This window comes from Papaver somniferum, chromosome 9 (genome assembly GCF_003573695.1).
Source record: "Papaver somniferum cultivar HN1 chromosome 9, ASM357369v1, whole genome shotgun sequence".
Taxonomy (NCBI): domain Eukaryota; kingdom Viridiplantae; phylum Streptophyta; class Magnoliopsida; order Ranunculales; family Papaveraceae; genus Papaver; species Papaver somniferum.
Genome location: NC_039366.1, coordinates 33,281,075 through 33,353,163, shown reverse-complemented (window position 1 = coordinate 33,353,163; position 72,089 = coordinate 33,281,075). Strand labels below are relative to the sequence as shown.

The following is a 72,089-nucleotide window of genomic DNA, read 5'->3' as shown; positions in this document are numbered from 1 at the left end:
CTCTTATTACAATGTTTGCATTTAGCTACAAGTATCCCAATCTCCTTACCTTTTACCATCTTCTTTTCAGTTTACCTTTCAAAATCATCCCAAACATCAGACCTTATTGCACGCAGTTTCTTCTTTGCTTCAGCTATAATTGGATCTTCATCTACTTCTATTTCTTCTACTGCTTCTTCTGTTGCAACAGCAGCAGGTGTTGATTGAATTCCTGATTGTTGAACTTGAGATGCAGAAGGTAATTCAGATGCAACTGAAAGTGATTGAGAGGGATGACTTCTTTTTGATGAACCAACGCAATTGGATGCTCCTCTTTCGCTTTGGGTCATGATTAATTTCACGTATTGAAAACCCTAATTTCAATTTTCAGAAACCCTAAATTGAAAATTTAGTTTTTAGGATTGAAATTAAACTCGAAATAAAAAGTACAAGATAACCCTAGTTTTCTAATCGAATGAAGATGATGATTTTGCTCGAATTGAAAGGAAGGAGATGACCCTAATTTTCTAATCGACTGAGGGGTGAGTTTTTCTTCTCTCGTTTGTGAGTTGAAGAACAGAAGAAGATGAAAATGATGTTCATTCGAGTATAGTAACCTAGGTATAGATGAATGTTACACGTGCTAGGCACACGTTAGCGGTTAACGGAACTAAGGCTAACGGAAATAGGTCTTTCGTTGCCGCCACCGTCGGATAAAATTAACCGCTACATTATCGGTAACGGATAACGGATAACGGATATAATGGAACTAAACGTAACGGTAACCGGGTAATCGGATTCGGCTAACGGTTAACGGATTTCCATTGACAGGCCTACATGAGGCTTTATTTTCGCAAGAATATGTAGGCCTGTCATATTGTCGCAACAATCCTGAAGAGGCAATAATACAAAAGAAAAAGTTAAGACAAGATCAATGGGTTTTTGCATGAAAATGCAAGGACGTCCTGCGATTTTTTCGCAATGACAGGAGGTGGCATAATAAGACCTTTAACTAGGAAGGCAAAATAAGACCACACAAGAATGAAATTTTGAAAAGAATCAAAATTCACTTCGCATATGATTGCGAAATTATACAAAAACAATTGCGAAGCTGAGGCACAAAATAAGAGAAATCTACAAAATTTCTCATTTGAATACAAATAACAGAGGCAAGTATGGGAATAAATGAAATCAAAAAATGTTATTTGTCTCCACATGATAAATTTACGCAGAAAGTTAAAAATTGATGATTATATTGATTAACTATATTGCAAGGAAGAATTGTTTTAATGAATGCAAAAAACTTATATATTAAGGAATACGAGGAACCAAGAGAATTCACAAGTATACGAAAAGAAGGAATAAATGTACAAGTGTTACAGAAGATCAAAGAAAGAAACAAAGACTACTTCTTAGTTGATTCTTCATCATCTTCATCAGATTTTCTCTCTTCTTTATCCTTATCAGAACATTTACCTCCATCAGAATCTTCATCACCATCAGATTCTTCATCATCAGCTTCACTATCAGAGATGATCAGACTAGGGGTGTTCTTTGGGATCTCCTCTGAGAGACAAGGATAATCAGAGTGAGGAATACCATGGTCATTACAAACTATTTGAATAGTTTGATTGAGAAAATGCAGAGCGTCATTCTTAAAGTTCGCAACAGTGATCTTGAATTGATTCTTCAATCTAGAATATTTATCGTTGCGAGAAAAAAGACTCTTTGCGAGTTCCCCTTTCTCAGCTTCAAGTTCTTCAATTCTATGGAGATATATACTCTCAGAACCTGCGAACAAAAGACAATCAATTAATAATTTAGTGAGAACTCAAAAGAGACAAAAGACTAGTAAAAAAGAACAGTTGGTGACTTCTCTGTCAGAAATCATATCTCTAATCAAGGCTGTATGCGCAGCTTGGAGACTAATATTTACGCCTATATCCTTTCTGGTATCATCTAAGATTTTCGCATCCCAAGCGAAGTCATCATCATTATTTATGAGAAGACGAGAACGAACTTGGTTTTTTATCTCGCTAAGCACAACATTTTGACGATTGGCTTCATCTCGTTCAAGTTGAACCTCAAGAAGAATCTCTTGGAATTTCGCCAAAGCCTTAGCACCTTGATCAGAGATACGATCTTTATCATCTATAAGTTTGCTAATCTTGGTTCTTAATTTATTGATCTTATCTTTAGAATTGAGATAAAAACGTTTAAATTCGTTGGATAAACCTAAACTAGATCTATGATCAATCTCTAAGAGGCAAAATTTGGATTTAAGTTCATTCAAAGACAGGGATGAAATTTTATCATTAGAGAAACTATTCAAAGATTTATTAATATGTTCAAGAAGAGTGTCATTATCTAGGGCATCGGGAAATGAATGAAGAAGAGTGGCTTAGAAAGACAATAAATATATGCAAAAAGGATTAATAAAAGAAGATAAGACAATAGGATGAACGAATGAAAGGAAAGAAGAAAAATTGCATACCATAGAGTTGATCATTAGTTTTTTGAAGAGTAGAAATTTTGTTCCTTTGCGAAGAAGTGCCGGTTTCCAGTTGTTTGTTCTTCTCGCGAAGACCTTTAACTTCAGCTTCTAATTGTTCGTTCTTCTCACGAAGACCCTTAGCTTCAGTTTCCAGTTCTTCATTCTTCGTACGAAATTGAATATTCTTCTTTTCAAGAATTTCATGTCTCCTCTCCAAATATGAGGCAACAACGAAAGAAGCTTTTCCGGCCTGCGAAGAAAATACAAAAAATAATTAAAATAAAAAGATTGAGTCACAATAATTAAGAAGTAAAAAGACGAAGGCATACCAAACTATTGAGGGAATTTAGGAAGATAGGAGTCACTGATCTGGAGACCCCACGAAGAGGACTATCACCATCCAACAAGGGAGTATCGCAAATAGTTGCGAGAGATTTGCATGTACTGGCGAGGCAATTATATTCCATCCCTTGCCAAGAATCAGAGAAGATACCAGATAACTGTTCCATAGAGGATTCAGGTGGAGAATCTTTATTCGCAGCAGAGTCGTCATCATCATCTTTGTTGTCTTCATTATCTTTAGAACCATCAGGGAAATGAACATCTGAAGGAGGAGGAGAATTCCCTCTCTTTCTTTTCTTTGAAGAGGATGCAGATGATTTTCCTTTGCGAAGAATATCTTTACCCTTATCACCAGCCGTCGCAACTTTGGTGGGTTCTTCTGCTTCAGCAATAACCTTCACACACAAATAAAGATAAGAAATAGAGGCAACAATATTTTGTTTAAAATCATAAATGAATATTTCTTACCTCATCTGTGTATGAGCGAAGAGCTAGCAAGGTATTGGCTTTCCCAGTCCTGCGGTAGCTATCTTTCAGTTTCTGGATCTGTAGAATGTCGCAAGAATCAGCGAATAAAAGAGTAAAGATAAATAAAGAAACATAAAGTGGGAGAAATTGGAAGAAATATACCTCTTTCACTTTATCAGGCCAAGAGAATACCCAGGGTCGATAAGCGGTGAGATTCGCAGGAATGACATTAGAACCAATAATATAGGGTCCTTTCAGCATCAAGGGGAAGACGCACCATTTATCATATTTGGATTGGCGAGGGGTTTTATTTATTCCAGAATGACAATTAATTGCATGCATGAGCATTTTATCTTCAGCAATAACATCCTTCCTTTTCAAGCGAACACCCCAGCGAGTATTATCCTTCTTCATAGATATTAGTTCATAATTTTCGAAGAAATTCGCTACTGTGTACTTCTCAGCGACTATCTCCAAGTATACGAATTTAGGATCCCTAAGCTCTTTAGGATGAAGAGATCCTTTACCAGCACCGCGATTAGCAAACTCCAATATCAGACGGATGCAATACCCACTTAATTGGAAGATAGCTCGCGAAAAACTCGAATGAGCAAGAATTTCATTAAATAGAGGAATGTCAGAGTTATAAATAGGAATAGGGAGACCTGCAAGAATTTGAACCAGCGAGACTATGATTGTCTGATCATCGAAGTGATGATCAGAGAAAAGTTTAATGGAAAGAATTGATTTGGCACTTTCACCAAGAATGTTAGAAAGTGTGAAACCTCTCTCGGCAAGATCTTTTTGAACTTTCTTCAAGGTCTTCTCATGATTTTGACCGCTTGGAGGCATATTTGAATATAGAGTATGGGAATGAATGAAGAATTAAGAAGATTGAAGAAAGAAGATAGAAGAAAAATTACAGTAGAGGAATTTACAGAGAAAATGATGAAGTTGCAGAGAAGATAAAAAGAGAGTAGAAGGATAGAAAATGAGAGTAAGAAAGAGTATATATAGAGGAAATTTTTTCGAGAGGATAAACACAATTAAGGCGAAAGCAGCGGTTACAGAAGACGTGTCAAGAAACAAATGGAAGAAAAGATACGTGTAATAAATGCAGGATACGAAGAGATGGATAACTGCGATATTTCTCATATCATTCTATTCTTCGCAGAGACGACATGAGAAGAGGAAAGATGTAGGATCAGAATCTCGCAGCTGCAACACTTCAGCGAAATTATTAACAACATAACACAACAATGTCGCAAAGCAATTTCAGAAACGACATAATAAATGACATCAGCTAAATCATGAGAAAAATATGATGGACTTGCGAAAATTAGTAAGTGTGCGAGATTAATATTTGTAAGGTTGTGAGAATATGGCAAGCCATATCCGAAAATAAAGGACAGATTAGCTGTCATCCACTATGTAATTCCCTATAAATAGCCATTCAGTTGTAAAGGAAGAGGGGAGAGATCTTTTTAGAGAGAAGAATAAAAAACAATTAGGAGAGAGAAAATCAAGAGTGGTTGTTGTTCTTAATCCCTTTATCTTTTCTTGTAAGAATGTTCAAAGATTCATCAATAAAATTAAGATTTTTAATCCAAAAATGAGTTGAATGTTAATGAAATCTTGTGAGGGGTGTAGTGTAGGATTTCTTGCAACTACAGTTTCCATTAGAGGGGCGGCGGGTAATAGGACAAAAAGGATCATTACACGGTAATTTGAAGTGTCCCTAATCCAAAAAAAATTAAAAATGACTAATTAACCCTTACATAGTTTAGTGTTGATAATCTAGTTTAGTATTAATGATTAATTTTCACTTATATTAACTCTAAATCAAAACAAAATCAATTTTAGAGTTTAAAAAAAAATTCCATTTTTTTTTACATTTTCAGAGCTAATTACAGTTGGAATTTTGCCCGTAACCAACAGTAAATCTTAGTTACGGTTCGTAAAATATGAACTACCAACCGTAATTGGTTAAATTTGGGGAAAACCCAATCGTAAAACCAGTTACGGTTGGTAACCAAATGCTCGAGACGAACCATAACTTAATTACGGTTCGTAAACTAAAATGGTTACCAAGCGTAACAGTGTTTACGGTTCATCTCGAATTTTAGTTATGAACCGTAATTGGTGACCTTTCTGAACTCTGGGTTCCAGGGTTATTTACGTTTCGTAATTCTGGTATCGACATCAACCGTAAGTTCACTTACGGTTGAAAAAAAAACGTAACTGAAGAAAATTCTCAGATATAAGAACATACGGTTGGTAATAGTTCAATTATCAACCGTAACAACATCAAAATCTCCAGTTACGGTTCGTAATTGAGTTAAAATCAACCGTAACTCACATAAACCCAGAAATTTCAATGTCAATTTTCATTTAAATCCCTAATTTTTGATAGAAATTAAACTTAAATCGAACAAAGTAAACCAAATCGTAACTGGGTTTTTCAAAACATACATCATATAAGTCATTACACTACACTTAATTAATTTTCGAATCGTCGATTAATCGAAGACGATGAAATTTTGAGTTTTAATGGAGGTTACAGTTGATGAGAGGAGGAGAAGAGAAGAAGAAAAAAAAACAAATTTTCAATTTAGCTTTGACTTAGGTTAAAAAATGGGGAGGGTAATCCAGCCAATTTACACCCCTTATAAGAGATCCCTAACCAACTAGAGGGACATTACTATCACATTGCCGCCCCTCTAATGGAATTCGCCGCCCCTTTAACATGATTGTTTAGAAAACATAAGCTACGATGGCTCATGGCCCACTAAGATGCTTAAGAGTTCTATGGACGCTTTTAAGTTTTAACAAAATCCACATGCCCACAAATGTTTTCATTTTGTCTTCCAAACTTACGGAAGAGACAAAAGAAACCTAAACACTAACGCCGCCGAAGTTTTTATCTGCACACTTAATTCGATTTCAACTCTCCCGTACTGACAAATCATGATGTGTTTTCGTAACTATGAAATGTATAAATCTGGATGTTAAATTTGGGAACATAGTCGCAAACAAAATCATTGCATACCATTAACGGACAATCATAGGTTCTAAACGTCATTGCATACCACTAACGGACAATCATAGGTTCTAAACGCAAGCTCTAGATGTCAACTATAAGTTTTAATTTTATAGGTACGTAATTAGGATCGTTGAACTTCATGATAATCACATAGTAACTATACAAGAATCGTTTATGAGAAATACCTTATAACGCTTATCCGTAGTACATCATCGATCTTATTATTGAAGCCGTAATACCTTGTGGAGGTCCTGATATCTCTCTCTTGACCTTAGGCATAATGAGTGGTAATTCCTTTAACACCGTATTGATGGATACTGTGTTTCTTTTATAGGTAGAGATAGGACCAAGTTACTAGGGTTTTAGTTTTACCTTTAGATCTTGATCGTCCATCAAAGAAGAGATATATTAGGAATCTGACTCCCTATATAAACCAGGTTATAGATTTTTAGCAATATTCTAGTTATAACCAAGATTCTCACATGGGCCAAATAAAGATAATTAATCTCATAATAAATTATCTTACAGACGGTTCCCTTACCAACAATAATTTAATGGTATTGCTTTTCTTCTGGATATCATCATGCCTCTTGCAAAATTTTATGTCTTCGAATAGGAGACGCCAAGATTTGCATACGCACTTAAATTTTGAGATGGTTTTCATCGGTAACCTCTCTAGAATCTCAAGAATAATATCACCAGGGAATCTCCAATAATCTCCTGCGAGCCCTGACATTGAATAAGAAGAAGAAAAATGGATTGATGATGTTTTTTGTTTTTTCTTGTATATTCACAAGCTAATACGTACGGTGATTTGAGCTTACAGAATAACAGGTCTCTTATATAGTGTGCAGGGAGAATGCATTTCCTACTCTGACTTTACTTTCTAGAGGTATCAGTCGGTTCAGTAACGTGAATACCTAATTTACCTCTTACTTTTAGAAGGTGAAAGGGTTATATTTGGAATGAAAAAACACGAGGGATATTAACGTAACGCACACGGTACGTAATTAACTGGGGCATCAAAATTGGTAACCCTTTAGACTCGAAGCTTCGTAGGTCTAGTCATCTTCAAATTCTATACTGCAGTTATAAACTAAAATGTTCAACGTTTCTATATTTCTTTGTCATGATACACTATCCGGTCATATCCCTGAAAATATGAAGGGAATTTCAGTTTTGAAAGTATGAAAAGTCGGCAAATCATCGTTGTGTAAAGAGGTCTGCCACTTGAACTTCTGATTTGACATGTGGAAGAGTGATTGTACCTTTCCTAAAATGATGATGAGTAAAATGACAATCTATCTCGATTTGCTTTGTACGTTCATGGAAAACATCATTGTATGTAATATGAATAGCAGCCTTGTTATCACAGTACAACGGTGTAGGTTCAGATTTTTGAACTCTCATATCACAAAGGAGCCAACGTAACCAAATGAGTTCAGATAAGGTATTTTTCATATATTAATTACTGATTAAGTTTAAGATAATTGGTGTGAGCAAGAGTTCTATACTCTGCTTCAGCACTTGAACGAGAAACTACAATTTGTTTCTTACTTCACTAGGAAATCAAAGATTCTCCCAAGAAAACACATATCCTGTACGTAATAGATCTTCTGTCGGTAACATCCCCAGCCCAATCTGAATCAGAATAAGCTCGAAGGGTGAGATTAGATTTAAATGAGAAACACATACCTTGATACAGAGACCCCTTGATATATCTTAGAATTCTAATAACAGTTGCATAATGTGTAGACCTTGGAGCAGACATAAACTGATTGACTATATGAACTACATGACTTATATCTGGTCTTGTAATAGTCAAATAATTAAGGATTCCTACTAACCGACGATACAATGTTGGATTTGACAATAAAGTCCCATTTGTAGGACTATATTTCACATTCAATTCTAGAGGTGTGTCAGTTACCTTATTATCACATAACTCTGCACATTGTATAATCTCAGAAGCATATTTTACCTGTGATATGAAGCAACTGGTGGAAGACGTGCCAACTTCAATGCCAAGAAAATAACTTAAAGGTCCTAGATCTTTCATCTTAAAACATTCACTGAGATGTGACTTGAGATAATTGATACCAGGTGTGTCACTGCCAGTGATAACCATGTCGTCAACATAAAAGAGAAGAATAACAATCCCTTTGTCTGAAGATCTGATGAACATAGTTGAATCATAAAAGCTTTATGTGTAAGAATATTTTTACACATAGAAATATTCCCTTGGGCCACGTAATAATTTTGGTTAATGATAGAATATTGCTAACTTATGTCGGTTACCATTTCTGGGATTATTTCCTAATATCTCTTCTTTGATGGACGGTCGAGATCTAATGCTATTAATTAAATCCTAGGAACTTGGTCCTCCTTCTACCTATAAGAGGAACACAATAGCCATCGGTATTGGGTTCGGAGAATTGATTATTCATAACGTAAGAGGTGAAGAAGGAGAAACCATGACCTCTACAAGGTATTACCGCTGCTACTGAGATCATCGGGGATGTACTACGGATTAACGCTAACAGGTATTCCGTATAAACTATTCTTGTATATAATTATCGTGTGATTATCATGAAGTTCAACGATCCTAAATTAAGTATCTATAAAATTAAATCTTATAGATGGCATCTAGAGCTAGTGTTTAGAACTCATGATCGTCCGTCGATAAAATACAATAACGTGTTATTTTTTGTCTGCTGCTATGGTTTGAAATTTTACATCAAGTTATATACATTTCATCTTGACAATGTTTTCATGATTGATCAATCCTTAAAACTTAAATCAAAATTGAAAATACAGAGAAAATACGCGCATTAATGCTTAGGATTTGCCTTGTCCCTAAATTTGGAAGGGAAAAGATATCATCACCTGGTGGACTTGTGGATTTAGGTTAGGCAATTTTTATTCATAATGAGTGTGGGATAATAATGGTAATACGCTGGAAATTAAATTAAAATAAGGATTTAATTATTAATGGATATAAAAATCTTCCCACAAAACTATTAATGGTAATAAGTCAAAATGGTCATAAATGTCCGTTTCATAACTAACGAGGGTGTCCTAAATCGTTTTGTTTCCATTCATGAACCAACCATTCGTATTTTTATTTTTAATCTATATTTCGATGGTGTGGTGTTAATGTGAACGCATACCATATTTAGAAAGAATTAATTAAAGTTACAGGTGAAAATGCTTGGTTATTTAATTGACTATATATATTAATTACTGATTAAGTTTAAGATAATTGGGTTTAAAGGTTTAATTACAGTAGCCTAATAATGTTCTAGGCCCATTAACTAATTAACTAAGACCGATTCAGTCCGACCAATTTTTATATCCATTTTTATATTCATTCCGTTTTTATTTGTTTTTTGCTCAATTGAATTAACCTTGGACTAGGTTATTATAAAAACGAATTATCAAAAGTGAAACTAATTATTAATATGCTTCCGCTTTATCGAAACACTAAAACAATTTTTATCAAGTTTCATTATAAATTTTATGATCAAAACCATTTTTTGAAACCATTAAATTTGTTGTGCATTATGATATGGTTTGTGTGTGTGCTTGTGCGTTCGCATTATTGTTTTTCTTTAAATTTTATGGGAATATACTTAAAATTATTATGTGACTCTTTAGTTATCACCACAGTGATACTAGAGTGTTATATCTCTGTATAATCATAATGTTATTACAAGCATGAATTTGCAAACCGTAAAGTGTAGGTTTAGCAGTTATCGACATCATGTGATAATGACATTATTTTAGTTGATTGGCTATCACCACAGTGACGTCAAATCACTTTTGGTCATGATCAAAATTTTTGTCAAATGCTTGTAATCCTGTTTTTCTTAAATATATCAGAACAAAATTCACCCACAGGAAACTGGAGTTCACATATTTAAGAAAACACTGATTGATATGATTGTTGATCATATGGATATGAACTGATTTGAATCTTGAGGGTGTCTAGTGTCATTATGTTTCACTTTTCTCCCAATGTTAATGATAATTTCAGTTGTACGTATAAAATTATTGTGCTTAAGATTCTTAGGCCATAATTCTTTAGTTATCACCACAATGATACTAGAGTGTTTTGTCTTAACAATAATAATAATTTTATTGTAAGCACGAATACGCCAAGCCGTAAAGGCAAGGTTTAGTAGTTATTATGGCATTATTTTTGAGTTGTTTGGCAATCACCACAGTGATGTCAAATAATTTTTCCAGTCATAATCGTTATTATGTCAAGTGCTTATAATATTGTTTTTCTTAAGTGTATTAGAACAACAATTACCCACAGGTAATCTGAGTTCACATGTTTAAGATAACATTGAAGTGTACAATATCTGATCATACATTATGGTAATTAAATAATTGGCACATGATTAAACATTATTTCTTAAAGGTGCATAAAAGAAAATTAACATAAATTAACTCATTATCGAGTTGAGTAACCTATTACGATTTTTTTTTCTTCATATTTTCATGAATATTTTTATTATGTTGTCCAAAACTTATTGCATCCTCTATGAAATCGAGGTTTTATTTTTGATAAATTTCTTCATATTTCTGAAAATGATACTCGTTAACTATTTACACCTTTCATATTAATTCATCATATATCCGTTATTTATCATGATCTTTAAGTTTGTATCATATTTAAATGAGCGATGCATCAAAGAATTTTTCTTCAACGAAATTTCATTATTGAATTATACTTATAGACTTGCTAAATGCTCGATTTTGTTTTACGAAAAGTTCATTATGCTTGGACATTTCAATTAAAGGGTGTTATTATTATTACAATTTATGTATGATGACATGCCTTTAAGTAAAGTTTTATGATTAATGTTTTAGGGTTACTCATAATTGTTTATAATCGACTAATTTTATGATCAGATCAAGGATGTCCGTATCATTGATTGGGACCATGCAATGTCACAAGAAAATCTAGTGTGATATTTGCAATTCTACATATTTGCTGGATTGTTTAGTTATCGCCACAGTGATGCTAAATTCTTATCTTGTAAGTGTTGTATATTTTGAGTCATCTTAGTTTGATTTAACTATTAGAACAATGCTGCTCACAAGTAGTTTTGGTTCATAAATTTAAACAAGCATTAAGGTTATCTATATGTTTCATATACATGTGAAATAATAGCCACCCACAGGTGACTACAACTCACATTATATTAGGTTGAACATATTTAGAATTATTGAAGTTTGTTAATACATGTTAGGACGTGAGTTTCCCACAGGTGATTCTAGTTATGGTATTAAACAAACATAATGTTGTGTGTATGGGAAGGTAAAATATGTACTAATGTTTTTCATGTCTCACATTGTCCCTTGATAAGGTTTTACCCACAGGAGAATCTTATTGAAGGTATGTAACTATTGTAAGCTTAATTGTCATTTATCTCTATTATAAATTTCAGCTTTTGTTCTTATTAATTGTAGATTATGATTATTTTGTAGACTTTTAATGGTCCAATTTTTGGAAGATAAAATTATTTATCACCTAATGATTTTTCGCGTTATTATGTAGATCTATCGATTGCATTATGAATCTCAATCCATGGATGTTTTATCGAACATTTATTATTGAAATTGAGAGGCAATTATAGATAAAGTGAAAAAATCATAAAGTCTGACAAAGGTGGTGAATATTGTGAAAGGTATGACAAAAAAGGATAATATCCTAAATCTTTTGCATAGTATCTTCAAAAGTTCGGAATTGTTTCTCAATACACAATTCCAACTTATCCTTGGCGTAATGGTGTATATCAAAGGGCTAAATAATACTTTTATGAAAATGGTTAGAAGTATGATGAACCATGCATAATGGCTATACATTTGTGAATGTTTGTTCTTTCTGTAACTGTGTAATTTAAATAGATTTCCGTTAGAGAAGTTTCAAAGACACACTTTGGACTAGAAAGGCTGAAAACCTAGTTTAAATCACCTTTAATATTCTAACCGAAGTATGGGATTTATTGAAATCGAAAATATAAATTTATTAATGATGGCATAATCTGTGGGAGTACGTGGATATATCTGTTCAAGAAATCATGATAATGATCCCTTTATTTAAGATTTATACAGTTATTGTGAATCTTCTCATTATCAGAATGTTAGATAATGAAAGCCCATAAATTACTGATCCAATACTCCATAATATGCCAATAAAGAAATTTTTTGATAACAACATGAACCAGCATTAAGAAGGTCTCCACAGAGATTAAAAGAAAGTTATTCATGTTGTTTCAGTGATTTTCTTACAAGAATTTATTACATTTTGATATGGAATGGCAAAGACTCGGTTTTAGGTTCACAAATATTATGTGTAATAATTTTGATTAATGGATTGATGCTATGTGAGCAAAAATCATTGGTTGAAAGTCAAGTCTCGGATATTGTTTAATTGCTCGAAAGATACAAATCAGTTGTATGAAAGTGGGTCTTTCTGACCTAATACGACTGTAATAGCAATTTTAAACGGTATAAAGCAAGACTTATTGCCAAAGATTTTACTCCGAAACGATGCATTGATTATAAATAAGTTTTTCTTTCGTGTCAAAGAAAGACTTATTCAGAATTGTCATAGTATTATTAGTAGCTCAGTATGACCTAAGATTTGCATTAATTAAATGTGAAAATAACCTTTATTAATGATAAATTTTAGTCTACAAATTTTAGAAATCAAAGTATGAAATTTAAGCATCCTCCCATAATGGTATATGAAATTCAACAAAACTATAAATGTTTCAAGTTTTGGATGAATTATTACAGATTTATGCATATACCTCAAGATCAGTGGGAGAAATTCATACTCTTGGTCTTGTATTTTAAGACGTACTACCTACGAGTAGTGATCTTGACTTTATGCATATCTCTATAGTTTTTTGAAGTAAAGGATATGAATGAAGCTTACCATGTGATAGTTATATCATATGGATTAATAAAGCTCTCATATAAGGCATATATCGAATATTCAAGAAATTTTGAGATAATAACATATTTAACAGATTTTATTTCATGTTGGATAGAAGATATAAATTTAATCTTCATTAAGTCTTAATTATGATATGAAACTTATAACAAGCTGTTGATATGTTAAAGAATCGAAGAACAAATTACAGGAAAGCTATCAAGAATTTTGAGATACTATTTTAACTTCTGTCTTATAATTAGTTAGCAAACCCAAAAAGATTTTATTGAGTTTTTCAAACTTCAATTTTTATGGATGTATGGATTATATAAAGGAAGAATCCATTAATACTAGTCCCACAATTGAGTTTGAATATTTATGACTGCGATACTTAGAGACTTAAGGTTTTTCTCGACATTGCTGAAATTTATCGTCTTAGTTTCGCAGCATTAAAGCACGATATGATACAAAAGGAACAAAACACATGAACCTTGAGTATATATGCGTGAATCAAGAAATTCAGAAAAAATAGTTGTTCATGTATCAGTTAAGCACAATTGCATTGAGAGGTGTACTTATTCAACAATTACATTTTAAGAACTCTTAAGAAAAGAATAAAATCTTAAGTCTGTGGGAGTAATTGATTATTAAATTCAGCTAATTTATGTGCCTGTTTTTTAACACTTTATGAGCTCTTATTAATGTCGTTCTGAATTATTTCTGTATCCATGTTTAGTATACACTTATGTAAATGGATGAATGTGAACAGAAATTGTCTTTCTTTTGAAGACATCACTGGACCATTATGATATCCCAATTTAAGGCCTAGTTAAGTAAGTTATTTATGTTGTGGTACATGGAAGGGAACATGTTGATAACAAGACAACGTGCAACCTCTACGACTCGCATGATTAGCTTAGTTGGCCAAGGTATTACGTTAACCTTTAAATTTTGTTAGCAATTACGCGCGCCTTATGTTTTTCTACGATTAACCATTAAATAAATTATCACATGGACCAGTGGGAGAATGTAAGAATATTTCTACACATAGAAATATTCCCTTGGGCCACGTAATAATTTTGGTTAATGATAGAATATTGCTAACTTATGTCGGTTACCATTTCCGGGATTATTTCCTAATATCTCTTTTTTGATGGACGGTCGAGATCTAATGCTATTAATTAAATCCTAGGAACTTGGTCCTCCTTCTACCTATAAGAGGAACACAATACCATCGGTATTGGGTTCGGAGAATTGATTATTCATAACGTAAAAGGTGAAGAAGTAGAAACCATGACCTCCACAAGGTATTACCGCTGCTACTGAGATCATCGGGGATGTACTACGGATTAACGCTAACAGGTATTTCGTATAAACTATTCTTGTATATAATTATCGTGTGATTATCATGAAGTTCAACGATCCTAAATTAAGTATCTATAAAATTAAATCTTATATTATGTAAATCCATATTGGAGAATTGCATTGCTAAACTTCTCAAACCAAGCACGAGGTGCTTGTTTTAGTCCATATAATGTCCGACAAAGCTTACGTACTTGATTTGGTCCATGAGGCAAACCAGGGGAGGTTGCATGTACACTTCTTATAACTCACCATGAAGAAAAGCATTTTTCACGTCCATTTGATGAAGCCCCCATTGCCTTGCTGCAGCAAAAGCAAGTAATGTACGAACTGTAACCATTCTGGACACTGTTGCAAATGTTTCTTCATAGTCAACACTATACTCTTGTGTATATCCTTTGGAAACAACTCGTGATTTACATCGTTCAAACTCACCATCTGACTTGGTTTAAACTTTGTATGCCCATCTGCTTCCAAGACTTATTTTCCAGGAGGAAAATCCACCATTTCCCATGTCCCTGCCTCTTTATGTGCACCCAATTCATCATCCATTATTCTGGAATGGCTGCTGCTTCTCCGTATGTGTTTTTGGTTCGTTAAATGACAATATATAAGACAAGGAACATTGATAGTCTGCATACTTATCTAATGGTCTTCGATTGCGAGGTGGCAAAGCATTCTCTTCATAATCAGGATCTCGTTCTTGAGTCGTACTGTCATGTTGAATCTTAGAGTGGTCGATATCTTCTTGAATGAGTATAACATTCTCATGGTTCGTTGATGAATCTGTTGAAGGGCTAGCGATCTCCGAAGAAAAGGGATCTAAATATGTACAACTTTCAAAGGTTTATGAGTGACTAATTGGGAGGGTCCAAAAGGGAATCTTTTTCCAGAAAGTAACATAACGAGTACGCGCAGTTTGTTATTAACTGAATCATGGAAAAGATATCCCTTATGTTCTACTCCGTACCAAGAAAAAAAAACATGACATTCTTCTGACTAAGTTTGTTTCGTTCACGTTCAGGTAAAAGAACAGAACATGTTGAACCAAATGTTTTAAACTCAACATAGTTAGGTTTATTTCCATATAAACACTCATAAGGAGATATGCCACCTATAACAGTTGTTGGAAAACGATTGATTGTATAAATTCCCGTGAGAACAGATTCACCCCAGAAGTTGGAAGGAACTGAAGCTGAAATTAACGAGTTCTGGTTGTTTCAATGATATGACGGTGTTTGCGTTTTGCTAAGTAAATTATGTATGAATTGAATGCTGCTAGCAGGTGTTCATCCAAACATTGAAAATTCCGGTAAGATTCAACTCGACATATTACAGGAAAAAAAAAGTGGACTCCGGCTCTCACTATCATCAAGATGTTGTTGTCAATTTGTTATATTCTTACTGATCCAGATACATGAGATCACGATTCAAATCCAATCTCTGCAATTTACATGACAAACAGAGAGGAGTATGATAAGGTTGCCAGAGAATGGACTACAATGTACGCCATGGAATAACTACTAGCCATTACATAAAATAGAAAGCCACAAGTACCTCATTTATTAGTACAGTGTTTCATTATACTCGTACTGTAGTTATGATACTATTTGGGCCAGGAATGGGTGCATATGTATGCCAGCTGTTGTTTGCTGCTCTTTTATGCTCCGGTCGTAACTTATTACTTAGCTGCATAATTTACTTAGTTGTTGTTTGAATGATTATTCTGTGGTTACATTTTTTATTTCCTGAGTTGGTAATTTTGGTTTTGACTCCCATCCAAAGTCACCTGTTAGGTCTTCATGGAAGGTACAATACATGCCAGTCTAACCCATTCTAGCCTAGCCTGGAAAGTCATGCAATTAGTATATTGCATGTCGGGATATGTGTGTCATAGATTTACCCGTGTTGGGTCGCATTAGAGGTCATGTTATGTTGCGTCACAAAAATAATCGCTTTGTACAGTGTTGTGTAAAAAAATACTTTTCAGATATATAAATATTTTAAGTATTATTATTGCATAAACAATTGGCTCCACTGGCTGATATCCTATCCAACCTAGGAAGCAACGATCCGCCAAAAACAACCAAAAAAGTCTATTTGATTCCATTGTGGAAGGATAAAAAAAAGCGTAGGGTACGTTCTTGGTAACCCTGTTAGAAAAAACAATTAGGAATTAAGTATAAAACTTTACAAAGATACATTTCCTGAGTTCTTATTACTAGAGTTGTCCAATGTTTGGGACTTAGTTCCTAAGTGAACCTCAACTTCAAAAACTGCAAAGAATACTGCAAGCTGAGTTAAAAAAGGTTCCTCATATATTCAAAAGCGACAGAGAATACTACAAGCTGAGAAAAAGAAGGTTCTTGTTAAAGAAAACGACCCTCGGTTCTTAAATGACCTTACGGATATTACTCCAAAACTTTTTACTGAGATTCCCTCGAAAACACAGGTATCCAGATCCAGGGAGGTTTGCTCACGAGTAAGCAAATAAGATAAAAATAATATATTTTTTCGAGCTTTTTTTAAAATTGTTTTTGAAGGTGTTTCTTAACCACTTTTTGTAGATTTCAAGATTTTTTCGAGGTTTAACACTCGAAAGACTTGTCAAAGAATGATAAATCTTCATTATAAAGTGAGATTTATCTCCCTTACACTTAGATACGATCTTATAATAAAGATTTAAATCAAAAAGATGATGTAATAACAAAAATATTGAAAACCTAGAGTCGTTTGGTCAAGTCCCTGTTTCTAGAGCCAAACTGTGATTACAAATTTTCGGGTAACATATGTAATTAGATCAACTCAGGGGGATCAGATACTATGTTAATAAATATACCTCAGTTGAGATGATACTAAGTAATAAAGATAAGTTTGAAATGAGATCTGCTCAGAAGATCATATACTAACCAAGTATAGATACTTCGATAAAGGAGATGTTGCGAAATAATATGTATGTCTGTAGAACAGATTTAACTAAGCAAATAAGCTAAATAAAGAGATATTTCAGATGAACAGATAACTCAGAAAACAGAGATAAATAAGTAAATAAATATCTAAGTGAGAAGATAATGTAATTGAAACTAAGTTATCAACACACAACAGGTTACGTGGTTCGGTTTTTATTGATGATCTTGGTACAAAAGGGTGGAAGAACTCCATTAGATAGAGTATGAAGCTCTTAAAGTAAATATAAAAAGAGTAGAGAGTCTTTTCCATAATTCCTAACCAACTCAATTGTCCCCTTTCTCTGAGATAAGAGTATTATAGGTTACGACTGTGAAGACACCACTTAGGAATTTGTGAAGCCCGGTTAGACTATGTTTTACCCTGATAGTTCTTGTATCCGGATCGTGTACTTATTGATGCTTGACTTTTTCGTAATCTTTGATCAGGAACGAGATAGATAAATTTCGTAAAGTTTCCCGTGTCCCAGACTATATGATTCCTCAATATAGTTATCTAAACTCTTAGTTAATTTTGTTTGGATTTTTCTAGAGGTGGTTAGTAATTCAGGCTTCTCATCTAACTGAGAGTAAGTGTTCCAAATTCGTGAGGTTTACTGGACTTTGTCTACTACAAATATATTTCCAAACCTATATTTAAAAATCAACAAGGAAATAAGATAGGCTTATCTGGAAGAGGCAGATTGTTACCAAAAGTCTTCATTGATGTTGAAGCAACTCTTGGGTTGTTAAAGAAGTCTGCTAAGGGAATCAATTGCTTAGAATCTTGCGGGTTTCAAGAGACATAAAAAACACGACAGTAGTTGAATCCTTTAGAGGTTAATTAGGTCTGAACTACATTTCAGTCTGAAGTCTGATAGTAGGCTAGTTTATGTAACGGCTTAATACTGTTTGGCGTTCAAAGATGGATGAGGTCCGGTTTTTTTTTTTGCAGTTTTTCTCGTTAACAAAACTTCTGGTGTCTTGAATTTTTCCTTTTCCGCATTATATTGTTCAAATCCTTATTAGTTGTGATAAAAAAAAAAAGTCACTCTTGTTGAATTCGTGTCTTGAAAGTTCATACTTGTTAGACTTAGGATCCTCTTGATTTGGATACGACTAGATTGATATTGGATATTGATTTTTGAGATCGTCCAAGATTTCTTCTGCAGAATCAGGTTCACAGACTTTTCGTCTAAACATATTGATTGTGGAAGAGAAAAAGAGAAAAACTCTACAGATATATTGTTCAAGCCTCAAGAACTTTTGCTTTAGATCTACTTGCAATTGTATTGGATTTTTTTCCATACAGGTTGTCGAACGAAAAAGTTGGCGTTTTACTTGGTACCTCTCCTTTTCAGTCACCGGATTGCATGTAAAAAATTGCGAGTTAATCTAATTTCTGAAAGTTATCTTTATGAAGCTGTATGTTGGGGTTATAGTTTAGCAGTTTTTTCTTTCGAACTAAATCCAAATTATGTTGTTTTAATTTGCAACTATAAACTATATTTTGTGAAAGTATTTTTCCTTTATTTTCTGTGAATGAAAAAGAAAGTTGGAAGGCTGTTAGTTTATTTTCGATTTAGGAAGTCAAAACTATATATCTGTACGTTATTTTTCGTTTATAAGTACATGTGCACTGAAAAGCTTTAGAATGTTGCGTAGTTTCCAGATATTTTTGTTTTATCTGCTTGCAATCCCAATTGTGTTGATATGGCCGAGTTGGTCTAAGGCGCCAGCTTAAGGCGCTGGTCCGAAAGGGCGTGGGGAGTTAAGTTTTTCTTGTAGTGAAGTCATTGCTCATGAGCAAACTTTTACAGCTACTATTCGACAAACAACAGTTAAGTTTTTCTTGTATTGAAGTCATTGCTCATGAGCAAACTTTTACAGCTACTATTCGACAAATATTGCTTTGTTGTTCAAATAGAAAAGGACTAAGGGTGGTTCCTCTGTCAATAAATTAATTGAAGCATTTTCTTCAAACAAAAAGAATTTTTTTTCGTGATTGTACTTCCTGGAAATCTAAAAAGGTTTAGAGTAAATCCGCTTGATGAGACCACACCATTGTTCTTATGTTCATCAAACTTTGCGTTTACAAGGTTAGCCCACTACAATATAATAAACAATAATTTTACTTTGACATTAGCAGACATTGTCAAACTTAATCACTCAAATTAGTATGACTCTAGTCTAGTTCTTTTATTATCTTAAAGGCCATTTCGTTGGCGGTATTAAAAAGTGCTAAGAAACAAAGATTTATATAGTGGGGAATCTAGTTCTAGTTCCTTCAGGGTTCTACTTATGTAACATCTACTCAACTCACAGTTGCCAATTCAAAGCAAAGATTTTGCATCCAACAGCATTACGCGGAAAATTCAGGAATCCAACCAGGAACACAACGCCCAAACGCATAAAGAAACTTGATTTTCACGTACTATAATAAAGGCATTCTTCAACTTGTGATCTTTCTTCTCTTTTGATCATGTTCTGGCAATCCATCTTCTTGTTCGACTTGATCATTATCAAAATAACGCCGAATACCACCTGACTCCTGCTTATGGCTTGCAGAAAATAAACTCTCCTCATAAGTATAGGCAAACAACCATTTCTGATTACTGCCATGGTAGTTTAGAGTTTCCGCTCTTTTACTCTTTGGATTATAACAAACTAACTCATTGCTAGTAATTGTATTCCATGTATTCCGTGATTGAACATTTAGGAGAACTTGCTCTCCATTTCGTACATACTCTATGGGCCTGAAGTTGACAAAATTTTTGCTCGTTGAGGAACGGTGAATCGTTTAGTCCAAAATTCTCTCACTCCATACTCCTCCATAACCCATACATTGCCATGATCGCCAGGGCGGATACATGTGATGCAAAGACACCCTCCCATGTGATACATGGATTGCCAGACATATTTGCGATAGCTGTTGTTAAATGGCCCTTGAAACTGGACAATGTGGGTATTTTTGCCACTAGTTTTCGATTAAATTGTTAAAGAAAGAACGATTTTTTGGGACCAGTCTTTTTTTGAGGGGACCATTATTTTATAAGGCCATCTACCCTATATTTATAAGGGATGTCCTAAAGTATAGACATTACTAATTTGCCCCCTAACCCTAATTGAGATTATAACTAAACTAATAACTGTCAAAATATAAAATTAAACCTAATCTAATCTATTAACAAAAACACAAAATCAGACCTACCCTACCGCCGCACAAAGAAAAAAAAATTTCTTCTTCTTCTTCCTTTCAACATCGTCTTCATCGATTAATCATCGATTCATAAAATTGTCATCGTCGATTAATCAATCGAGTATAAGAATGGTTCGTCGAAAGAAAACCAACTGAATCCCAGGAACAGGTCCCCCATTAGGACATCTAGCAAATCAGCCAAGTGATTTTGAGATTCATAAAGAAGTGGAACCGGAAAATGAAGTCATAATCAGCTACAATAGACGCCTGAATAACCCTGAAACTTCCATGGCAAAGATCCACATGTATTTTTATGTAAACCCATTACTTTTAATTTGATTTTGATTTGTTTAATTGTACATAAATCATTAAAATAGGGTTCAAATGGAAGTTACAGTGTGTTGTTCGGTTAGAACGAGTTTCAAAAAATCCTAGTTGTCTAACCGAACTTCCTGATATGAAGAACACGAAGAACAGTTCGGTTTCATGAAATTTAGATATAGCTTACCGAACTCGTAGTTCGGTTGTTTCGCAAAAAATGTTAAAACTGATTTGCAACCGGACTTCACCTTTATTACTCAAAATGTGTTTTTTGAAATTTTGTAACCGAACTCTGCTTGTTTGCACACTATGTTGAGTTATGATACAACCGAACTTTGTCCATTATGTTCGGTTGGTTCGCAAATTTTTTTAAATCTACGTAGTTACTGAACTCTACCCATATATAAAAAAAAATTCCAATGTAACCGAACTGTGCTATTTTCCCTCCTGTGTTGAGTTCTCGTGTAACCGAACTTGTCCATCTCTATTCGGTTGATTCGCAAACAATTTTTAAAACTACAAAGTAACCGAACTTTACCCATATTACAAACAAAATCCAGGGTAACCGAACTATGTTATTTTCCCTGTATGTTGAGTTATGATTTAACCGAACTTTTCCCACTCTGTTTGGTTGGTTCACAAAAATTCTTGACAAACCGAACTCCTAACTAATTGCATAAATGTGGAGTTCAGTTTGATCGTAAAATTACTTTACTAACAGAACTTTTCTCTGGAACCCATATGTTAGATAATATGTTTTGTTTTCTTGATTAGTGGGAAAGGAAAAAAAATCCAACCAAGGATTAGTGGAAGATATGAGAACTCCCACGCCTCGAGGCAGATTACACTTAGGTGCCGATAAGCGTGGAACCCAAAATGTTAAGTTTGGAGGTGGTTCATTACCGGGTGTTGCCATCCAAGATGATGTCAATAGAGATAATGTTGACAATGTAATCAATCAAGTTAACGAAGAGATTGTGGAAGAGATGGGAAATCAAGAACATAATGAAGGCGAAGGAGAGGAACCCACTGAAGAAGAAGGAGGAAATGAGGATGACAATGATAACGGTGAAGAAGATACGGAAGATGGAGATAAGGATGAAGATGACGAATCAGAGGAGGACTCGGATGAAGAGGAAGAGGAACAAGCAGAAATTGTTCAAAAAAAAACTAAAAAGACGCCTAAAAAGCCTTCTGCTAGATATGCATACATTCCTAAATACAATTTGTGTTTCCGCCAAAGAACCCAACTTATGGTACTCCAAGAGATGGAGGGGAGGTATTGATGGGCTACAAAAACTCATGGGCTGCCAAGATCTTTGCGACAAAGGTATGGTTAAATCTTAACCATCAACATTTCTCAGCCATTTTATTATATTTTGACATATATTGTTCTTTTCTATATATATATTAGTATATAAGATATGATGTTGTTTTTGTAGGATCATAATAATGTTGTTCGTGTTTTGAAACGTCAAAAGAACAAGATATGGAATATAGAGAATGAGTGTGATGAGGTCCGCTTGGCGGTATTTGATTGTGTGCTATGGAATGGGATACAACATGCGCACCAAAAAATTTAATGCTGTCAATGTTTCTGCATTTGCCGAGAGGTCTCACTACAAAAAAACTGACCAAAGGCTACTAACATTTTTCCACAGCAGCAAAATATAGTTGCCTTAACAGTTTAAGCAACTAGGAAAGGCAACGGGGGGGTGTATTGGTTTAAGCCACTAAACGGTAAGCAACTATAGTTTCTAAAATCCATTAGCAATAAATGTGCGCCAACCAAAAAAATGTATTAGTAGCTTGAGACATTCAACCACATGGAGAAAACCAACAACAAGACACTAGTTGCCTAATTCTTTATTCAGCCACTAAAGTAACGCAACTACAGGTAAACCTAGTTGATTAAACCTTTGGGAACTAACCATGGAAACTACAGTAGGCATATACATTAAGCTACTTTTGGGAACCAACTTGAGCATCGTAGTAGCTTAACTTAAGAAGAGTAAATAATTTAATGAGAGAAGCCTTGTAAGTGAGCCCTCATACTCAATAGTCTGGACATGTTATTGTGTATCAACTAACATGAGGTTGTTGTAGAGTTATTTAGTAATTAAGATGTGTTAAAATGTGTATCGACTACATATAGAAACACTCCGCGTCAATGCAAAATCAGATTCTTAACATTACCATGCCAATTGCAAGAAAACTCTGTTTGTTTTAATAAAAATGAAGGCTAAGGCCAGAACTTCCATCACATGAAGTTAACAAAAGTAACTATAGTGGTAAAACTTTGATTGAAAAGAAAAAAAAGTTCCTTCCTCACAGAATCTGGGCATCACTTTCAGTTTCCATGTATAGTTCAAAAGTTCCATACAACCAAAACAAGAAGTTTCCATACATAGTTCAAAAATTCCATACAACCAAAAGAAGAAGTTTCCATACATAGTTCAAAAGGGTTGAATTCCTCGTAAACAAAAATAAAAACTTGACCACTGTATACACTTGAACAACGTGCATAAACTGCACCTTCGCCAAATGCGGGCTATTAGAATCCAATATCACCAAGTTCAAAGTCATCGTCTTCTTCGTCAGTGGTGTAAGTCGGTCCTACCCCAAACCCTTACTTCTTCATGGCCGATGGCTTTGGACTGAACGTCAGTCCTACCCCAAACCAAAGTATACTGCAGGCACCAAAATAAAGTATATTTTAGGCACGAAACACAATTGTAGCCTTACTTTTTGGTTCCTTGGTCATAGTAACAACAAACCTTATCCACAAAAGAAAAATAAATGAGTCAGAAACCATTGGAATACGGATGTTGTAATTAGAAAAAATTGAAACATAAGCATACAAGATTTCTGCAACAACAACAAAACAAAACAAAAATTAGAATGTGAACAAACCTGAAGTGCAAGCTGAGGTACTTTCTTATTTGTTTTCCAAGAAAACCTTCTACTTCGTCTTCTGGCTCCAAGAAAATTGCCTGATTTTCAATATTTCCACCATTGCACATCTGAATCACATTGAGGATAGAAACAACAATAAAGTCCTTGTCCATTTCCTATAAAATAAGTGCAACCAAAAGAACGAACCGAACTTTTTTGATCACTTATGAAGAATTTGAACTTACGAAGAATTTGAACTTACAAAGAATTGTATGTAAATTTGAACAAACCAAATTTGTTGTATGCAGATTAGAACGAGTAGCAGTAACTAGATAGGTAGTCAACTCCTCGTTTAAATGAGACCCATCCTAATTAGGTGCCTGCAAAAATACCATATATAAGCAAATATATAAGTTCTAATAAGCTAGAAACAAGGGATAGCAGCTCTGCGGCAAGTTAAATCCTTGAGACAAATTGCTTGCAACTACAAAAAGTTAATTTTGGGCGGTTTCAGGGGTCACAAGAGTTCATGGACCTTGGAAGTTTGATCAAATTGACATGAATCAAGTATTACTTTCTGGGTATAGCTGAGAACGTTCACAGCTAGGTGTTGATCCCTTAATAAGAGAGTAACTCACAAAATTAAGCAATTAACTGTCAGACCAGAGATTTTTTTAATAAGAAAATATACAAAGGATCAATTAACCAACCTTAGTTTCACCAACTTAAAGCATGAGTTCAGTTGTATGAATTTGATGATAGAATTTCAGTCCGCTGCATATTTAAAAGCCATCAGTGAAAAATTCAAGAGGAGAATCAACCAAACCCCAGTGATGACAAATAACAATCCAAGTAAGACTCATTCATACCGTCTCTTACTTTACTAAAACAGATTTATATTAAACAAAATATAGCAAACAAAAGGATTGGAATTCACTCACAACGAGGAATAACTTCGAATCATGTCAAACATTGAGGAGTCTTTAGCTTGACAAATGAACAGATTGCCACGAAAGATATCCACATCGGAAATGCCAAGTATGCACTTACATTTGTAAGTTCCGTTCACTTGCAATACACAAAAACACTCTGAGAATAACAAGAAATTACCAATTATATGAAATGATATTGTATGAGAATCAAAATAAACAACATCAGTTGGCAGTTTCGAGAACGTTCAATCACCTACTTTAAAGTTGTCTTCGGTCAGCCATGCTGTGCCAAAACTAGGCCTACAATCAAGAGGTAAGGCCTCCTTTGGTGCTTCTACTAAGGAACTACGAATTTCACCTGAATGTTCCATGTATTCATACATTTGCATGAGTTCTGAATCTTTTTAAAAATAGGAGGAGTTAAGCCACAGACAAAAAAGAACATTAAACAAAACAAATAAAGTGGGTTAGGTCACCTTGTAGCCCAACAATAACCGTAACGACATCGAAACCTTGGTTTGTCAAGAGGGTCAAACACAAACTTGGCTTTATAATTCAACATTCCTAGTTAGGAAACTTTGGACGACCTAAGATCCACAACTACAGACAAAAATTATAGCGTGTAATATGTTACAGCACCAACCTTCAAAATCCTTTTAAACACCCTACAAATCTAAACCATGAGGATCAAGCAACATGCCAGATACCAAGTCGTCCCTCCACACACAATAAGATTCACTCAGCTTTGGCAGTACAATTAACAACATCAACTATCAAAATCCAGAGCTAAAACATTCATAGTAAACAATGTCAGCAAATTTAGTCCAAATTTAATTAAGCTTCAGACTCTCCATGCTCGTGTTGGTTCTAGCAAGTTGCTAGTACTCCAAAGTAGATACCAACATTGATAGGCCGTGGGATCCATTCCACTTTGAAGTGCTAGCATCAGGCAAGCATCAACGCCTAATTTTGTACCAACACAACCCAGAATCCCCAACAACCAAAACATATAATCTTCCTACTACCAACACAAACAAACGCCGCAAAAGACAGTCAAATCTCCACATTGATTAGCTAAATCATGACTTAAGAAAGCGATTATTACCTCATAATATTCTCCATTTCATCTTCGATTCTTCATACCCTCTTTCAGACAACCTCATCAAGAATCCAAACTCCATCTAAAGCACAAACACAAATCGAGTTCATCAACATCGAATTAACCATATCTGAGAGATAACAGTCAGAGTAATTTTGTCAAACAGGTTATAAGCGTTTGTAAATAGAGATTTGGAGTGTTAATAAACTAACTTGAAGTGGACTGTCAGTAGAGAAAAGCATAGAGTCAAAACCCCTAATTTCCAGTATACAGTATCAATTAACAATCTCTCTAAGACTACGAAGTCCAGCATCACAACCTGGATTTTGGAGATTTTAATGGTATTTGATCAAATCGATCGAAAAAGGTTAGGAATCAACTAATAACTGCGCAGTCCAGCTAATAGCGTGTGAGTTAGTAATTGGGAGATAGCGGTATGAGAAAGATTGGTGGAAAAACGATCAAAAAAGAAGAAAGATTGGTGGAAACTAATTGTTCGGCAGTCCTAAAGAAAGAAAGCAAAGGTCAGAGAACTGGAATAGGAGAACTGGAGAAGCATGGTGGTGAGAGATATTGTTAACCTATAGTAAGTGGTTAACAAAAATGTACATCTGTTAAATATGGATCTTAAAACAGCTCAGTTGCAGACTTCCCATAGAGAAAGCAGAATTCCTAAACTAAGCTTCAAAGGAAACAAACAAATCAAACACAACTTTTTACTTCAACCAAATTACAAGTTATATATAACTAGAACCTCAATCTTTGGATAAACTAACTCAATTTTTCAGAATACACACAAAAATTGTGCTAAAAAAAAGTTGTGAAGCTTTACACAAAATTTTCAAAACCATAATTACTACATAACATATTCTCAACAAGAAAAAATCAGAAACAACGGAAGCAAACACTTAATCCTCATTACATCACATCAATCTTAGCAATAAAATAAAATTGAGCACACTCAGATAATAGATCCATGAGACAACATTTGAAGAAGAATTATTACCTAGAAATTACAAACTTGACAACAAGAGCTGTGATTATGAACAGCCTACCCTTTGTTTTGTAACTTGATAATAGCCAGTCGAGGTATTGAACCTACCAATACTTCCTAGAGTGAGTGTACCCTTTGTTTTAAGTTCATCTCATCTTCAAACCCTCATTCAAACAGTTTCATAAAAAATCCAACCTGCATCTGAAAATACAGTCAAAAATTGAGTTTGTCAAAATCATATCGACCAAATCTATTAGAAAACTCTCAGAGTAATTTTTTCAAACAGTTAACGTCATATATTTATGAGAATTAAAGTGAAAAACAGAAACAAAAATTAACATGTGCATCTTCAAGAAACAACAAAACATGAGTGAGATTCTTACCTTTAGCTCCACCAGAGACATGAGGAACGAGTTTTTTTCTAAGAAAAAAAAAACGATTTCTAGCAGATTGAACATATTTTGGTGAGGATGATGGATAATTTAATTCCTTTTCATTATAAGAATCAAAGACGACCGAGAAAAATAATGAGAATAACCTTCTCTGATAACTACTCCATAAAACTGATCTCTTGATGTTTGGTTTCTTCGCCTCTATTAACAAAACCCACCAAGAGTTTTTCACAAATCATTGAAATCAATCAGAATCGAAAGAGAAAGGGAAATCTGGAGAAAATAGTAATTTTGAGAATTAGGTTTCAGAAAGTTGTACTGCTTTAGCCTTTAGGGATTCGATAGGCGATTTCTAGCCCAAAATATTTAGGCAACACATATAAATCGGAAAATCACCATAAAATTATAATTGCACAAATTTTTGTAGCGCGCCACAACAAATCTTGCGCGCGCAATTTTCCCTCAATTTGACAAGGTGACAAGGTGGCTATCCGTATGACTTCTATGGGTTGCATCTATTCGTGGATAAGAAATTTTGGCTTTCTATTAGCCAGATTTATACCACACGGATCGAAACGTGATGTCAAAAGACTCTGGCTTTCCATCGAAATATTGGCATATGGTTATACATTTTGTGTAAGTGAAAATGGTAATTCATTCTTTTTGCCCTAATTCCTTAAGATTTTGTAATTTATCGGACTCTGATAAGTATAATTGAAAATTTATATAAGTAAATTCCAAAATCAACTCGTCCAATTATGAAATTCGAAGCATCTAATTGGATGCTTAAAATTTTAAATAAACTGATTCCAAAAAAAAAAAATATTCTCAAATTTTAGTTTGGTTGATCACGTTAGATGTACTTAGCAGCTTGGTTAAGTCAACTCAAAGACAAGTTCATTCGTCTATGTAATTTGTTCAATCTCATGTAATATATGTACAAGTTCATTCATCTTCGTAATTTGTTCAACCTCATGTAATATATTTAAATATCAAGACAAAGTAATTTATTTTCATAATTTAACGACGTCCAATGTTAATGTGAAGTCCAATATACATTGAAAGGTTATTAGGATTGATTAATCTCTCCAATCAATTAATAAGAGATTATAAGATTAGTGTTTATAGAGTTTTGATAGTATAAATGTTAGTGTGCTTTCTATGTAATTAAGTTTTGCGATTTCTATTTTGTTAAACTTTATTGTCGTTTCCTCTATTAGTGAGTTCTAGTTCAATAAACTTTAACATGGTACCAGACTAAAAAACCAATAAATATCTCAGGTTCTTCGATCTCTCCAGATTAGGTTGAAACTTGTTGTTGCTAAATTGGAACTAAAAGCTATTAAACAAAACTGAAATATATATTAATTGATAATCCACAGGGTCTGTATAATGATATTCAAGAAATGAATACTTGTAAATTAAGTCGTACTATATATACCAAACATTAAATATTTTTGTAATACTGAAACTTTCCATATAATGTACCGATACCATGACCAATCATATAATATAACAGTTCGAGATTCATAATCGAATGAATTATGTAGCTACACATTGAGATCAAACGAACTCCAAAATATTCATGTAAATCTTTTATTATCCGATGAGATGAAAAGGGATCAAGTGAAGTCCAAAATCCAGAGTGTTTTGAGTTTCTATAAATTTAAAATCTCACAGACGACTTTTGAAGTTTCACGATGACTTCAATTTTCGAACGTTTGCACCAAAATCGGATTAGCTATCCTCATATAATCAGGTTATTAAATTATTACTTATTTGTTGCACAAGGTGTATCTCATGGACCAAGATCACCTAAATGATCATCTATTGCAATGTACTCAACATTTGATTTCGATATTGGTATTGATCAGAAAACATGGTAGAAAATTAAAATATCACAGACGACTTTTGAAGTTCCTTAGTCACTTCAATTTTTGGACGTTTGTACCAAAATCAGATTAATTATCCTCAATTTACAAACAGATCCAAGAAGCAGCATTTTATTTTATTGAGACTTATTGTTCTTGATCAAAAAATATGAATGGTCGATGTTCAAACTTTGTTATTTCCACATTATTACATTGAATTGGATGTACTTACCAAACTTCATGGCGGATGATAGATATCATGAACCCTATTAATGGTTGGACGAATAAAAGCAATTTCAAGAACCTCTTATCTCACAGTGTAATAACATTTTCGTTTATCTTGCCACCACAACCTAAAACATAACAAAGGTTTTTCTTTGTATATATTAGATCCTGGCGCATGCGCGATGCCTTTATCATAAACAACCTCGAGTATGTTACGTTTATGACTCAACATATATACTCCCTCGGTTCCAGAAATATAGGCCGATTTCACGTACAAATTATACATGAAACAAGTCTATATTTTTGAAAGGAAAGGGTATGAGTTACTACTTTACATCACGTCTATGCATCATACGGATACTAAAAATAAAATTAATTCAGGATAAAAAACTCAAGCTTCAAACATTGTGGTCTGGGCTAGAGACAGATCAATGAATATGTAAGTGGTATCCTGATAGGGAAGGGATTGGGGTCCATGATTTTTTTTACATATTTCTTTTTCTATTTAAATTTGTAAACATTTCACTATACCGTTGTACGGGAGCAATACGTGAAAGCGTAATTTGCAATTGCTCCGAACTTTTTATCTGCCTAATTCTCTTTATGCTGATCAAAACCTAAAAAAAAAACAAAAAAATCTAAGCGGACTAATAAAAATAAAAATAAGGCATTGTTGTGTAATCACCGGCTCACGTAGCCAACATATCATAGTCTAAATGAACATACTAAATTAGTATAATACAAAAAGATAAAGAGAGAAATGTGGAACTGTATTACAATGTTTTATATTTATTGCCCTCGACCTCAATTAAGTCGATACATAGAAGGTTGAAGACCTTGACTCGTGTCACTCATGGGATTCTAAAGAATCCTTAAGGATTAAAAAGATCGGCTGTGCTAGACACCATGAAATCACCGCAAGAGAGAAACTCCTGGGATCCACCTGGAGACAATAGGAAGTGGCCTTTAGATTTTATGTGGTACCACATTTTTGTGTTTCACATGGTGATTTCACCATGAAAAAATCACGGTTTGTCTATATTTATAGAAAAAATAAACTTATATATCTTTATCTTGAGTAGGTGGTCCCTACTTTGACGAGTCAATGCCGGTGGTATTATCCACCAAACTTTCTCTATGCAACAGGCACAACAAAGATTTGGGTGTGTCCATCACTTTTTTTTTACTCGGCCAATTTGGGCGTGTCCATCACATGAACCGAGATAAGGAAGGAAAAAATTTCGTTACAGAGCAGAGCAGAGAGAACCGAGATAAGGAAGGAAAAAATTTCATGGAATATTTTGGCTGAAAATTAGGGAAAGTTCGATAATTCGTTAGAGAAAAAGGGAAACTTTTCTAGATTTTTGGAAAGAAGATATCGAAGAAAAAAAATTCAATTTTTTCTCAGTTAACCCTAAATTGTTTTGAGCGGGATGAAACTCAATCTGAAAATTTTTTGGGCGGGATTTTCCCGCTTGATGTGAATCTGTTCGGCTATATAAAGATCCCTAAAATCATGAAGAGTGCAATCCAATCTCAACTCCATCTTACGAAGGTGTATTTTCTTTTCAATTTTCTCTTCAAACCCTAAGCTTGATTTTTTGTATCAAAACCTAATTGATTTTTTATGTATTTTTTTTCGACAGGGAACTTATCTAATTTGGGTTGTTGTGTTCTTACTGGTATGTTTCTTTTGAATATTAATCTTGGAAGGAATATATTCGTGTCTTTTTTCTTCATGTTTTGGGTTAAATTTTTCTTGTTTTGATACTGTCATGAATTGGGTTTTACGCCTCAGTGTTATAACTTGTTCCTTTCATGAATTGAGTTTTGCGAATGGTTGGGTATTAAAAAAATTACTGGTATAATGGATTTCAATATGTATTCTAGTGGTTAAATTGATTTTGTCAACATTTTGAGGATTTATCATACGGATCAAATGGTTGTTGAATTGTGTGCTTAAATGTATATATCTGTGGATTTGTTATTCTCAATAATTTTTAGGTGTTTTTATTTCATCAGATATGGCTCGAGACCTATTTTTTGGGGATTCCGCCTTGCGTCGAAAATACGGTAAATTAAGAATAAACCTTATGATTTAATGAAGGCATAAACTTTCTGTTTGTGTTGTGTGTTGATTAATATGCATGGTTGTTTTCTAGAATCCACTACTAAAAAAAAAAAAGAACAGAAGCGAAGAGCTAAAGCTTCCTCAACTGCAATTGCGAATCCCATGTACACACGACATGGAGGAAATCCAAGAAATGTGCAACAATCTCAATTTATTGGTAATCAATAACCTTTTTTTGTATCTAAATCTCCTCTCTTAATAACATTTTCAGTTTTGAACAAGTAAACTGAGTTAGAATTTTACATGCCATTTTCTGCATAATTTTCAATGACAAGTAATAGTACACAGTGTAGTGTTTGCTGATTGATGCCCAATAGAGTGCTGGGAATTTTTCAAATGTTTCTTGAATTCTGCCTTATAGAACCAATAACCGATGTTGTGTATTGTTAGGTAATTTTAGCAATTAATATATATGCCTTACTTAAATGTCATACTGCAGGAGACAAAAACAAGGAGGGACAAGAACACCAATTGAATGACTTTAGCAGTCGCTTGCAAGCAGCTAAATCAATGGTGCACGACGGAAATGGAGTTGGAAGAACAGGTCGGGCGCTGCCAAGCCATGCACCGGTCGAGTCACCAGTGGATGGAGGAAGGGGAGGTGGAAGAACACGTCATGTGCTGCCAAGTCGTTCACCAATTGAGTCACCTGTGCTTCAGAGAAGTAGGGATGGTGGAATATCATGCGCGGTGCATCCAATGGAATCACCTCTGAACAATGATTTTCTGTTAACTCCAAGGATATCCCCTAGAGAACACCGCACAGGAGTACACAGAAATATGGAGAAGGAATACAATGGTCTACATAGCCCTATGAGAAGTCAAGGTCGTCGTTCTGTACCACCTCCCGCGGAGAATGAAATACAACAACGTTCAAATCAATTGCATAATAATCGAACACAAGCATCTCTTCAGCCATCTCATCGGTCAACACAAAAAGTTATTCAAAGTTCAACATCTCATCAATCACAGCATAATGCTCTTCGAAGTTCATCTTCACAGCAATCTCGCCGATCACAACAGCGGAACAATCTACATGATTCTCCAGCTGAAAACCATAATTTTTCGCAACCCAACCGATCGCGATCAGCGTCTAATTCTCCTGTAGCAAATAATGAAGAAGTTGGCTATTCGCTGCAAGATGGTATATTTATGTGAGAGGCATTTTGTTTTTTAATGTTTGTTTTTTTCTAGCTAGCTAATAATTTCCATGTATGATATCTTTGATTTCTTAAATATGTCGAACACAACGTACCACAAGAAAGAAAACGACTAATCTTGCGGTTGCCAAGAGGGGGAAGGAGAAAGTAAGCGTGTACGTTTTTAAAGAAAAATTTTGTGGTCACTATAGACATGAGCTTATAAACTCTATTGGGTCGTGGGTAAGGCAAAGGGACAATTGCCCACTAACATATGATAAATTTGATGATATGCCTGAACAGAAGATTGCCCGAGTGATCCAGAATGTCCGGGTATAAATAATTTAATGTTACTTATTTTATTCTTAGTTTAGAATTTTTTTAGTTGCTATCTCTAATAAGTTTTTTTCGGCCATATAGGACCACTTTATTCTCGTTCCTGATGATGAAGTGGCTGTCAAAGTGATCAAAGACGTGATGAGGAATGCCTATAATGCATACAGGCACAAACTTCGTCTAGCATACATAAAAGCTGGGGGTGATGGGTTCGCTGGATCAGATGGCCACCTGGAGGCTTTGGCACACCCTCCCGAAGATTTCCCCAACAAACGTGATTGGGCTCACATGTGTGAGCACTTCACCACCGATGCGTTCAAGGTATATCTATTTGCTTACTGTTTACATATGATGTTTTTTTTTTTAAGTCATGGGAGTGGACAATTAGGTATGATATGTGGAACTGGAAAACACTATACAAGTTATCTTTTCTTTTTTGTCTTAAAATTGCACTTCATTATTGGTTTGAAAACAAGAATGCACTGCCAAGGGCACTCTTATACAGCTGAACTCATTTTTTGCAAACCCTTGCTATCATTTCTTGTTGTATTTTTCGTTTAGAATATAAATTATATGTGGATGTAAAGTAGCTTACATCATATACAAGAGTTTGGTTGTGGTTATGGCAGATTTTCCATAAGGTTATATATATAGATTGAACTTGAAGAGTTGGGGTGGGTGATCTTTTATTAACATTTTGTCTTATATTTTTCTGCATTCTTACACTTAACTTCATATTAACTTACATTTTACCTCATGCGATAGAAAAATTCTGAAAGAGGACGTCTTGCTGCGGCTGCGAAGCAACTCAACGGTATCAACCACAGTAATGGCAACAAAAGTTTCACTAGTATCGAATACGAGTTGGTATATATTATGCCTGCTTCAATTGTTTTATTTAATGATATTGTTTACGAGTCAGATGTGTTTATTACATGATATGTTGTTTTATATGATGATGTTTTCCATTTCAAAGCTACAAGCCGAAGAGCCTTGTGATCCAGTGACTTTCTTCCGACGAACCCATGATCCTGAAAAGAAAATCAACGCCAAATGCAAAGAAATGAGTGTAAGAAATAATCCTTCATTGATGAAACATGTTTGATATGTATCTATTTATAGATTATTATTTACACAATCATGATTTGCACAGATAGAATTGCAAAATTATGCTATGCAATGTTGTGCTCATTCTGCCAAAAGATTAAGTGAAGAAAAATATGCAGCATTTTTATATCAGAGTTTTGAGTTTCTTATCATCGGTTAAGTGAAAACTGCTCCTGGTAGAATTTTTGTGAATAAGTATGGTTCTTTATTATGGGAATTTTTGTGAATAGTGGCCACATTAAGTACGGTTCTTTATTCTGGAATTCTACTTTGTAGTCAGTATTTCTTTTTTTTCTTCAACCTGCTATTGCCTGCCCAAACTCATTTGATTCTGGTTGCCTACTTTGTGATTAATTTGTGTTTTGAATTAATGTGCAGGAAAAAATGAAGGCCATGAAGGAAGCCGCATATCGGGGAGAAACTAATGACACTCCAGAAGAGATATTTAACAAAGTTCGTAATGCTGGATGTTCGGGTAAACGTCGTCGCAAGGCTCATCCAACTAACTACAGTTTATACCAGAAAAAAGAAGAAGAAATAGCCGAATTGAAAGTAAGAATGGCATCCTTGGAACAGGAAAACAAAAGGCTTAAGAAATAAACAGGTCCGAACGCGACAAAGAAGTGGTTGAATGAATATCTTGTTAAAAATGGCATGCCGGCTATGGAATTATCATCTGAAGATGAAGCGGAAGATGATGATGAAGATGCTGATGTGCACGGGAGTCAAATTCATGAACATCGAGATGCCTTTGAAGGTAGTGATATGGAAGCTGAAGAGGAGGATGTAGATGCCTTTGCAGATGGTCAAGAAGAAGATGACGAGGAGAATCCGGACAGGGAACTCGAAGAGGATGATGAAGAAGAATATGTTGAGGTTTAGATGCATTTATTATTTCTGTTATTTAGAGTCTCTTTTTAGAAAGATCTAGCTTAGATCTTAGAAGAACTTTCTCTTTTTTTTTTTTGGTCTTGTGGTCCTGATATTTCGGGTGGGATTACGATATTCTTGATTTTTTTGTTTGGAAACTTCTTTGTTTTAACGAATGCTATTAAATAAAAAATTATTTTTGGTATATCTCTTTTTTAGTATTTATTGTTAATTATAGAAATTCAATTAATATTTATTTATTAATATTTGGTAATGCATTAAATTTGGGAAGTTATTTACGGATGGACTTTTTTTCTAGGTCTGGGTCCGTAGCACCGGTCAAGCCCAGATCAGCCCTCTCACCGGTCCATCTGAGATGTTAATAGCATTACCTATTTAAAATCTAGAGAACTAGTGGCTCTTTAAGTTTAGGAACTCCGAAGTTGGTTTCATGTATGAGTTGGCTACTGTTGTTGCTGCAATGGTAGTAGCTTTTAGCCATTTGGCTACTAGAGATTATTAGAGATACTTGTAGCCTAAAAGATTGGCTACTAAAACTTAGTTGCATATATATTTTTGCAAATGCATGAAATAATTTATCCGTGACCTATTGAACAACTAGACAAGAACTAGTGTCTTAAACCACAACTAGACAAGAATTAGTGTCTTAAACCATTAGGCATATGAAACGACTACTACAAAAGCCAGTGGTTTTATGTTGTTGGCCACTAGATGGATCTCTAAATGCAAAATCTATTAAACAATTAAAAGATAGTTGTTGCCTTAATATTTTCGCTAATAACCTGACGACTACACAAATTAGTGACTTTACCTATTAGGTGACATCTGTTGGACAACTAGCCAAACTAGTAGCTTTAAACATGGGGACCAACTAACCAGTGCGAACTTGTTGCTTTAAACATAAAACAACACCCTCTTACGGCACTACGCCTGGGCAATTAACATTAATTGCATAAATTGTTAGGCAACTAAAGATTTGAATAGGCCACTACCATTGGCCAAGTAGCATTTGGTTGGTTTTTTTGTAGTGTCTTATCCAGAGACGGATACCTTTCATCTACCGTTTGGCAAGATGGCAATAACTCCGGATAATTGTTTTAGAATCACATCCCTACCAATTATGGGAAAAAGTGTTCGAGATGGCTACGATCCTTCGATGAGTTATGAACTTCTTGAAAAGTTGGTTGAAAAGTGTCTAGGATGGTGCGATTCAAAGTCACAATGTGAGTTTAGACTAGCAAATAAAGATCCTAAGGAAGGTGATGAATATAATGAGTTTGAGGAAGACCGCACGTACAAGAAGAAGTTGAAAAAGATCAAGCTCAAAACCTTGTTTGATGAGTTTTCAGGGAAAGATTTGGTTGTTCAAGGAAAGTTGGTGATGACACCGGAGAAGATTAAGCACCATGTGACTGCTTATTTGTTATATCAATTAGGAACCATTTTCTTCCCCGACACTTCAGGTCACATGGTAAATGCTCATTACCTCCAGCTATTGGACCCCCTGAATGAGGTGAACAACTATTGTTGGGGCATTGCGGTTCTTTCATTCGTTCAAGCGGAACTCAGAAAAGCTTCGAGGATTAAGAGTCTATATTTTGGAGGCTTATATACCCTTGTTCAGGTACCTCGTTAAATTATCCTTTGTGTGTTTCAAGATATAAGTGAATGAATGTGTATTTTTACTAATCATATTGCGAATGTATTATTTGTTGCTTCTTCTCATAGGTTCGGGTGTACGACCACTTCCCTAAACTTAAATCGTCTCATGCTGCCACTCTTTGGCCTCATGGGAAGCCTACAGCTGGTAAATACCAATTTTTGAACTCACAGGACAAGAACAAGAACATAAAGTTGTTGGAGTTGAAGGAGACATTGGATAAGCTAACGATTGAAGATGTGGTTTTCCATCCTTACACTCTTCAATCGGATGAAGAGGAGGAAGATGTTGAGGTTATTGATTTCTCACCTATTGGGGGTTATAATAGTCCGTTGTTTCATCCCGGCGGTTGTACAATGTATAATCCTCGAAGAGTATTGAGATAATTTTCTTGTGTCCAAAGTGTTCGCAAGAGGAAAACTTCAAGTTCAAGGTGACGAAGCGGGGAACTAACAACAACGAAAAGATTTTTTTTCCAAAATACAATCCTACTCCATCAGTGGACCACTGGAACAACTTTGAGAATTATCTTATTCCAACTGAAGAGTGTCAAGAAACGTTTGATGAGCCAAATGCTGCTGACGAGGGATATATGGAATGGTACGAAATTTTTTCTCATCCTCGTGTAATAAACCATGTCCAACAAGCCCGTGTTGAGAAAGAGAAAGCGAAGGCAGTGGAGAAAGAGGCTCAGAAAATTATGAAGCATACCCCTAGCTGTGGTGATGAGGCCTTGATCTTGTGGAATGTGACAGTAAGATATTTATTTTTATTACTGTTTTTCAAAATGTTATAAATAATGTATTGAAAAATTAAAGTTACTTATGCTTTTGATTGAAAAAAAGGTGAAGGCAAGTGCTAAATTGTTGAAGAAAATGATGGCAAAAATACGGAGTGGAGAGCAGATGGACACTCGACAACAAACAGATATCTACAACCAATGGACTAATGTTTTTAATCCCAACCTTGTCGATATAAGCCAGGTTGATCCAATCCAGAGCATACCGTTGAAGAGGAGTCGCCGAGAAGAGGAAGGTTCAAGTCGGATGGTTGAACAAAGCAGTGGAGATGACACTCCTAGTGACGAAGGACCAGCTAAAGCTCCTAAACGCAAGAGTAGAAAAGTTTCTCCCAATGGTCATGGTAAATGAATGATTGCAACAATTAGTACTTTGTTTCCTTATGTTTGGAAGACTTTTTTATTGCGGATTTGGTAGTTTGTTTCCTTATGTTTGGAAGACTTTTTTATTGCGGATTTGGTAGTTTGTTTTCTTATGTTTGTTTCCAACATTTAGTTATGTGGATTAGTAAATGATTTTCATAATTTGGTTTTTAATTTGTGTTTTAAGGGATTAGTTCGGCTATTTGACTCATATATGTTTCATTAAATTCAAATTTTTAAGAAACAATTAGGTAGTTCGGTTAGTAGAGTAAACATCGTAAACAACCGAATTTGATGGTCCATAAGTTCGGTTTATTCGCAAAATTTGTAATCTAACCGAACTCAGATACAAAAAAAATTAGAAGTTACAGAGTTGTATTCGGTTACTTGCATTTTTTTTGCAGGTAACAAAACATTGGAGTTCAGTTACCTGCAAAAAAATGCAATTAACCGAACTTATGGGTTCACAAACCATCCTCAGTGTAGTTAGTTCGGTTACCTGCAATTTTTTGACAGGTAACCGAATAATACTCTGTAAATTTTGAATGTTTTTTGGTTGCTGAGTTCGGTTACCTTGGATTTACAAAACTAACCGAACCTAAGGACAACCAAGTTCGGTTATATGTATAAAGTTCTCAGGTAACCGAACTGAGGAGTTTGGTTTTGTTGATGCATTTATTTTGTAGCCGAACTATCTATTTTGAAATTTGAATGACATAAATTTCAAGTAACGACTATTTTTATAGCCGTTATACACCTCAGTGGTATAAATATGTGTCTCATAGTTAACATTTTGTCTCAAAATCTTCTAAAAATGGCAGCTACTACTCCTAAATTTACTCTAGATGAAGATCTTTCTCTTTGCAGAAAGTACATACTACACTATCCAAAGAGGGGTGAAGAACGAAGAATGAATGGTATTATGAGTCAAAGTTATTGGGGAAAAATTCATGAGAAATTCTGCTTAGAAATAACAAACCCTCATAACCGTGATCATATAGCTTTGTTCATTCGATTTGGAAATATCCAAGATAGAGTTGTGGAATTTATGGCTTTGTTTCGTATTGTAAGGAGGTATCGACTTAGGGGTGAAACATTCAACGAAATCATTTTAACAGCAAAAAATGAATGGCGAAGATGGAAGAGAAAGAATTTCAAATATGAAGATCATTTCCGCATCCTCGAATACTTTTTCATAACGCGTTTAGGATATTAAATGTCATGTAATAGTTCATCCATGTCTTTTAATCTCATTTCCTAACCAAAATTTTATCCTGCAATAGTTCGGTGATGTCCTTTAATCTAAGTTCATTTCTATAAGCTGCATTTCAAAAAATACAAAAATATGACCAAATAACACAAAAATAAGACCAAATTCCAAAAAACACAATCTTCCATTCTTATGTTGATGTTCAAAGCATACTTAGTTTAACTAACGGTACATTTAATCATCCTCGAGGGAAATTGAACCTTCGTGTATAATTTTGTCTGATTCCTTCAAAGCTTTCCACATCTCCATGTTATGTTCATACATAATGCACCAACCCAACATTGTGTCGGGGTTAAATCCAGTCCAATAAGAGTGGCCGCATATCGGAGGGAATGGACAATTGTCTTCTAACCAGAGGCCTATAAAATGGTTGTTTTTAATCAACACAATCACCACTCTCCTACGTCTAAGTTGCTCGACACAAATGGTTGTCTTCGGAGTGCATGTGAAACTAGCACCTTCTGAGAAATAGTGAACCACGTAATTGAATGTGTCGGCGATTAAGTGCCCACATATCGGCATGCTCATCCAATGATCCCTTGTGATTGGATTGGCCCCGTGGAGACGTATTTGATACCTAACAAATTGCATATTGAGACTAGCATCCCCATCGGACAACATTGTCTTGTAAATTTCCGGTTTCTCCTTTAGCTTCATCAACAACCTTTGACGGACATAAGTGATTTGATTATCATTATATAGCTTGGCACCTTGGGTGAAAGGCTCTAGTTGTTTTACGACAATGTGGAAACCACAATTACCATCCGGAGGGACGTCATGGGTGGATATGACGTAATCTCTAATGTAAGGAGGTAGCTCTTCCAAAAACCTTTTATCACCAAGAGGTGGCGTATTATCAATTGGAGCCTTTAGCTTCACGTCTTATGGAATTGGTTGGCTCGGTTCTGACGGAGTAGGTTGGGTTGGTGGAGAGTGTAACATCGTTCCTTTTTTCTTCATATCCCGTTCACTTGTCTCTCCCTTTTCCATAATATTCCTATCCTTTTTCTTAAAATCTTCTTGGTACTTAGCCGCGGTATGCTCATACCCCGAAGGATCTCTAGTAAAAGGGGTCATTTTGCTTTTCCTCTTAGCCAACACCTTTGTATATTCTCTAACTTGTTTTTTGGTTTCTTTGGTTCTTGGCCTACCTTTTCCCTTGCCTTTATTTGATTATTGCACGTTATCCGAAGTGTGCGGATAAACGATTGGCCGCATGTCATCCCAAAAGATTTGCCCATTCGAGTTTGTTCATGTTCTGGTACATTTCGATCACGATTCTTCCCATTTCGTTGTCACCAAAATCTTCTCCGACATCGCCCTTTGTAGGAGGGACAAAACTTAATTGTTGCCAATGTGGATCTATATCGCTTAAAGGGATTATGCCATGTTCATACTTAGCTATCGTACGACGACAAGGGAGTCCCATAGACTTCATCATGTTGCAAACACACACCTCGTCCGGCTTGGTTCCCCATATGTCGATCAAATTCACCTCAACCATTAACCTCTTAATGCAAGCATGTGAAACATTATAGTGGAGTCCCTTGAAAAACCGAAGGTCCGCCATTTTCTTGATGTTACCACCTTTGTATACAAGCTTTTTTTACTTCATGATGCGGCTTTTTTGGAACTTCTCTTTAATTCTCTCAATATTGCGGTTGAAGTAACTCTCCATTGTGTTAAACACAACCACAAAATTATCGACACATCCAAAAAGATTTTTCTTCAACCGGTGGTGAGCCGATTCTACCAAACTTGTCGCTTGATTCTCAAAGTGTTTATAGTTGTTGGTAAAAGCATAAAAGAAGCGCTCTTTGTGCGGTTCCAACTATTTCTCCACCACATACGTTATTATATCCTCCGGATATTCGGGGCTAGACAATGTTCTCTAAATTCGGCAAGATTTAGATAATACTCTTTTTCGGTGAGAGACCAAGTCAATGCCTCCCATTCCCCGGAGAAGGCAACCCATTTAGCGTGATTTATGGTGTATTGTTTATCGAATGCCTCTTTTGCATCCGCTTGTTCATCTTTCGGTAGCTTACTAATCTCTTTCAATCCTTTTGTCTTAGGTGGACAAAGTTGAGGCTTGCACCTGTTAATCACATTGCACCATATATGAAATGTACAAAGCATATTATGTGCCAATGGGAAGACTTTCTCTATTGTGTTCATCAATGCTACTTCATTGTACATCACGATAACCCCGGGGATATCATCATCTCGGTAGATCGACTTCACTTATTGTAGCGCCCAAGTGTAATTTGGTTCTTGCTCGTCCTTTAGAAAACAAAAGGCAACGGTAAACGGTGACTTGGTCGACGTACGACCAACAATGTTCAACAATGGCATCTCGTATTTGTTTGTCTTGTAAGTGCAATTCATTATAATAACTTCATGGAAGGATTGAGCCAATTGAACACTCTTCGGATGAGTAATGAAGAGATGAGTTATTTCTTCTTCCGGACCAACCTTCTTTTGAACCGCGTAGCCTTTCTCTTGAGCCAAAAAAAAAATTGTTGCATTACTTGTCTATCCTTCCATTCATTCCTTTTAATTGTCTCAATTGCATTGTAAATGGTGGACAAAGATGATACGTTATCCGGGTTATCTTCCTTTAATAAGCGAAGCATAACGGTAGGTGGAATACTCATTTTCCTATACTTAGCAATTTTTTTCCATTTCCTGAGGAGTGAGCCTTGCGGCCATTGCATGTCCTTCAAGATCTTCCGGACGAGGGTGGTTATCACGACCTACCACCTTATCCATAGCTAGAAACCATTTCTTCGTTAATTTGCTCTTGCTAAATACTAGCTTGAATGGGAATTTAATTTTCTTTGAGCATGTTGTGTTCTTCCTCGTCGTCTTTCCTTTATACTCATACCCCTTCCTCTTGTGACTAACATCGGGATCTCCACTTCTCTCACAAACCATTTCAAAACGAGTTTGGCTTTCTTCTCCATTCAAAACTAAGACGCACTTGAGTCTCTTAGCATGTTATCTAGCCCAATTCTTCGCATCAATAGGTAAGTCAAATACCAACTCATTAGCATAGTGATGAGATGTATCTTCGAATAACATATCAACCGGAGAAGGTTGATCACCCATTGGTATAGGTTGGCATTCCATCTACAAGAAATGTAACAACATCAATTGGAATTACATTAGAGTTCGGTTACTTGTAAATTTTATCGCAATAACCGAACTCAAGGTTCGGTTTATGAAGCAAAGTTCACAAGTAACCGAACAAATAACAAATAAAAAGTTCGGTTACTTCCTATTTTATCTAGGTAACCGAATAGAACACTGGAACTTCAAATTGTTTTTTGTTTGTTAAGTTCGGTTGTTTATGCTGTTGTTTCGAGTTTGCGAAACAACCGAAATTTGTACATTTAGTATACTCTTATATTATGCAAAGTTCGGTTAGCTAGTTCGTAAACATGCAGTTTGCGAAACAACCGAACTTTGTACACTAAGTTAACTCTTATTTGTACGTAAGTTCGGTTAGTTATTGGTTAATTGGTTGCGAACCAACCAAACTTTGTACACTAAGTTAGATCTAATTTTTACGTAAAGTTCGGTTTGTTAATTTATTACGAACCAACCGAACATAACGCTGGTAATACTAGAAACTTTCATTAACGGTGAGTTCGGTAACCTGCGTTTTTGGGCCAAGTAACCGAGCTGCACTTTCAGATGAGTTCGGTTACCTGTTCTTCACACGATGGAACCGAACTACACCTTCAGAAGAGTTCGGTTACATGTTCTTCACATAAGGTAACCGAAGCGTCCCAAATCCAGTTGAAAAATTTACATTTTTAGGAAAGTTTTGACCAATTCAACATATATTATCTAAGTTTGGAGCATACCTGGACACCCAAATACTCTTCCTCTGGTTGTGGTTGATAAAATCCATCGTATTCATCTTGAGATTGAGTTTGAGTTTGGGGAAGAATAGAACCACCATCTAATAAATAACTCATATCCGGATCATTGTGAAGATTAACAAATACTCTAGGAGAGGATGGAGATGAAGAATCAGATGAGTTTTCATCACTTGAATACCCAAACTTAGTGAATTGAAAAAAAAAATATTTTCCATGTTTTTCTCCTTCATCTTCTCTAACTTTACTTTCTCGATAAGTCTACTCATCTAATAAAAAACCCATCTTTTAATTTAATCTCACTAATTATTTTTAACTAAATCATTTCACTAATCATAACCTAAAATTAATTATGAGGGTAATTTAGGTATTAATATAAAATCTAGATATGGGATGACCTAGATTTATTTCTAATGTCTTTACCCAAAATAAAATCATGGTCCCCCAAAAAACAGTGGTGCCCAAAAAATCGTTCTAAAGAAATGACTGACTCGTTTTGAATATGGTAAATTTGGACCTCCTAGTACTAGGCTTGAGGGGACGGGAATAAAGTGTCTAAAGCCCAGTTGATATGGGATTAAATGTTAATTTCTACAGCCCAGCCCATTACACATATGCTAGCCTCTACCTACCTCCCACTACTAGGAAACCAAAAACCCTTACCCTCTGCTTTTCTCCCCCAAATCTCATCTCCAACAATGGCGGCAATTTCAACTAACACTATTCTTCCTGTTAAACCCACGCAATCTTCAATTTCCAACAAAGGGTTCTTAGGAAAACTTTATTTCAGAAAGATTGAATTATCAAAATCCAGGGGTTTCAAACTTCAGCAAAAGTTGATTGTTTCAGCTATTAAAGATAATAGCAATGCGGTTCCAACGGCTGAATCTTCACCTTCCGTGGGAAGGTCTAGGTAAAGTAATCTAAACAATTTCATTTCTGTTGCATTGTAGTTATTAAGTGATAAAGATTGATCTTTTGTGCTTGAATTCTTCTGGGTTGACTTATTTTGACCTAGTTGTAGGTTTATGCTTGTGTTTAGGTTTATAGAATATTGAAATATGAAGGTAATTGGAAAAAAAGGAGGTGGATTTGAGAATGATGTGTTAAGAGTTGACGATGGAGAATGAAGGAAAAAAGTGATTATGTTAAGAACTGGATTAACATAATGCAGTTACTGAAGTTTTAGAAATTGCAATAGATTTCACACAGGGATAGTTCTATTATAAGAATTTTATGGTTAATGTTAGTTGGATTTTCCTTTTGATTGGTTGGGGCTTAGGAACTAGTGATAAGAACAGAAATTTAGTGAAAATGCGTGACGTGACATGAAAATTGGATAGTTTATTGCGACCCTCATTAGAAAGAACATACATATTCTTGCAAGGATGATTGTATGGATTTCGTAAGATGTGGTTGTTTGTGCATACCTATGAAAAGAAGTTGGATCTAAAGGTTACTGACCTGCTGCATCCTATTTTGTTTCGTTCTCGGGTAGTTCAGGTTACCTGGCATTTTTGATTGTCTCCTATTTGACACTTTGTTTTGTACAAAAGTCTATTCTGTACCAGCACTAGTTTCAATTTTGTTGATAAGACGGAGTTTCATTGAAAATGCAGGGTAAGACGCCATACAATTTCTGTATTTGTTGGCGATGAAAGTGGAATGATAAACAGAATCGCAGGAGTATTTGCTAGAAGGGGTTATAACATTGAGTCGCTTGCTGTCGGTTTGAATAAGGACAAAGCTCTCTTCACAATCGTTGTGTCTGGAACTGACAGAGTGTTGCAGCAAGTGGTAGAGCAGCTTAACAAGCTTGTGAATGTCTTGAAGGTACTAATCTCATCCCTGAGCTTTCCGTTGCTAATGTCTATGAGTTACAGTTGTTCTCAAGTTACGTTTGGAGTCCCACTTGCCTATATTCACTTTCATAACATAACCTGATACTTGGTTCTTAAGTTATGTTGAAATGGTTTCCTTCTGTAGCTCTTTTCTCTCTCTCACGCACACAAAAATACTTGCAGTTTTTGCTTATCTACCTTTTAACATTTATTTGATTGAAATCACAAGGTGGAAGATCTCTCATCAGAACCACAGGTAGAACGTGAATTGATGCTCGTCAAACTCAATGCTAATGAAAGCAACCGTGCAGAGGTAACCACTGTCGCAAAATGTCGTCTCTTTATTAGGAAATTCTGATGTGAGGACCAAGCATCAGCTAGTGTAATTGTTGTCTGCATTATGCTCAGTCTTGGGACCAAGTCCTGTAGTGTTTGTGTTAGGGGTTTTCTCCGACGCATGCCAGCAGACATGGTTTCCCTTTCCCATTGAACCTTACCAGACCATATCTAAAACCCAAGGGGTTCCGTGATACCACTGGGGGTAAAAAAAGAAGAAGAAAGAATTGTGGTCCATTAGAAAATGCAGTTCTTGACTTTGTTTTTGTTTGAGGTGCTGACTAATATCTTCTATTAATCTTCAGATAATGTGGTTGGTGGACATATTCAGAGCAAAAATTGTCGACATTGCGGAGGAGTCACTAACTATAGAGGTGCTTATGAAAGTTTGTTTCTTGTATTGGTTATGTGTTTCAAACATGTGCCATGTTGGCAATGTATCTTAGAAAGCAGAATCCGGTTCGGTGCTGGATATCTTCATTAAGTAAAGTTCAAAAAACGAATATGCAGGGCTTGTAGTTGAAGAATGGTTATTCACAGATTAATAGAATCTAAGTTCAAATCTGGGACGGGCCTAGCAAGGGGCTAACCTGGGCTATAGCCCGTCCCTGTATCAGGCTAACAAAAAATTTGGTATGTAATTTTTTTGAAAATTAATTATACTTGGTTAATGTATTTTCTTGGCCTAATTAGCTTTAGCCCATGTTATGGAGAACTAAAACAAATATCTTCTTTGAAAACATAAAATTTTTTTCCATTTGCCTCCTCTAAATCATATATTTTTTTATCCGATCGCGTTTTTGATAGATTTCATTTATTTTTGTCTATCTATCCAGTATTTTATAGGCAAATCTCAATTATCATCCGGTTCGGTCCAAAAAAATTTTGCGGCCTTCGGCCGCATTGCCAACCGCCGATGTTCCAGCCCTTCCCAGAGATAAATTATGGGTCCGTCCTCACTTCAAATTGTATTGAGAATAGTATGTTTGAATGCAGTTCCTTGGAATTTTGCTGTAATGGTACCGCCTCCAGTACTGGAATGTTCTTATACATCGTGTTCCAGCTTTAAGTTATATTTTTTTTCCTCTTCGTTTCTATTGGTAAAAAGAAAAGAAGATATTTTTGAAAAAAAGTTTTCTTTGTTTGTTTGTACTGGTCCCCAAGTCAAATGGCTAAAGTGGTTTAGTGCCAATTTCAGGTAACTGGAGATCCAGGTAAAATGGTTGCTGTTCAGAGAAACTTCAGCAAGTTCGGGATAAAAGAACTCGCAACAACTGGAAAGGTTAATGCTTATTTCAATTATGTGATTTCACAAGCGTTCATCTGAACAAGTCTTGTAAGCACCATTTTCAAATCCTTGCCTCTTATATAGATTGCTTTGAGGCGGGAGAGGATGGGCGAGTCTGCCCCTTTTTGGAGGTTTTCTGCAGCTTCATATCCTGATCTTGAAGGCACAATGCCTATTGACTCTATTTCAGAGACTACAAGCAAAGCACTTGAAGCACAGCCAAACTTAACTACAGGGGTATATCTTTTTGTCTGAATTTGTATCATGAGCGAGTGTTTTCTGTGGAGTATAATCTAGGGATTCTTCTTAGTGTTTATAAGCTAGTTCGCCCGCATTGCAAAAGATTAGTTTCTGTATTGCTCATGAATTGGATCCATTATCATGCATATCGTTGTACAATTGTTTTAAGTTCCTCTTTAATCATATTAAGTGATGATCTCTCTTTCTTCCCTTGAAGGGTGATGTTTATCCAACTGAACCTTATGATGGTTTCTCGATGAATCAAATTCTTGATGCTCATTGGGGAGTGCTCGACAACGAAGATGTAAGAGAGCTTTTTGTAACCACTTGGTTTTACCATCCAGATAGCGAAATGAATTATGATGCTTTCTGTATCTCATTCTTTTTCATTTTATTTTATTTTATCTTTCAGTCAGCTGGGCTTAGGTCTCACACCTTGTCATTGCTTGTTAATGATTGTCCGGGAGTGCTGAACATAGTCACTGGTATTTTTTCTCGTAGAGGTTACAACATTCAGGTATGCCATTTAGTCATTTCTTTTGTCCTTTTATAGTTGTGGTGATTTTGTGGGTTCCCATGTCCTTTATCGTGATTTTTCAATTATTCTTCAGAGTCTTGCTGTTGGACCTGCGGAAAAACAGGGCATTTCTCGCATTACAACTGTTGTTCCTGGTACTGATGAATCAATTGGAAAGTTAGTTCAACAATTGTATAAACTTATTGATATTCACGAGGTGAGTCTTATTCTATGTGACAATTGTTGCGCATCAAATATAATTTTAGACTCTAGTGTCTATGAAACTATCAAAATGGCTAAATACTTGTGGGAAACAAAAACAAAAAAACGTCAGGTTCGTGATGTTACACACATGCCCTTCGCGGAAAGAGAATTGATGTTGATAAAGATTGCTGTAAATGCTGTTGCAAGAAGGGACGTCCTTGACATTGCTAGCATTTTCCGAGCAAAAGCTGTGGATGTGTCTGATCATACAATCACCCTAGAGGTTTGTTGTTCTCCCTAGACATACCCACTGCACGATGGCAACTTACATGATATATAGCATCTTTTTTGTCCTTTCTTTGTATGTTATTATGCGGTTGATGTTCCAGATATGGGTTAGCAGTGAACTGCATTGTTAGGTCAGAAAGATTTCGTAGCACGAGTTGTTAATGTGCTAGGTTGAATACCGTCTAAGAAATATCTCAAAGAATTGGACATCTTCGTTGTTCACATTTATATTTGTAATTTTTTCTTGCAGTTATTTATCATGAACTAAGGGATTCTTATTATTCATCTTTTTTCTTCTTTCATTTTCATGACTTATCATTGAAACTTAATGCTTTTGCTCCTTGTCAGCTCACTGGGGATTTGGACAAAATGGTTGCGCTACAAAGGTTACTAGAGCCTTATGGCATTTGTGAGGTATGTTACTTTTGCGTTTCTGCTGAAAGTGTGCGAGTCGCATTTAACTTTTTTGCATCACTTCATTGTTGGGGAGTGGGATTATGAGCAGACACGTTTTTTAAGACCTATTAGAACATGGCTTCCAAATAATACGAGTCTAAGTCCCAGTTCTCTCATTTTAGACCTATCTAAACATAGATATCCAAATTTGTTAGTTTATCATTTGAACTACTGTTTACTGCCAACCTAAGTCCCAGGTTCTCTCACACTCGTGGGCCGTCTTTTGGGGGGTAATCTAGCTACTCTTGAAATTTTTATGCTGTTTAGTATTGTTCTTCTCTGAAGGTGGCAAGAACGGGAAGATTGGCACTTGTTCGTGAGTCTAAAGTAGATTCCAAGTACTTGCGTGGATACGCCTTGCCGATTGACGCTTGTTCTTCAGTCTAAAGTGGATTATGAGTACCTGCGTGGCTACACTACACACCTCTGTAATGTTCAGGATAGGAGAATAATGTGCTTTGCACTTGTAATGGTACGGATTGTTGGCTTGCCGAACTGGCAATGGAAACGTTTAATGTTTTGTTGTAGGTTTAAGGTTTTCATCAGGCAGTATGTAAAGAAGTTGGTTTTAATTTTGTTTATAGATAGATGTGCTTAGTCACTTAGATATATCATGAAACAATAGAAAATCAGTGGATCAGGCTATCTTGATTAACGCAGAACATATTAATACTAATGCAAAACAAACAAGCGACAGAAAACCAGCAAAAAGGATGGAGAGGATGGCAAAGCAGCCAGGATTGAAGTTTTCAGTAATGAGACTTTATCTGTAAGATGCAAAGTAATTACTCGCGAGAAACTATGACAACTTGTTTCCCAACATTGCGCTCGGTGAATATCCCTATCAGTGCAGCTGCTGCATTTTCAAGACCTTCTACAATATCTTCAAGATACGCAATCTTTTCCTCTGATGATGTATTTTTTCATCATTTCTATGAACTTTGGGTAGATGTCAAGGTGATCGAAAACCAAAAATCCTTCCATTCGGATTTGTTTTGTGATAACGAAGAAATTGTTATGAACCCCTTCCGATTCTTCGAGGTTGTACTGGGAAATCATTCCACAAGCAGAAATTCGACCATGGAGTCGCATGTTTGCAAGGGCTGCATCAAGCATCTTTCCACCAACATTCTCGAAGTAGATATCGATCCCCTTCGGAAAGTACTTTTTCAAAGCTGCTACCAAGACGTGCTCATCTTTATAGTTAAAGGCATCACCAAAAGCAAACTTGTTCTTCAACAAATCAACCTGAAATCAAAGAAAAGCGAAATGAATATGTATATGAACAAAAATCAAGTACTACTTACTAAGAACCTTTGAAGAAAAGCATGAAACCTACGATAGATGCGTTAGTCAATTTGATATCTGGAAGCCATAGAAAATCAGTGGATCGGGCTATCTTGATTAACGCATAACATATTATGCATACTAATGAAAAACAAACGAGCAACAGAAAACCAACAGAAAGGATGGAGAGGATGGCAAAGCGGCCAGGAATGAAGTTTTCAGCAGTGAGAAACTGATCTGTAAGATGCAAAGTAATTACTCGCGAGAAACTACAACAACTTATTTCCCAACATTGCGCCCGGTGAATAGCCCTATCAGTGCAGCTGGTGCATTTTCAAGACCTTCTACAATATCTTCAACATACGTAATCTTTTCCTCTGTGATGTATTTCTTTATCATTTCTATGTACTTTGGGTATACGCGGTGAATGTGATCTAAGACCATAAATCCTTCCATTCGGACTCGTTTTGTGATAAGTTGGAATAGGTTGTGAATCCCTTCAGACTGATCCAGGTTGTATTGTCAAATCATTCCACAACCAGCAATTCGACCATGTAGTCTCATGTTTGAAAGAACTGCATCAAGCATCTTTCAGCCAACGTTCTCAAAGTAGATGTTGATCCCCTCCGGAAAGTGCCTTTTCAAAGTTGCTACTAAGTCATGCTCATCTTTATAATTAAAAGCATTATCAAAACCAAACTTGTTCTTCAACAAATCAACCTGAATCGGAATATCAATCAAGAAAAGAGTAATGAATATGCATATGAGTAGCAACCAAGTACTTATTAAGGACCTTTGAAGCAAAGCATGAAACAGATGATATATTTTTTACCTTTTCTTTGGATCCAGCACAGTCTACGACATAGAAACCCATCAGCTTGTAAAATTGTCCCACAAGTTGTCCAACTGCACCAGATGCAGCCGATACAAACACAAACTCTCTTTTCTTAGGATAAGCAATCTCATGGAAGCCAACTTATCCAGTAAGGCCCAGCATACCTATATCAAGACACAATAATGAGTTTTATAAACCCAAAAATATAAGTAAAAAGTATTAGCTACAGTAAAATAAGGGCGAATTACCAAAAATTCCGGTATAGTAAGAAAGAGGAAGATCAGTGTATTTGATATTCACAAGAGTTGAAGGTTCAGGATTTTCAAGGAGGCTATATTGTTCCCATCCAGTAATTCCCCAAACATGCATAGTCACCTTCTTTGTAGTTTGGATTTCCAGAATCTATTACTTCAGCAACACCATGTCCCATAACTGGCTGCACATATCAATAAAACACGAATTTTATACGAATGGATCAAAAATCCGTTCTTCATTCATCCGTCTGAGGTCTTCAATATATACTCGCCTCCAATCGTCGGTTTCTTTGAATGCAAAATCTTCTTTCCATGTGTCGGGTAGCTCTTTTCTATGTATGGTGACTGTACCCTCTTATTCGCCGTTTAATTGCACTTTTCTTGATAAGGTTGCTAAGGCGTCCGCGTGTTTATTCCCGCCTCTGCTAGTATGGTCCAGTGTTGACCCTGTTTGGTTCATCAACCTTTGAGCCTCTGCCCGGTAAGGTGCTAGGTGTGGATCTTTAACGTAAAAATCGTTATTCACTTGGTTTGTCAAAAGTTTTGAATCTCCTTTGACTTCCACGCTCCCTAGGTTAAGTTCCTTTGCCATTCGGAGACCCAGGATTAACGCTTCGTACTCGGCGACGTTATTACTGCACGGAAAATCCAGTTTAAACAAGTACGAGAGTAAATCGCCTTGTAGGGATTAACACTACTCGGGCTCCTCCGACGGTGCCATATGATGACCCATCAAAGAACATGGTCCAAGGTTTGTCAGCATCCGAAACTGCCACCTCTCCGGGTAGGTATCTGTGCACCTCATCGTCCCCCTCTCCTGGAAACATAGCATGTAGTTGCATCTTTCTGATGACTACTCCCATATAAATATAAAGTCTATAAACTACTCAAACATTCAAGATTCAAGATGAACACGATGTAAAGAACATGAAAAGTAAAGATTAACACAAGCATATAACGTGGTTCGGCCATGAAGACCAACGTCCACGGGAAAGAAGATGTTTTCTTTATTGATTATAAGGTCTTACCCTTGAAAGAACTACAAATGTCACTTAGACTTCTTATTCTCTCTTTCTCTAGATCTCACTCAGGAATTCTCTATAGAAAGACCATCTAAAATGTTACATAAGTTGTCCATCTCCTTCTACATGGATTGATATTTATAGGCAAATTAGACTCGTGAAAGCCTGGTCTTGCCGAGCTGGTGGAGTTATCGTGCATTTCCTTCGCCGTTCAGACTGGTTCTATACTATCCCTCGTGATGGATTGATTGGTTCTCCCTCCAATTCGTCTATCCTTGCTCGTCATCGTGTAGCCCTTCTCTGGAAAACCTCGTGCTCTATCAGCTCTGGGTCGTAATATAGATCACCCGAGCCTTCCATTGCGATGTAGATTCATCCACATCTGTTCTTATCCTTCATTAAATGCATTCCTTCTTTTTAGACTTGACCGTCTGAGCGGATTATACCACTCCTCACACCATTCATATGGTGTTTGTAGAAGGTGCCTCGATTCAGACGAACTCACCTTTTAGAGTAGGATTCGGTGTTCCTATGTCATCATCTTATCATATATTCATCCTTTAGGATGTTGACATGTGGCCATCAGGTATTTTACCCTCACATTTTGCTCCTTTACTTTGCAACTTGCTAAGGGCATGTTGGGAAGAAAACTTCGTGACCGACTCGTCTTTATCGACACGTCCTAGATTTCCGCCACATCTGCACCTTTAGTGCGCTTTTACCTGTTGGACTTGAGGCGCCGGTTGGTTTTCCATTGGTTTCTTAAAAAATATTTTGGGAGAAGAGAATGACGCCTTTATTATCTGTTTTCAGAGTTCGGAACTTTTTCATTCTTTCCCTTCTTTATCTTATATTATTTCTTCTTAACTTCTTATCTCCTAGTTGATGGTGGTTTTTAGCTTAGGGTTAAAATTGTAAAAACTTGCATCTGATGTGACGTAAGGAAACGGAGCCGTGAGTGTTAACCTATACATTGACATATTGAGTCGTTTAATATATTTACATGAAATTTATCCAGACTGGCGCATGTAACAACCATCCCAGATGTTCTGTAAATTTCGGAGCTTTGCCTATATTCACTTAATATAAGTTTCTTTGAATACTTTGTGTGCTATATTCCCCGGCTGAACCCTTAATGTTGATATGGCATGACAATTTGTGTTCATTCGCAGCAGAGTAACACGAATTTCCAAATATCAAAGATAAGGTCTTTGCATAAGGTATTCAATCAGAAAGCATGCTTCTCTCTGGCAATGAACTTAAAAGAACTTTGTGTCAACACATAGAATTGAATCGATTACCCTGACTAATTTGCAAAAGTTAGGATTTTGCGCCTTGCGCAGTATATCAGACCTTGCTTGTCGAAATTCAAGCCTAGGCAAACTAGGTAATTAATCCTCCATGAATTAGTAGGTCCAAAACCTTGCCCAGAATCAGAAAACAATGAGCCACATGACAACAAAAGGAGGCGTGGCCATTCTTTAGGCCAGCCGGCGCCACTTGCCATTGGCCACACCCCCATCCTAAACCGGCCCTACTTCCCTCGACTAATCAGGTCGCCTTAAAACCGCCACGCTCACACCAGTTGTGGCTGGGCCCATACCTGTAGGCCCCAGTTTCCATCGACCAATAAGGTCGCTTTAAAGCCACCAAACTCACGCTGGAAGTGTGGCCACACCATGTTTGGCCGGCCTTCACTTTTTGGACCAATCAGGTTGCTCTAAACCTGCCACAGCTTCAAAAGAGGTGTCAAGATGTCGCCATACCATGTTGGCTTCTCAAAAACCGCGCCAACATGCTAACAACATCCCAAAAGCATGCCAATCTCACGCGCCAAACGGGCATGCCAAGTGCACGTGCCAAACATTCCACTTACCGCGTCAACATGCTAACGGCATGCCAAACCTGCCACAACATGCCACGAGCCATGTGGGACCCAGGAAGCCCTAGGAATGGCGCCACATCATAGCCACCCACGACAATCCTTACCCCTGTGGTCGTTTCCGTACTACGGCCTTGCCATAAGTATAGATATGGAACCGTTTGCACAAAAAAGTGCCGCCATTCCGCGGTCGCATGCTACACGCACCAATTAGGGTTTCGACATGCCAAACCCTAATTTGGGAAAAGTTGCTACGCCAACCAAGCCAAGTAACGTTTCCCAGAGTGTTGGGATTGATGTGGAAACAGGGCCAATGTTGCCACGCCACATGTGGGTCCAACGTCGAGGTGCCAAAGTCTAGCGACCATGGCTATGCCAGACGCTACGTCATGCCACTGGCATGTGCTAACTAGCCACGCCGCCATGCCGCAGTCATGTTGCACGTGCCACATAGAGTTGCGATGCGTCAAACCCTAATTTGGCTAAAGGTTGTCATACCAACTGAGTCCAGTGACTCTCCTAAGGCCTCAATATTAACTTAGCAACAAGGCCAATATTTCCAGAAGCCATATTTAGGTCTAACACCAATATGCCAAAACAGCTGCCACGGCTCCGCCAGGCGCCACTATGCCAATGACGCAACTTCGCTATACAACAGGATGCGGCCATAAACAATGTCCATCCTTCCTCATGAGATGCAATCTCAGGCATCCAAGTTCGCCACCGAACTGACATATTTGTGGCAAGTTTCAGGCAACTAGCCGCTTAAATCTAGTGGCCATGGCTACGCCAGGCGCCACTTGCATCACCGTGCCACTGGCATGCACGATCCATGCCACATTTCCACTGGCGTACATCAAAACACCACCGCGCCATTATCAGGCGCCAACACAAGGTAGCCATAATCAACGGCTACCCTCCTTCATGAGATGCGATCTCAGCCATCGAAGTTCACCACCGAACTGACAAACCTGTGGCAAGTTTTAGGCGACCAACCAAAACGAGCCTAATGGCATTACATGATATTTTCCTGCGGTAAGTCCCTTGACTTTGATTTTCCATACGTAGCAAAGTGTTACATGTTTTCCACAAAAACACTCGAGATATCAAACATGTCAGAAACTGGGGGATGCTCATCAGGGTATTGGTCTGGCGGTTTACAGCGTGCGGCATGCAATGCGCCCATTACTAAAAAGTGTCATGAATCAGGACAATTAGTGGTGGTAAAAAGTAACAGTGTAAACGAATTCACTTCCTTCATCATGGAAGCATAATGACTGACGGTTAGACGTTACTCTATTCTTCCACCACTCAATCGTTTCCACTTCCTACGAGACCAGGGTACGTTTCAATATGACTTATATAAAAAGGCTTCACCTATTTTCAAGAAAAAAGAAGTTTTTTTTGGTCGGCAACAACACAGTATCTAGAAATCACCTGGTCGCTTTCCATTCGACTAGCCAGTTCTACTTTCAGATACAAGTCATAAACAACCACACCTTCGGAATCAAATATTCTGGTCTCAACACTCTCTTCGCTTCCCTCCCTAAGACCAACCCATCTCCTTCACTTTGTGACCGAAGCAAGCCTGGAACGGCCACTTCTTGGTTTAGGCCAGGATTGTACAGATTGATCTCTCAAATCAAAAGTACTCTCGTGCAGTGTATTGTTTAGGGTTTAGATTCGTTTCTCATCCACACACCCAAAATTACCAAAATCAGCAGAAAAGGTTTTCACCCACAAGCAATTAGTGACCACAGTGGGAGATTTATCTCTCGGTTGCAAATTCAACTCTCAATTCCATCATCCTACTAGTAAAATGCAATTATTCGAAGCGCATCGTCCAAGAAAAGATGGATTCAGGAGAATTACCTCTGGGGACTAGAGATTCTCCGCCTTACCGCGGATCGACATAAAGATGTTCCACAGACAATAAAGAATGACTGGGGACTTCTCGCGACAAGGAGGGTGTCACATAAAGACTCATATTTACTCCCTGAAGATTCAGTTTTGGTGAAAGACCCCAAAGTGAGTAAGTTTTGTCAAACAATGTTTACACGATCTATTATTTGGGTTTTCACATTTGCAATGGAAGCCGATAACCCAATCATCCCAAGATTTCATATATTTCCTTTTCTCATGCAACATTCACGGTTTCACAATTTTCCCGAATGACTTTTCTACCTATATTCACAATTCAGATTTTGACATATTGATTGATCAAAGGGCCATTATTACAAAATAATCCAAAAAACTCTTGTAAGAAACAATCATCTATCAATCCAAAAACCATAAAACCAAACCATAAACTAGGCGTTTCTTTTGCCTTTCAAAAAAAAACTAAGAAAAGGAAGTTCAGAAAATAAAAACATTCAAGGAAAATTGCCTAACAACGGCTCGTTCTTCTTGGAGAAAATATCCTTCATGCTTTCAAGAGCCGCCTGTTTCAGCTTCAACTCCTGGGACAACTTCTCTACTTCTGCCTCCTGTTGACTAATCAAATCCGCGGAAGGGCCGTCAACCGCTTCAGCCTGCAACCTTTGGATTTCAGAAAGACCTTCACAGAACCAGGAGATGTTGAACTCAAAGCCTACGCACATATCCCGGTGAAACTTCCAGCTCGAGATTATATCTCCGAAAACGGTATGGCCAGTCACATTGCACATATCATGAATTGAAGATAATGTTTCTTCCACCCGCTTAACCAACACAAACCGGATGGTGATCCTTTTGGTTGTTGCGATATGACCATACCTTTCCCATATTCGGGTATACAACTCCACTTACTTAGCTGGTGCACTGAAGCCTCCGATTAGCACATGATCTTCATGAGGAGTCAAAAATGGAGGGTCGAAAGTGGCGCCTGAAACTGATTCCGCAACCAGTAGGGACCTTGGAAACAATCTCACCTGCACCCATGAGAGCGTTTTCCGTCATTTGAAATGTAGCAGCATATTCACAACGATCAATCTCCATCTCCGAGTTGCTAGCAGGTACGACTTCCACGATTGGAGACAAAACCACATCTTCATCATGACGAATCTCCATCTCAGGGTTATCTTCGATGGCCTTTTCCTGTGATAACACCGATGGAGTATTTATTATGAATTAATAAATAGCCTAAAAAAATGTAGGAAACTCACCTACTTATTCGTAGGCCCACTGGAAGAAGACTCGTTATTATACTCAGAAGTGCTCCTCTCGTCATCGGATCTCGAGTTTTCTTCCTCTTCGGATTCTTCTTCAAGAGATTCAGTCTCGTCTCCTCCTTTCTCAAGAGGCGCCGTCTTTTGGCCATTGGAAAGTCTGGCAAAGATATTCGAGTTGCCGAGACCCTGAGTCAAAAAGGAAAAAGAGTCAGCAGCGAAATAGAGAATCTACGGGATTCGACCAATCCAGAAAGAAAATCATACATACTTGCATATTGAAAGAACTGAAAGTGACAAGGGTCGTTGAATCCGATTGGAAGCCACCTGCACGATTTTTTGACCTTTGCTCCTTTTCTGGGGACTGTCTGCATCCGATCTAGAGGATTTTCGATTGACCGAAGGAAGCTGTTTCAATAATTTATGCTTTGCTAGAACCGCAGAGGAAGATTTTCCACGTGGATTTGTCACAACGTCCTGCACGAACTGATGAATGGCGAGAAACTCATCTTGCCGGAAGACATTATATTTGGGAGTCGTCACAAGTTTTCGTTCTTAGAGCAAGAAGGGGAGACTTTTACCCGGTGCAAAAACGTTGTAATCAAGAATGGCGGGTAGCAATTCATCTGGAGCTGTCAGTGGGCGACGGAATGGGACTCCCTAATCAAAGCCCATATGTCGAGCAGCCCTGTCAATGTTGTAAGAGACTACTCCACAAGATCCTTCGAAAAAAGATGGCACATACCCAGGTATGCAGCTTCGCAAGAACATAGTTTCTCCAATGCTCATATTCTCGTCATCAGAATGCAATATCATGTTCGGTGCGGAAGCAAAAGTGTTTGGTTGAACTACGGAGGTGTGGACCGGAGACCAGTGATGAAAGTTAACTGCATGCGCGTTGTCAAACATTCCCAAAGCATGCCAATCGCACACGCCAAACGGGCATGCCAAGTGCACGTTCCAAACATGCCACTTACCGTGTCAACATACTAACCGCATCCCAAACCTGCCACAACATGCCACGAGCCGCGTGGGACCCAGGAAGCCCTAAGAATGGCGCCATATCATAGCCACCCACGGTAATCCTTACTCCTATGGTTGTTTCCACACTACGGCCTTGCCATAAGCATGGCTATGGCACCGTTTGCACAAAAAAGTGCGGCCATGCCACGGTCGCATGTCACACGCACCAATTAGGGTTTCGACATGCCAAACCCTAATTTAGGCAAAGTTGCTACGCCAACCAAGCCAAGTAACGTTTCCCAGAGTGTTGGGATTGATGTGGCAACAGGGCCAATGTTTCCACGCCACATGTGGGTCCAACACCGAGGTGCCAAAGTCTAGCAGCCATGGTTATGCCAGACGCTACTTCGTGCCACTGGCATGTGCTAACTAGCCACGCCGCCATGCCGCAGTCATGCTGCACGTGCCAAATAGAGTTGCGATGCGCCAAACCCTAATTTTTCTAAAAGTTGTCATGCCAACTGAGTCCAGTGACTCTCCTAAGGCCTCAAGATTAACTTAGCAACAAGTACAATGTTGCCAGAAGCCATATTTAGGTCTAACACCAATATGCCAAAACTGCTGCCACAGCTACGCCACTGGCATGTCATTATGCCACGGCTCCGCCAGGCGTCACTATGCCAATGGCGCCACTTCGCTATAAAACAAGATGCGGCCATAACCAATGGACATCCTTCCTCATGAGATGCAATCTCAGCCATCCAAGTTCTCCACCGAACTGACAGAATTGTGGAAAGTTTCAGGCGACCAACCGCCTAAATCTAGTAGACATGTCTACGCTAGGCGCCACTTGCATAACCGTGCCACTGGCATGCACGAGCCATGCCAGTCATGCCACATTTCCACTGGCGTACACCAAAAAAACCATCGTGCCATTATCAGGCGCCAACACAAGGTAGCCATAATCAACAGCTACCCTCCTTCATGAGATGCGATCTCAGCCATCGAAGTTCACCATCGAACTGACAAACCTGTGGCAAGTTCTAGGCGACCAGCCAAAACGAGCCTAATGGCATTACATGCTATTTTCCTGCGGTAAGTCCCTTGACTTTTACTTGCCACACAAAGCAAAGTGCTACATATTTTCCACAAAAACACTCGAGACATCAAACATGTCACAAACTGGGGGATGCTCATCAGGGTATTGGTCTGGCGGTTTACTGCGTGCGGCATGCAATGCGCCCGTTACAAGAAAGTGTCATGAAGCATGACAATTAGTGATGGTAAAAAGTAACGGTGTAAATGGATTCACTTCCTTCATCATGGAAGCATAATGACTGACGGTTACACGTTACTCTATTCTTCCACCACTCAATCGTTTCCAATTCCTACGAGACCAGGGTACGTTTCAATATGACTTGTGTTAGAGCATAGCTCGGTCAACCTCGCATGCGTTGCTATCTCAAGCATGTTTGTCAATGTTATATAGACTAGATCAAAACTATAAGTCTTAATTTCTAGCCTACATAGCTAAGTCTCGGACTAGGATAGAAAAGTGTAGTTGAGCTCAAGGACTTCATGGCGATTCATCATACAACGACGAATATCTATACAAGGAACCGTGGAATTTCATCAACAAAAAGTTATTTGGAGACTTGAACTTATCTATTACTCAAAAGTCTATTTCTTCTATCTCCTACTTCTTATGAGACAAAAGTCGTATGCTATATAGACTAGATCATACACATTTGACATTTCGAGCTGAGCATTCATTGCTTATCTTTTATCTCGAAATCGTGTGTTGGTAAAGCGTTTCTCTTTGATCAAGTTTATCTTCACCTAGTGACGAAAGTCATGAAAAGTTTCAATCACTTTGAGAATTGCTCTGACGTGAATCGGTATGTGAATAACGGCTACATAGCGTCCTCTGAGAATGTCCCAATGATTGAAATGAGAGTTTAGATTACATAACCATGTATTCCTTGAACCGAAGTTTTTGAACTTTGTTGATCAAGAGAAATCAGGAGGATTGTGGAATTGGCTTGCCAAGTCCGCGAACTGTCTGAAGTTCTCGACCGAGAATTTCTGCTGGGATTTTTGAAATACTCGTTTGTGTGCTTAGTCCGCGAACTCAGTCCGCGAACCCAGTCCGCGAACTGGCGGAAGTTCTCATCCCGAGAATTTCTGCTGAGTTTGGAAAACTCAACCGATTAACTTAAGTCCGCGAACTTGTTTGTGAACTTAAGAGGTTATGATCTAAAGATGTGCTCCGAACATGAAACATTAAATTACTAAGGAATGCTTTATGCAAATCGTGGCTATATTGTTTATGAGACGATTCAATCGAATCGAATCATCTTTGTTTCAATTGTGTCTTGTGTAGTTACATAAGATCTCATAGCAATTGAACAACTCTATAACTAGTTCATTTGAGTCAATTGAACTAGTTATGGTGAAGAAGAACAAAGCTAATATGAAATGCTCACATGGTTAACCTTTTGGGTTACTATATTGAACCAACATACACGTACACGTTCGGGAATGGTTTTCACGAACCCATTAAATGTCTACCCAAGTGTGTGTGACAACCTAAGTTTTCTATCTAACGGTTGAGAAATATTATCTTGAATCTAAATCATGTTTTCATCTGACGGTGAATAAAGATTGCTTTGTAACTAAGGCAAAACCCTGATTTGAAGGCTATATAAAGGAGACATCTAGCTAATCCCCACACGTATGTGTGCTACTAGTGTCCCCGCTAGAGTCAATCTCCATTAACCTTTGATTTTCTTCTCTAAAATCAGGTTTACGACTTAAAGACTTCATTGGGATTGTGAAACCAGACCGATACTACTTTATCGTGGTTGTGTGATCTGATCTTGCATATTCTATCATACGTGTAGTTGCAGGAAATCCTACACTACACCCATTATACGATTTCATTGTTGATCAACTCATTTTTAGGTTTATATTCTTAATTTTATTGATTAACTTTTGAATGTTCTTACAAGAAAGATAAAGAAGTCAAGAATGATCTCTGCTCTGAATTTTCTCTCTCCTATTTACTTGTTTCTTACTCAAAAAAGATCTCTCTCTCTCCTTTACAACTCGAATGACTATTTATAAGGAAATACATAGTGGATGACAGCTAATCTGTCCTTTATTTTCGGATATGGTTTGCGACATTCTCGCAACCTTACAAATGTTAATTTCGCAAGCTCTCTAATTTTCGCAGGACTATCACATCTTTCTCATGATCCTTGCAGACGTCGTTTCTGAAATTGTTCTGCGACGCTATTGTGTTGTACCATTGATAACTTCGCTGAGACATAATTGTTGCGAGATTCTGATCCTACATTTTTCCTCTTCTCATATTTTCTCTACAAAGTAGAGAATGATGTGAGAAATGCCGCATCTTCTTATCTTTTCATATTCCACATTTATCACGTCTTCCATTTATTTCTTGACACGTCTTCTGTAACCGCTACTTTTCAACTGCTCACGTCTCTTCGTCTTAATGGTGTTTATTTCTTCGAGTAAAAAATTTTATTTATATACTCTTCTCCCCCCCTTTTTCCACTTTTCTTTTTACTTTCTCTTCTATTTTTATTCTCTCATCTCTTCAACTCTGTTATTCTTCTGTAAATTCTGCTGTTATAATTTTTTCTTCCTTCAATCCTTTTACTTTCTATACATTCCCATACTCTATATTCAAACATGGCTCCAAGTGGTCATAGAAATGAGAAGAATTTACAAGATGTCCAAAAAGATCTTGCTGATAAAGGTTTTACACTCTCCACCATTCCTGGTGAGAATGCCAAATCAATTCTTTCTGTCAAGCTTTTCTCTAATCAAAATTGTGATGATCAATCAATCATAATTTCGCTAGATCATATTCTCGCAGGTCTCCCGATTCCTCTTTATAACCCAGATCTTCCTTTATTTTATGAAATTCTCGCTCATTCGGGATTTTCGCGAGCCATTTTTCAACTAAGTGGGGACTGCATCTGTCTGATGCTAGAATTCGCTAATCGTGGTGCTGGTAGAGGATCTCTTTACTCCAAAGAACTTAGGGATCCAAAATTCGAAAACCTAGGTATAGTTGCTGAGAAGTATACAGTGGCGAATTTCTTTGAAAACTACGAACTTATCTCCATGAAGAAAGAGAATACTCGCTGGGGTATTCGATTAAGAAGGAAAGATAACATTGATGAAGCCAAAATTCTTATGCAAGATATTGATTGGCATTATGGTAAAAACACAACTCCTCGCCAATCCAAAGATGATAAATGGTGTGTTTTCCTTTAATGCTAAAGGGACCCTACATTGCTGGATCAAATGTTCTTCCTGCGAATCTCGCTGCATATCAACCTTGGGTTTTCTCTTGGCCCGAGAAGGAGAAAGAGTATGTTTCTCCCCTTTAACTCATTTTATATTTCTTCATTGATTTTTACTATTTTGTTCGCTAACTCTTGCGACATTCCGCAGATCCAAAAACTAAAGGATAGTTATAACAGGACTGGGAAATCTAGTACTCTGTTATCTCTTCGCTCATACACAGATGAGGTAAGAAATTTTCTCTTATGAATTTAAATAGTCTGTTACTTCCATGCTTCCATTTCTTATTTCTATCTGTGTGTGAAGATCATTGCTGAAGTAGAAGAATCTGCTGATGCTGTGAAGATTGGTGATAAAGGTAAGGGTGCTCTTCGCAGGGAAAATTCAACTGGTCTTCCTCCAAAGAAAAGAAAAGTTCGTTCTTCTTCTCCTTCAAATGTTCTTCCTAACGAAAATTCTGAAAGTGACAAGAGTGATGAGGATAACGATGATCTTGCTGCAACTGAAGATTCTCCACCTGCATCTTCTATGGCTAAGCTTTCTGGCCTCTTTTCTGAGTCTCTACAAGGAATGGGAGATAGCCAATTCGCAAATACCTGAAAAGATCTCGCTACCCTTTGTGATGTCCCTTTACTAGATGGTGATAGCTCTCTTCGTGGAGTTTCTAGATCAGTGACTCCCGACTTCTTGCATTCTCTCAATAGTCTGGTATACTTTTATCTTTTTACTTCTTCATTGTTATAACTCAAAATATCTTTCTATATTAATATTTTTTATTTCTTTTCGCAGGATGGAAAAGCTTCTTTTGCTGTTGCCTCAGATCTAGAGAGAAGACGCCAAAATCTTGAAAAGAAGAATCTTCAATTTCGCAAAAAGAATGAAGAATTGGAAGCTGAAGTTAAAGGTCTTCGCGAGAAAAATAAACAATTAGAAATTGATTCTTCCTCGTATAAGAACGAAATTTCTAGTCTTCAACAAGCTAATAATCATCCTTACGGTATGTTACTTTTCTCTTTTCTCTTTTCTCTTTATTCATTCATCCTGTTGTTTTATCTTATTTAAATGATCCTTTTTGCAGACATTTATGGTCTTTCTGATGAAGCTACCCTTCTTCTCTCATTTCCTAATGCCTTGGATAATGATACCCTTCTTGAATGTCTTAACAATTCCTTAAATAGCTTCTCAAATGATAGAATTTCATCTCTTTCTCTAAATGAACTTAGATCGAAATTTCTCCTCTTAGAAATTAATCATAGATCCAGTTTAGGCTTAGCCAACAGATTTAAGAGTCTCCTTATTGATTCCAAAGAGAAAACCAATGAGCTAAGAACCAAAATTAACGGTCTCATAGATTATAAGGATCGTATCTCTGATCAAGGTTCCAAGGATTTGGCGAAATTCCAAGAGGCTCTCCTTGAAGTTCAACTTGAGCGAGATGAAGCTAACCGCAAGAATATTGAACTCTGCGAAAGGGAAAATCAAATTCGTTCTCGTCTTCTCATAAATAGTGAGGATGAATTTTGCTTCTTATGAATTTTCATCAAGTTAATAATTAGTTGTCTTTTATTCGCAGATTCTGAAAATAAATATCGAAAAGATTGAAGAACTTGAAGATGGAAATGAGGAACTCGCAAAGAATCTTTCTTCTCGCAACGACAAGTATTCTAGATTGAAGAATCAAATCAATATCACCGTTGCGAATTTTAAGAATGACAATATGCATTTTCGCAATCAAACCATCCAAATGGTTTGTGATGATCATAATATCCCACATTCTGATTATCCTTGTCTTTTAGAAGAAATCCCACAGAATACTCCCAGTTTGATTATCTCTGATAGCGAAGCTGACGATGAAGAATCTGATAGTGATGGAAGTTCTGATGGTGATGAAGATTCTGACGCAGATGAAGAAGGAAACAAGTCTGATGAAGATAATGAAGGATTAATCAAGAAATAGTCTTTACTTCTTTCTTTGATTCTTTGTAATACTTGTACATTTATTTCTTCTTTCTGTATATTTGTGTTTCTTTCATTTTGATCTGCGTAAATGAAAACAATTCTTCTTTGCAATACAGTTAATCAATATAATCATTAATTCTTGAATTTTTGAGTAAATCTCTCATATGGAGATAAATAACATTTTCTAATTTCATGCATTCCCATACTTGCCTTTGTTATTTGAATCCAAATGAGAGATTTCATAAAAAAAATTCTTATTGTATAATTTCGCAACTTTTTGCGAAGTGAATTTTCTTTCTTTTCAAAATCTCATTCCTGTGTGGTCTTATTTTTCCTTCCTAATTAAAGGTCTTATTATGCCACATCTTGTCATCGCGACAAAATCGCAGGTGACATTGCCGTCTTGCGACGAAATCGCAGGACGTCTTCGCACTTTCATGCGAAAACCCATTGATCTCGTCTTATCTTTTTCTTTTGTATTATTTCCTCTTCAGGATTGTTGCACAAATATGAAAAGCCTTAATATCCTTGCGAATAAAAAGCCTTATGACATTTGCATCTTAAGACACTTATCAGCTCCCTAATGGAGGGTGCCGCCCTTATCTCCCCCTGGTTGCCCCTTCAAGGAGGCGTACTTCTACCGTACAAGGTTAGCTCCTCCCATCCAGTCTTAACAACAACCAGTTGTTTTCGCAGCCTCTTATCCCTTTTACCTATAGGGTTTATGGTTACGAGACTTCACCCTAAGTGGGGTTTTCTTCAGGCCGAATGCAGTATAAGCCAAGACTTGTCAAGAATGGAAAGGTACGCTTCAAACGTCCCTGGCGTCCTTGACTCAACCGTGTACTTCAGCGCCTTGATCAGATCTGCACTCCTTGGGAGAGTCCTTATTACCTTAGTCACCCAACCTAAGTCATATGCTTAAGTTGAGAATCCAAGGTGCCTCTCCCGGATGGGCTTCATTGACCCCAAATCTCCATGACTCAGGTTCCGGTGGCGGTGTAGCCTTTCCCTGAATCATGCAATAGGTACCCCCTTATATGACGTACTTTAGGTCTTACATTTGCCTCTTGCGAAATTGTGTTCGCGAACTAGCGTGTACGCCATAAAGGTTCGCCTCTTTCTCTTTTGTCATTCTTCTCTGATTATTTTCTGTAAAATTCATTATCTCTGCGAGAGTCTCGCAAATCATTATATTGTATCTGAATTTCGTAATCTCAATTTTGTTGTTCAATCAAATGTATTTTTGAGAATTTTACTTATTGCGAGATTATCGCAACAACTTAATCATTCATACATTTCTTGTTTTTATTACCTTTGCCATCCTTTGTTTCTTTATTATTTTCTGCTACTGCTTCCTTGGTAATGGTATGTTCATCCTTTTTATTCTGAGCTAGCATTAATTTCGCAACATCTCTTTTCCTTTCTTTTCGATTGTATCCACCATCAACCTCTCACCTCTTTGTACGTCTTTGATTTTGTGTCGCCAGTTTTCCTTCTTGTTTGCCCTTCCTTCGCAAGATTCTATCTCAGTTTCGTAACATCTATTTCCTTCAACCCAATATCCCTTTATGATTCCTACACCATTGGGGTGAGGGAGTTTGATGCATAGGTGGAAAGTTGAAGCTACACCTAGAATCCCATGTAGCCAAGGTCGACCAATTAATACATTGTAGGGTGATTCTACATCAACGACACAGAATGGGATTTCAGAAGATATTCCCTTCAATGGAATTTTCATAGTAACCTCCCCTTTAGGCTTGTTAGCAGTACCATTAAAACCATATATCTTATATGTTGATGGTATAAGATCATCATCTTTTGCACCCATGGTTTTATAAGTATGATAAAATAAGATGTTCACAGAGCTTCCAGTATCGACTAGAATTCTATTGATTGCCCATGAATCTTCAGCTTCATCATCCTCATCTTCTTTCGGTTTTGGATTAATTTCTAATTTTATTACGAATGGATTGTCATGCACCTCTTCTCCTTCGGGAATTTCTTCTGTGGTAAAAGAAATGATATGTTTCTGCCATTCCTCTAGTCGCGAGATTTTCGCAATATTCATAATTTCTCTTCCATTATTATCTCTTGCAAACACTATAATCAAAACATTATCATGAAAATCTTCAATTGTCTTATATGAATGTACGATAGAGTGACAGAATAGATTTTTTGCTTTTGCACCAACTTATTCATCGTATTCACTTTGTGATGTTCTAGCGGTGGTGGTAATGGTTGAGATTGCGGATTCCCTACCAGAAAGTCGTTTAGTTTTCCTTGATCTATCATTCTCAAAATAATTCTCTTTACATTTTTGCAATCGTTTGTGGTATGTCCATGAAAATGGTGATAAGAACAAAATTCATGACTTCTGTGGTTTGGGGGTGGTTCCGTTCCCATGTTCCATGGTGTTGGTATATTCTCCATCAAAATTATAGCTTCCCATATCTTCTCCACACTTGCATTTAGAGGTGGCATCTTGATTTCTTCCCATATTACCTTGTGACCCCCTTGTCCTCTATTAAAGTTTGGTGTTTGACCTCCATAAGTTTCTTGCGGTTGATCGAATCTTTGAATCTTGTTATTTCCTCCACGATTGTAGAAATTTCTTTATCTTTCATACTCTTCTTGATCTCGGCTCCCCATAGCTACCAACTTCTGCTGATTGTTACCTGTCACCTTTTCTTGTTGTACTTGCGAAGTATTCGCCATTGTGCTTATTAGCTTGGGTAATAAGCTTGCATTCACTGTTTGTGAGATATTGTTCTCAACTGGATATGATTCCATTTCATTTTGTCTTATCAATGTATTCTTCTTGAAGTTCTCACAATTCAGTCATTGTAATCGTATTCTTGACTCTGAAAATTTGGACATACAACAGGTTTGTTGCAAACATAGCATTGATAAATGATAATATGAGATATCTCTCATCTACACGGCCAGACATTTCTCTACACATAGTTCTCCATCTTTTAGTCAAGTGTTTCAAACTTTCGCCAATCCTTTGTTTTAATCCAAACACATCTTTTATACCAGGTCGTGAGGAATTATTACTTATATATGCTCCCAAGAATGTGGTCTGCAAATGATTGAAGGAGGTTATTGTATTCTTTGGTAAACCTTCAAACCATTTTAACGCTTCTCTTGTTAAACTGGATGTGAAATATTTTCACAATACCACATCATGATTTTCCCATTGTAAACCTCACATAAGCTTTAATGTGTTGAGTTGCACAAGTTGTTCCATCGACAATGCTGGTTAATGCGGGAAAATTGCATTTCGGTGGTATTCCTCCTAATTGTACTTCCCTTGTAAATGGAGTTTTCGCAGCTTCTTATATTGCTTCATCCAATTTTCTTCTACCTACTTCTCCTCTGTTATTTAGCATTCCTCTCATTTCTTCTAATTATTTCAAGATTTGTTTATTTACACCTGAATCTTGACCCATTGGTCTCTTTAATTTTGCTTCTCTTCTTCTGCGTTCACGTCTATCTTCTCTTGCGAAATTTTGCTTCTCTTCTTCATTATCCTCATCTCGTCTTCTTCTGCGATTCTCTTCCTCATCTCTATCTTGAATTCGTAAATAATGATGTCGTTCATTTTCCCCTCCATAATTTTGTTCACTTCTTATCAATTCAATTCGCTGTCTTTCAACCATTCTCTTTACTCTATCATACTCTTCATTGAGATTATCGTTATTCCGGTTTTGTATACACCTTCTTTCTCGATTGTCATGATTGTTCTGGCGGATTGTCTCCTGAAGCTCTTGTTCTTCCATTTCCTCTCTCAATCTTTCACGTTCGCAGATTAAACGTGCTTGTTCAGCATTATGTCTTTCAATTTGTTCTTCAATTGTCTGTTGATTTCTTTGAGTTTCCCTCACATGTAAAATTCTTCTTTCTTCCTCTTGATTTCCTTTGCCATCTTGGTTATTTTGTCTCTGATTTTTCCCGTTCTCTTGATTTCCTCCAATTTTCCCATCATCAAAAGTTTCATTTTGTGGAATGTAACGATTATCAGTTCTTTCTCTATTTTCGCAATATTCTTCATTAGGATGTTTCTTCTTGAATATTATTTCCAGCATTGATTGTGGGTGAATTTCGCCTCATTTATCTTCTAGTCGATCTTGAATATGATTTTGTGATACTTATCGATCTTCTATTATGCAGTCTTATATTCTCCATCCTTAATTCGTGATTTTGCCTTGTTAAATTCGCATGTTCTTCTGCCTCAGCTCTTCTTTCTTCATGTATTCTTCGCCTCAATGTTTCTAACGCTCCAATTTCCTCATCTCCATGAATTATTCCTTCATCTACTTCTTTATTTCTCTCTTCCTGTCTGTAATTTCTATTTTGTTGCTCTTCTTCTATTTCTTCTGTTGAATTTGATCGCCAAGTGTGTACCCTCACTCTGTCATAATATGTATTCCACTCTTGAACTAGTGTTTGTTGAATTGGAGATTGAATTAGATTTTCTCTATTATTTATCATTATAGTAGATTCTCCCATTTCACTTCTTTCTCTTCCAGCAATTCTTTTGCTTCTTCTAATAGTAGTCGGTTGTTCGGATGTATTTCTTCTTCTAGCCATTTCTTCAATGCTAACAGTATTGCAAGAAATTATGAAAAATTCTCAATCAATCACTTTAAATTTTCATAAATCTCAATATCAATCTTTAGCTTTTTATAGAATAATCTTCAACTCCTCCCTGTTTCTAGCGCCATTATGTAGTTGCAGGAAATCATACACTACACCCCTCATACGATTTCATTGTTGATCAACTCATTTTTAGGTTTATATTCGTAATTTTATTGATTAACTTTTGAATGTTCTTACAAGAAATATAAAGAAGTCAAGAATGATCTCTGCTTTGAATTTTCTCTCTCCTTATTTACTTGTTTCTTACTCAAAAAAGATCTCTCTCTCCTTTACAACTCGAATGACTATTTATAAGGAAATACATAGTGGATGACAGCTAATCTGTCCTTTATTTTCGGATATGGTTTGCGATATTCTCGCAACCTTACAAATGTTAATTTCGCAAGCTCTCTAATTTTCGCAGGACTATCACATCTTTCTCATGATCCTTGCTGACGTCGTTTCTGAAATTGTTCTGCGACGCTATTGTGTTGTACCATTGAGAACTTCGCTGAGACATAATTGTTGCGAGATTCTGATCCTACAGTACGAGTACATTCGATTGATTGGCTTGAGATCGTGAGAGTTCTCCGATAGGGAAGATAAAGAAGTCACAAACATCTTCGTCTCACTGTTTGTGATTCCTCGACAATCCGCTTGTGTAGTCAGGAAGGATTGTAGAGAGGTGATTGATTAATCTAGGCTATTCTTCGGGAATATAAGACCGGATTATCAATTGGTTCGTGTTACCTTGATTTTATATCTAAAGACGGAACAAAACCTAGGGTTTATCTGTGGGAGACAGATTTATCCTTTTATAGAATTTTCTGTGTGAGACAGATCTATTTATTATCAAGTCTGTGATTTTGGGTTACAGCAACTCTTGGTTGTGGGTTAGATCAGCTAAGGGAATCAAGTGCGCAGTATCCTGCTGGGATCAGAGGCGTAGGAGTACAACTGTACCTTGGATCGGTGGGAGACTGATTGGGGTTCAACTATAGTCCAGTCCGAAGTTAGTTTGCAGTAGTCTAGTATCTGTAGCTGCTTAATATAGTGTGTATTCAATCTGGACTAGGTCCCGGGGTTTTTCTGCATTTGCGGTTTCCTCGTTAACAAAATTTCTGGTATCTGTGTTATTTCTTTTCCGCATTATATTTTATATAATTGAAATAATACAGGTTGTGCGTTCGTGATCATCAACTTCTCTAATCCAACCTTTGGTTGTTGATTGTAGTTGATTGATCCTTTGACATTGGTCTTTGGTACCGTCCAAGTTATGTCTCTTTGATAAAGACTCGCAGATTTCTATTTTCTTGAGTAAAGATCAAATCGAGAGATTGAGATAATAACTTCTTGATATACTTTTCTATCTAGATTGAGTCTGACTGTCTAGTTGACTCTCTAGCAAAGTATTTCAGAGTTAGTCCATACAAATTGCTAATCAAAATATTGGGTGGTGTTGTTAGACCCCCGCTTTTTCAATTGGTATCAGAGTAGGCAAACACGGTAAACCTAATAAGTTTGTGTTTGTTCGTTCCATATAAATTGTCCTATGGGAAATTTCTTTAGAAAACTTGCTCCTGGCATCTATAACGCACGCCAGAATTTCTTACAGATTGTTCAGAGATCGTTATGGTTAAAACTTATGGGTTCTCATGATAATCTTATTTCGTCTAAAAGGGGAGATTTAGATGTTAAGATGAAATCTGAAAGAACAAATAAAAAGAAGGAAAAATTGGGAAAACGTTCAAACGCTCAAGGATATGGAACCTCACTAGATTAACTCTTGATCTCTATGAGGAATACTATCGTGATGGATCAATTGATAAAGATCTGTTTAAAGCGTTCAAAGGCGTTTTTAAATTCTTAGAACAACTTAATTTTGTTAAGTCTAAGAATCTTTCCGGAAAGGGTGTTGGTCGTGTTAAAACTGTTAATATTGAACAACCTAGAAATCGGAAATATCCTTCCTCTAGCCCGAACCAACGAAGGATAGAAAGCTCCAGCTGCCTGACTATCATCATTATTTTGATTACACTACAGGGACTGTTCACACTTATCAACCAGACGTGTCGCGTGAAAACTCCTCTGTGCATTATGCCTCTTGGTAACAAGACTGGCTTTTCCCCATTAATTTGTACATATCTTGAAGTGGGGCAAGAAATGGATCGTGTTGTGTACAGTTGTGTTGTTGATTGGTTAACCTTATATTTCTTTTGTTTTCTTCCACTTTTTGTTGGTTGTTTACCTCTAATGTGTAAAGGGCTAAGATTTTTCCTTAAGTCTTGTGAATCACGGTTCGTCTATATCCCAAGCCCATGAATGAGGGATATATATATATGTTGGTGGTCCACGAACCTTCTTCTCTCTCATCTTCCGTCCGCGTACGTGAACTAGGGTTTGTGTTTCTCCAACATTAAAGCTTCTTTGAAGAAATCAAAAGGAAAGGTGTTTGAGGTTCTCTTCAAGTAAGTATTTCCCTCTTGCATATCTCTTATGATGATTTCTAGAAGCATGAACAGAAGTTCTAAAAGCTCAAAATCCTCTAGCTTGAATCCTCCTTGTGATCAAAAATTCTCTTGGAATTAGGTTTGTGAATGATTCTTGTGCTAGAAATTTTGATAGGATTGCTTCCAAAGGTTTTATTCTAGAAAAGAAATTGGAAACCTTTAGTGGACATGAAGAGGATTTAGTTTTCTTCAAATAATTCAATTTTAGGAATATCTTTAATGGCCTTGGTGAAGGTTTTGATTCTCTAACAAGGATTTTCTATGCCAACATTCATTATGTTGATGTTAAGAAGATGGAATTCAAATCCATGATAAATAGAGAAAGGTTTCTTGTTAATAGAGAGTTAGTTTCAAGGGTCACCAAAATACCATTGGGCAACGTATGGTTACCTAGACCAAGTGATGAACGTCCTTCATATGATGATATCTCTATTGGACTTTGTGTAAAGAATGATGTTTGGAGTCAAGGAAGAGTTGGATTCAATTCAATCTACTTGGAAATTGTACAATGATGAAGGTGATGAGTAATGCATCTTCTTACATTCCTAGTAAGTCTTCTTTTTGGATTAGTTGGAAGAATAACTAGTGCTTTGAATAGCGATGATTGTGACTACACATAGCTATTTTTGTTTTCATCTTCTTATGTTATTTTTTAGGTTTATTCGTATTAAATTCTAAAAATATTTGGAGGATGATGTTTATTGCAGTATTTTAATGGTTTGTTATATTGCAATATTTTAATGGGATATGTATTATTTGCGTCCGTGAACTTGAAGGTCCCATATTTCGTCAAAAGTAAAGTCGTTCATGAATCAGTATTCTTATTGATGAAAGGATGAATGGACTTTTGACATATACAAATGTTAAGCCTATGCAATCATGTATATGATGTAAAATAGGATAAAATCTTTTGTTCAACAAGGATAAAGTCTATTATGTCGTTATGATGGAAAATAGAATAGATCCTTGTATGTTATCCACGG

At 36.5% G+C, this 72,089-nt stretch overlaps 2 protein-coding genes and 2 pseudogenes across 2 annotated transcripts; 1 reads left to right on the top strand and 3 right to left on the bottom strand.

The window, feature by feature from the left end:
* Nucleotides 1–7,887: 7,887 nt before the first annotated feature.
* LOC113311735 (uncharacterized mitochondrial protein AtMg00810-like) lies at nucleotides 7,888–8,454 on the bottom strand. Its single transcript, XM_026560535.1, has one exon. It carries the CDS (start codon nucleotides 8,452–8,454, stop codon nucleotides 7,888–7,890), a length of 567 nt encoding a protein of 188 aa, XP_026416320.1.
* Nucleotides 8,455–43,723: 35,269 nt separating this feature from the next.
* Nucleotides 43,724–48,875, top strand: LOC113314201 (acetolactate synthase small subunit 2, chloroplastic-like). Its single transcript, XM_026562980.1, has 12 exons — nucleotides 43,724–44,009; nucleotides 44,716–44,929; nucleotides 45,167–45,250; nucleotides 45,579–45,647; nucleotides 46,472–46,555; nucleotides 46,646–46,798; nucleotides 47,019–47,105; nucleotides 47,214–47,318; nucleotides 47,413–47,535; nucleotides 47,653–47,805; nucleotides 48,159–48,224; nucleotides 48,552–48,875. Exons 1-12 carry the CDS (start codon nucleotides 43,795–43,797, stop codon nucleotides 48,651–48,653), a joined length of 1,455 nt encoding a protein of 484 aa, XP_026418765.1. The 5' UTR covers nucleotides 43,724–43,794; the 3' UTR covers nucleotides 48,654–48,875.
* A 159-nt stretch (nucleotides 48,876–49,034) lies between these two features.
* LOC113311733 lies at nucleotides 49,035–49,684 on the bottom strand (annotated as a pseudogene).
* A 35-nt stretch (nucleotides 49,685–49,719) lies between these two features.
* On the bottom strand, nucleotides 49,720–56,594 carry LOC113311732 (annotated as a pseudogene).
* Nucleotides 56,595–72,089: the final 15,495 nt, after the last annotated feature.

Bases quoted from the DNA above. Each gene is read 5' to 3' on its own strand.
- LOC113314201 (XM_026562980.1), top strand. From the start codon at position 43,795: ATGGCGGCAATTTCAACTAACACTATTCTTCCTGTTAAACCCACGCAA. The intron at 47,319-47,412 runs GTATGCCATTTA...ATTATTCTTCAG, and splicing joins GTAGAGGTTACAACATTCAG to AGTCTTGCTGTTGGACCTGC. The intron at 47,536-47,652 runs GTGAGTCTTATT...AAAAAACGTCAG, and splicing joins AACTTATTGATATTCACGAG to GTTCGTGATGTTACACACAT.
- LOC113311735 (XM_026560535.1), bottom strand. From the start codon at position 8,454: ATGGTTATCACTGGCAGTGACACACCTGGTATCAATTATCTCAAGTCA.